The sequence below is a fragment of the Mustela erminea genome, chromosome 8 (genome assembly GCF_009829155.1).
Source record: "Mustela erminea isolate mMusErm1 chromosome 8, mMusErm1.Pri, whole genome shotgun sequence".
Classification (NCBI taxonomy): domain Eukaryota; kingdom Metazoa; phylum Chordata; class Mammalia; order Carnivora; family Mustelidae; genus Mustela; species Mustela erminea.
In genome coordinates, this window is record NC_045621.1 from 12,814,689 (window position 1) to 12,878,832 (window position 64,144).

General features: G+C 44.5%; 1 protein-coding gene across 2 annotated transcripts; it reads left to right on the plus strand.

The window, feature by feature from the left end:
* Positions 1-3,210: 3,210 nt before the first annotated feature.
* On the plus strand, positions 3,211-34,488 carry CASP10 (caspase 10). 2 transcript variants are annotated; one of them, XM_032354420.1, is made up of 9 exons: positions 3,211-3,407; positions 5,037-5,390; positions 7,134-7,227; positions 14,227-14,362; positions 17,881-17,993; positions 19,146-19,202; positions 26,033-26,141; positions 28,294-28,786; positions 32,527-34,488. In XM_032354420.1, the coding sequence occupies exons 2-9, from the start codon at positions 5,044-5,046 to the stop codon at positions 32,672-32,674; spliced, it is 1,497 nt and encodes a 498-aa protein (XP_032210311.1). In that variant the 5' UTR covers positions 3,211-3,407; positions 5,037-5,043; the 3' UTR covers positions 32,675-34,488. The 2 variants fall into 2 exon arrangements, with proteins under 2 accessions (XP_032210311.1, XP_032210312.1); XM_032354421.1 differs by lacking the exon at positions 19,146-19,202 and having other exon boundaries at positions 3,213-3,407.
* The last annotated feature ends 29,656 nt before the right edge of the window (positions 34,489-64,144 follow it).

The following is a 64,144-nucleotide window of genomic DNA, read 5'->3' on the forward strand; positions in this document are numbered from 1 at the left end:
ACTTAGGTGAAGCCCCATTGCCACATCAACACACCCTTGGCCGGTGGTTATAGAGACCACGGCATCTAGAGGTAAGGGCAGCCCGTAGCCTTGGGATCAAGAGCATGGGATTTGGAATCAGAGAGACCCAGAATCCCCATCTCTTCCCAGCTTTGGGATGATGGTAAGATCTTTGCATCCGTGAACTTTGATTTCCTCACCTACTGAGTAGAGCTAATAACATGGACTATAGACAGTTCATCAGAAAAGAAGGGGCCAAGCGGGGGAGTAGCCATAATTATTTGAAGGCAGATGTGTTTTATTCACCTTTCCTTTCTAATTGTGCCCAGTACGTGCTGTACACATAGAAGGGGCTTGCTAAATATTTAGTACTGTAGCATGAATACCCAACTTTTGTATCAACATGGACGGGACTGGAGATTATGCGAGTGAAATAAGTCAAGCAGAGAAAGTCAATTATCATTTGGTTTCACTTACTTGTGGAGGATAAGGAATAACACGGAGGACATTAGGAGAGGGAAAGGAAAAGTGAGTTGGGAGAAATCAGAGGGGGAGACGAAGCATGAGAGACTGTGGACTCTGAGAAAAAAGCGGGGTTTTGGAGGGGAGGGGCGTGGGGGTTGGGGTGAGCCTGGTGGTGGCTATTAAGGAGGGCACGTATTGCATGGAGCACTGGGTGTGGTGCATAAACAATGAATCTTGGAACACTGAGAAAGTAAAATTAAATTTACAAAAAGGTTGAAAAAGCTAATGTGGCTTTATGGACAGGGTGTGGAGTGATAGTTTCCCCAAACTACCTTCTGAAATGCCTCAAGGACTAAGTCTAAGACTAAGACTTAGGACTTGGGTGTCTTTGTCTTTCCAAAAAAAGAAAAATTGTGGGCGCCTGGATGGCTCAGTCGGTTAAGCAACTGCTTTAGGTTCAGGTCATGATCCTGGAGTCCCGGGATCGAGTCCCACATGAGGCTCCCAGCTCCAAGGGGAGTCTGCTTCTCCCTCTGACCTTCTCCCCTCTCATGTCCTCTCTCTCACTCTCTCTCTCTCAAATAAATAACTAAAAATCTTTAATAAAAAATTGTGGCAAAATATATGTAATATAAAATTACTGTTCAAACGATGTTTAAGTGTATGATTCGGTAGCATTAAGTACCTTTACCTGCTTGTGCAGCCATCACCACTAGGATTTGTCTGCCTTCCTTCCTTCCTTCTTTCTTTCTTTCTTCTATGAGCCATTTATTTATTAGTAGTAATAGCAAAGAATATTTCCAAATGGCATACGTTCCAATAATAAGTGAAACTCCCTATATCCACGCTCAAGCCTGTCAGTAGGGGTTTTAGAGAAGTCGTATACACACAATCATGTCTTCAACACTCACAGCCACATTTGGGTTTTTCACACTTTTTCCAGAACCAACGAGGTGTATCTTTTGACCATTTTATTAAATCCATTAAACTGTTCTGCCCATAGTACGCTTTAAGTTGTAGGCTTTTTGAAAAAAGATATTGACATACAATATCTGATTAGTTTCAGGTGTACCTGATAGTGACTGGATACCTTTGTACATTATGAAATGATCCCATGTTAAGTCTAGTTACCATGTCACCATACAGAATGATTACAAAATTACTGACTATATTTCCTCCACTACATGTTTCATTCCCATCACTTATCTATTTTATAACTGCAAGTTTGTATCTCTTAGTACCCTTCACCTATTTTAGGTGTCCCCCAACCCGCACTCTAGTCACCAACAGTTTCCTATATTTATGAGTCTGTTACTGTTTTGTTTGTTCATTTGTTTTGTTTTTTAGATTCCACATATAAGTGAAATCAAATGATATATATCTTTCTCTATCTGATTTATTTTGTTTAGCATGATACCCTTTAGGTCCATCCATGTTTTCACAAATGGCAAGATTTCACTCATTTCTTTTAAAGATTATTTATTTATTTATTTGACAAAGTGAGAGCACATTAGCAGGGGGAGCAGCCGAGGGAGAGGGAGAAGCAGGCTTCCTGCTGAGCAAGGAGCCCAGTGTGGGGCTCGATCCCAGAACCCTGAGATCATTACCTGAGCCAATGGCAGACGCTTAACTGTCTGAGCCACCCAGGCACCCCCGATTTCATTCATTTTTATGGCTGAGTGATAGAGCTTGTCTTTCTTAAACATAGAAGTTCTCTGGATGATGCCAAGGATGTGAAAATGGGACTCAATGTATTTGTTAATAAAACATCATAAATCACTTTTTTCAGAGATAAAATATCTAAGATTCTGTACTTCTTCTCAGATCCCTGTGCATTTGAATTAGCTGAATTATACTGTAGTGACTTAGAGCTAGATTTGCTGGTTTAAATTTTGGCTTTCCCATTAGTTCACCATGTGATCTTGGACAAATTACTTAAGCTTTCTGTGTCTTAGTTTTCACATTTTACAAGAGGGGTCATGCTGATAATATGTATCTTAGAGACTTGGAATGATTAAGTGAAAAAAATGGTGCTTCACACATGGTAGTTGCCATGTAAGTATGAGGTATTGTTTTTATTCTTAGAAATAATGTCCTCAAAGTCTCTTTCCTGCTGCACTGAATCTGCTGTGAGGCCAAAGACTTCATCAGTTTTGTCTGCTAATGAGTCCCTTGCAGATATCTCCAAATGGGCCTAAAGTCCAGCTCTACCTCCGTTTTCTCTGTCTTAAAATTGTATTTGCACATACAATTTTTTGAGAAAGAGTTAAGATAGCTGAGAAAGAGTTATTTCCTGAGCTTTTTGGGTTTTATTTTTAAAGGTTAAGTGAGTTTGGGGAAGGAGATGGTTAGGAAAATAAACTCTCTCTCCTTTTTTTTTCTTCCTTCTTCCCTTCCTTTTCTTTCTTTCTCTCTTTCTTGTTTTCTTTCTTCTTTCTTTCCTTCTCTCTTCCTTCTTTCCTTCTTTCTTTCTCTTTCTCTTTCTCTTTCTCTCTCTCTCTCTTTTTCTTTCTTTCTTTGTTTGATTCATCAACCTCAGTGATCCAAGGGAATGCCTAGAACTCTTAGGGCCTTTCAAAAGTTCGTTTGCAGGAGCCCTCGGTATAACCTGGGAAAGTCCCGAGCAGCCCAATCGTGGAAAGTCGGGGCTCTTGCCTCTAGGAGGCGCTGTCTGCCAGGGTTCGTCTACACCGGGAGGGGGTGGGGGGGAAGGCGGCCGGGCAGCGGTGACGTAGGCAGGAAGTATGTTACAAAGCTGCCGAACCCCACCATCCACTTTTCGCTTGCAGAGGCAGCAAGTCCTGAGTTCTCTTCCCGCGCAAGTGACAACTTCCCTGGAACTTGGATTACGCAGAAGATTCTAATTTTTTAAAAACTTTATTTTCAGGCAATTTCCCCCGGAACCATTTACTTCCAGAGGATCAAGGGAGTTGGACCTGAAGGTATGCGATCAGCACCTTTCCCCTGCGGAGGTCTTGCACTCTAGCCTCGGTCCTTGCCTTAGTCACAGACATTTGCAGAACCTCCCGTGGCCGATGGCACGATCGCTGCCTGCATTTACTAGCTGTGCCGGGGAAAATGACGGTTTAAAAAGCCCTAGGAAAGCTCTAACACAGACTTTTATGGGCGGGAATTTGCTAGTCCATAAATGCAGACAAAGTCTGGCCACTTCCAGTTAGACAAAGTCTAGCCGACGGGAGGTTGGAATTTGGGGGAAACTGCAGGGCGAGCGTGTGATACCTTAGAATACCTTAGGAAGCCGTCTCCGAGAGGCCATTGGTTGGGTTTCTGGTATCACAGGCTACTCCTAGAAGGGAAGACCCCATGGATGATCACATTGAAAATACCTTTTCCGGGGCGCCTGGGTGAGTCAGTCGTTAAGCGTTTGCCTTAGGCTCAGTCATGATCCCGGGGTCTTGAGATCGAGTCCCACTTCCCACTCCCCGCTTAGCGGGAAGCCTGCTTCTCCCTCACCCACTCCCCCTGCTTGTGTTCCCTCTCTCACCCTCTCTTTCAAAAAAAAAAAAAAAAAAAAGATTTCAAATAAATCTTAAAAAAAAAAAAACCCACACCATTTTCTGTTTTCTTCTCCATCTCCGCCTCCGTCTTTCTCTAAGTAAGCAGCACACCCAGTATGGCACTTAGGCTCACAACCCTGAGATCAAGTCATATGCTCTACCTACTGAGCCAGCCAGACGCTCCTCTGTTTAATTTTTCTAGCAATAAAAGTAACGTGTTCGTTGCATAAAATCTGGAAAACTCAGGAGACAAAAAGAGAATTTAGAGTGTTTGTGTTTATACCACCTAGAAATAGCTGCTCTTTGTTACTGATGTTGTTTTTTTGTTATGTTCTCTTTCCTTTGGAAAGTGGTCTCTTGTTTCTAAGTAGCCAAGTCTTGCAAAGAGAATATATGCCTTGAAGCCTTATAGAACGAATAATATTACAGTGAAAAATTTTATTAGTTCATTCCTCCTCTGAGTGTAGAAAATACCATATGAACTTTATGAACTGAACAGGTGGAAATACTCATTTAGTGATTTGTGACTTCCTTCGTTGTTTTGAGCAACTCTTAACTAAAACCACCCTTTCTTTTGGGGTCTAGGATTGTGGCTTCTCTTTTTGTGCTATATGGACCTGTCCCATTGTGGTTGTTCTTAGATTAATGGACACTTCTGAGTTATAACCCCCCAGACTGCTTGATTTCTAAAATGAAAGGCATGAGTCGAAGCGCTGTTTCTGCCTTTTGGTGGGAATGAGTGAAGAGTTCTAACCGGGAGACATTGTGCTTTGTCATCCTCCGTTTTGACTCACTCTCACCAGGGCCATTTTGATTTGGGAGAAGTGACGGTAAATTAGATTCCCAAGAAACCTCCCTCCAGACCTCCAGAAGGGTCACCACGCAAGTGTGGGGCTCATTTTTTTGGCTATTGGGTTTTGAAGGGAGTTCGTGGGAATATTTATTTTTCAGCACTTGGGGGAACGTCTCATGCCTGGAACAGAGGAGGCCTGGGAAGTTGGGGTTCCGTGTATACTTCCCCTCTCGTGTCTGCCCCACCTCTGTCTCCTTCAGGCTGGCCATGGCATCTCAATGTCGAAGTCTGAGTTTTTCTTCAGATGATAATGGTCAATCAAAATTCCGGGGGAAGCTTCTGACTATTGATTCAAAGCTGGGGAGCCAAGATGTGGAGGCCTTGAAGTTTCTCTGCCGAGACTGCATCTCCCACAAGGAGCTGGAGAAGGCCAGCTCGGCCTCAGACATCTTTGATCATCTGTTGGCAGAGGAGCAGCTGAGCGAGGAAGACTCCTTCTTCCTGGCGGAACTCCTCTACCTGATCAAGCAGAAATCGTTGCTGCGCTACCTCAACCAAACCAAGGAGCAAGTGGAAAGTTTGCTGCCCACCCGAGGGAGGGTCTCTCTGTTCAGGTGAGGAGGGCCTCTGTGATCAAGACAGTGAGGCGGGGGTGGAAAGGGTGGGGGGGTTTCCATCGAGGTAGTGTTCACTCAGGCCCCTGAGCTTTGAAAGGAGGCTGGAATTAGGGCCTTTTTCTTATCTCCGTCCTTGGGTGACGGTGCTTCTAAACCAGATCTCTCTGGGTCAGGTACTCTTGAGATGAGAGGTTTTCAAAGTGGGGCTTTTCACTTTTTAAAAAAAAAAGATTTTATTTATTTGACAGAGAGAGAGAGAGAGGGCACACAAGCATTGGAGCAGGAGGCAGAGGCAGAGGGCAGCTTCCCACTGAACAGGGAGCCTGATGGGGGGCTCCATCCGAGGACCCTGGGATCATGACCTGAGCTGAAAGCAGATGCTTAACTGACTGAGCCACCCAGGTGCCCCCGAAGTGGGGCTTTTCAAAGCCCCACTCTGGGCCTGGAAGTGGCTTTCTCTGGTTGGCTTCTTATTGCCAAAGGAAGCTGGCCTCCGCACGGCCGGCCTTCGCTTTTTTTCTTTTACCCTCCTCATTCCCAGACAGCCCTTCCTGTGAGTCACTGGGCACTCGAGAAGAGGGAATGCCTGAGTTCTTGTGGCCAGATAAACAAAATGAAAAAAGATATGTCTCTGGGGTAGGGAAGGACATCATTTATGCCATGTCCTGTTTAAATTTTCATACATATTTGGGTGAAACCCAGAGAAGTAAAATACAGATATTTTATATTTACATGTTTTTTGTATTTTATTTGTATTTTGTATCTGTATGGGGTGACATACAGGCATCAGGTCTATCATGGGTCAGACCTTAGATAACACACTTTTATTTAGTTAAGATTTTTTACTTGTAATTGAGATGTAATTGACCTATAACATTATGATAATTTTAGGTGTACAACATCATGATTTGATATATGTATGTATTGTGAAATGATCACCGTAGAAAATCTGACATTTGTCACCACATTTGGTTATAATTTTTTTTTCATGGAAATTTAAAAACCCACTCTTTAGCAACTTTCAGATATGTAACACAGTATAGTTGATTCTTGAGCCTGCCTCTACTGCTTATTGTGTTATCTTTTAAAATTTTGTTTTACTTTTAATCTTAGTTTATTTTTTGGGAGAGAGAGAGAGAATGCCTATGCGCGTGCATGGGCGTGGGGGGAAGGGCGGAGGGGGAGGGCAAAGGGAGAGGGAGACAGAGAATCTTATTTTTTTTTAGATTTTATTTGTTTATTCAGAGAGAGAGAGAGATCACAAGTAGGCAGGGAGGCAGGCAGAGAGAGAGGAAGGGAAGCAGGCTCTCCGCTGAGCAGAGAGCCTGATGAGGGGCTCGATCCCAGGACCCTGAGACCATGACCTGAGCTGAAGACAGAGGCTCAACCCACTGACCCACCCAAGCACCAGAGACAGAGAATCTTAAGCAGATTCCATGCTCAGTGCGGAGCCCCATGCAGGGCTGGATCTCACGACCCTGAGATCATGACCTGAGCCGAAATCAAGAGTCAGAGCCTAAACGGACTTCACCACCCCGATGCCCCCTTATTGTGTTAACCTAATGTAACAGGCCACTTAAAGGTCAGAGTTTTAGTTTTGAATCTATACAGTGGGATTCCAAATTGTCTACTCATGGGCTGTGATCACTCCCGTGAGAAAGAATATTTGTAAAAACGCACTTATTTACTGTACTGTTCTCTGCAAGTCTGAGGTTTTGTCTCTCTGGATGTATGTCTTAGAAAGCTGCTCTACGAACTGTCAGAAAGCATCAGCTCAGATAACTTAAAGAACATGATCTTCCTTCAGAGGGACTCGATTCCCAAAATCCAGATGGTAAGTGGCTCATAGAGAGTCGGGTATTTGGGAGCTCTGCAGTAATCTGTGTCGGGAATGTCCTGGGGTTTTCAGGAAGGGATTTTATTTGCTGAAGATGGTGTCATACAGTGCTTGGGAACATTGACTTTGGTGCTTGGTGGGTCTGGATTCTAGTTCCGGTTCTAATGCCGCGACGGGAAGTGAGTGATGGAAGCTTTCTGAGCCTCTGTTTTCTCACGTGCCATATTGTCAACAATCCCATCCTTTCCTTCTGAGACTGTTGGGAGAATTAGTCAACATGATGTGGGTAAAATTGGGCACCTGGTCATCAGGTAATAAGTGGTTAACTGCTGTTGGCACCCATTGTGTTTTTCCATAGAGAAAAGTGTGGAAGTGAGGAGGTGGGAAATCATGGCGGAGTGGGAATGGGGCATTGATGATCTACATAGGGGCCTTGTGTGTTCTTCTTTTTCTTCTTTTTTTTTAGATTTTTCTTAATATATTTATTTATTTGACAGAGAGATAGAGAACAGAAGTAGGCAGAGCAGCAAGCAGAGGAAGAGGGAGAAGCAGGCTCTCTACTGAGCAGGGAGCCCAGTGTGGGGCTTGATCCGGGACCCCGGGATCTGATCATGATCCGCCCAACCGACTGAGCCACCCAGGTGCCCTGACCCTGCGTGTTCTTTTGAGGAACTTTGCATTATCTCCCGTGTAGGGTTATTGTGAAAATCAAATGAGACATGTTTGAGGATGTGCTTTGTAGAGGGCTATACAGGTGTTTTGAACTAATAGTAGTAGTTTTAATAATAACATAATTGCTGTCTATTAACCATATTGCTATAGGGGTCACATTTAAGAGTAAGAAAGTAGCAACAGTTCTCTCTTCCAGGCCTCAGGACTTTATATGTTTTTCTTTTGATTCTAATGTCAACTTGTAACAAGCAAGTTAGTTAAGTTGGGAAAGGAGCCACTTTTCAAATTTCCCCCCATAACATCACTTAATAATTCTGCTGTTCAATGGCTATGTTTATTAGGTTTTAAGTTATGTGACATCTGATAACACCCTGAAAAACAAGTAACGTGTACGGAAGTTAGGAAACGTAGTACTAAGTGAACAGCCTCAAACCCCTCCCCCACGCAACTTAGGAATGTGAATATCACCCACCTCTCTAGAGCCTACCTTGCATTCATAGCCTCCCTCCCCCATATCACATTCTCCTGAGATCTCCTTATATTATTGATAAGTAAATTCGGTTTGTAGAAAAATCACTGAGGAGTGGGAAGCTGTTTTATGTAGGGTAGGTCAAATGAGGACCATGTAAGTAATTCATTAAATATGTTTCCTGATGTCTGACCTGTAGAGCTGAGGAGGTTCATTCTACTTACCTTGCTCACAGTCTTCCAGGTCTTTTTGCCTCTTCTGAGCCCTCAGGGTTTTTAGCCTCTGTGTCTTTTGATTAGTCATCGCTTGAGGCTCCTTTTTTTTTCCCCCAGTGGTTGGTTGTGGGTTCTGTGGGGTTGGGGACTGAGTCTTAACTCATTATGGGTCCAGAAGCTTGTAGAATCTGTTACAAAATCATGGAAAGCATAAACGAATGGGATGATACAGTCTTTCTTTTCTCTTTCTGAGAAAATGGCCTGAACCCTTTCTGTTTATATGTTTTTACGATGACTGACTGGAGAGATTAGCAGGATGAACTAAGCCACCTCGATGGGATGTGCAGAGATCCATGGTGAACATTTTTTTTTTTAAAGATGATGATTTAAATCCAATTTTTTGTAAAAGATTTTATTTATTTTATTTGACAGACAGAGATTACAAGTAGGCAGAGAGGCAGGCAGAGAGAGAGAGGAAGAGGCAGGCTCCCCGCCGAGCAGAGAGCCCGATGCGGGGCTGGATCCCAGGACCCTGGGATCACGACCTGAGCCGAACGCAGAGGCTTTAACCCACTGAGCCACCCAGGCGCCCCCATGGCGAACATTCTTATTCTTACTTACCATTTGTCAGAATCTACTGATTTTCTCCCTTAAATAGCCCCTGAGAGGTCTGGTATATTTCTGTTTTTGTTTTTACACTTTTTCCCTTTTCCTTTTATCATTTTGTTCTTTAAGAAAAACCCAACAAGACACTAGTATTAAAAAATAAAGCAAACATACAGATTAATGAATCCTTAGAAATCATTAGAAATGAATCCTTAGAAATCATCACCCAAGTCAAGAATTTGAATTTTTGCCAGTCAGTCTAGAAACCTGCCCCAGTGACCCCATTCCAGTCACAACCCCTCCCATCTCCTAGAAGAACCACTATCCTGGCTTTTATAGTAGCAACGTTCTGATGTTTCTTTATGGTTTTATCATTTACTTGTGTAGCCCTAGATGTCAAGTTTAGTCTTGGACAGTTTTTTTGAGCGTTTTTTAATCTACGGGTTTAAGTCTTCTCCCTCCAGCCCCTTTCTTTCTTTTCTTAACATCGATCTGTTGAAGAAGCCCAGGACAACTGGTGGGTAGGATTTCCCGCAGTCTGAGTTTTGCTGATGGCGTGCGCTGGGTACGGTTCAGCTCGCTCCTCGGTCTTGTGCATTTCCTGTAAACCGGCAGCTGGATTCAGAGGCCAGATGTCTCAGCATTAGATTTCCTATAGTTTGAAAAGCTGTCTGAGTTATTCTGATAATAGAGCAGTCTTTCACAATTTCCACAGTCTCTGGGTTTATAAAAATAAACGGAACCACTCCCTCTAGTTAAGTCTCTCCGTGTGTCATAAACAGAAGTTCTTACTCCCCACGTCGGGTGGGGGCGGGGGGAGGATGAAGAGATAGGCAGGAATTCCTGGTGTGCTCCACACCAAGCCACGATTTTGCACTAAACCGGGGAGTGTATTTCTTCCTGCACTTCCTCCAGGGGTCTTAGACCTTAGCTTGCTGGCATCTGTGGTTTGTGGCCAGAAGCATTCTGACGTTTTGCCCGCTGCTATATTAGCTTTTGTCAATGAAGGCCTGTGCTCATGTAGCCAAACAATTTTTGCTTTTCTCGTTCAGCTCAGCAGTAAAAGGAACAATCACTGTATTTCCCCGTGGCATAGAACTGTGAGAATAGCACGTCAGATTCAGGAAGTGTACCCTGCTTGAGCTCCAAATGATCTCAGCTTTATTCCAGAGGAGATCTATTTCTTCATGTGAGAACTGTGGCTGAGTTATATACCTTAGAAAATCCAGGCTGATCTCTATTGGGTGTTCCTGAAGTGCAGAAAGGACCATCTCTAAGCAGCGCCGAGGAGTTTTGGTACCAGGGCTTAACGAGGCTGTGTTATCTGCTGCTGCAATTGCAAAAGATTTTGTCCTGGAAATCAATTGCTTAGCAGCTGGGTGGGGAGGGCCTGAACTTGCCTCAGTCAAAAAGGAAGGGTTCTAAATGCACACCGTCTCTCTCGAGTTAGAAAAATGACCTTTGTAGGGTGTTCTAGGATTCCTTTTGATAACTTTCCTACAAATTCATAGGCATCTGGCTGCCTTCACCCGTTCCAGAACATGCTGGAAATTTGCTCTCTGGGTAGTAATCAAATGAACGTTGGATGTAAAGGAAACCACACCCAAATCTACGAGTTTAGCAAAGCAGCGGAACAAGTGCTTTCAGGCACTTCCTGCTAGTATTCACTGGAGTGGTGTTCTTAAAATACAGAGTCCTTTTCGATCGTGTGTGTGTGTGTGTGTGTGTGTGTGTGTGTGTAGAAGGTGTCATTGACCAAACATGTCATAATCAGTCTTCACAGTATTAAGAACTCCCATCATTGCTTCTAGAATCATGTCTTAGTCCCTTTTCTTCCTCCTGGTAGGATGCTGTCAAAAATAGGGTTTCTGTTGGGACGCCTGGGTGGCTCAGTGGGTTAAAGCCTCTGCCTTCGGCTCAGGTCATGATCCCAGCGTCCTGGGATCGAGCCCCGCATTGGGCTCTCTCTTGCAGGGAGCCTGCTTCCTCCTCTCTCTCTGCTTGCTTCTCTGCCTACTTGTGATCTCTGTCTGTCAAATAAATAAATAAATAAATAAATAAATAAATAAATAAATAAATCTTAAAAAAAAAAATAGGGTTTCTGTTGGGACGCCTGGGTGGCTGAGTTGGTTAAGAGGCTGCCTTCGGCTCAGGTCATGATCCCAGCGTCCTGGGATCGAGTCCCACATTAGGCTCCTTGCTTGGCGGGGAGCCTGCTTCTCCCTCTGCCTCTGCTGCCACTCTGCCTGCCTGTGTTCTCTCTGTCTCTCTCTCTCTGGCAAATAAATAAATAAAATCTTAAAAAAAAAATAGGGTTTCTGTTTTAAGGTTCAGTAAGAGCTCATTTGCATGTGACCTACCACAGAACTTTGTGTGGTGGTTCCCCTCTGAGCCTTTTGCCCAGCTGGTCAGTTCTGGAGGAATCCTTCTGTACCCCCTCTGTCTTCTGCTTGACTCCCGGCCAAGCAATGGGTAGTGCTAGGGCTGCATGGGAGGACACATACTCTCCTCCTTGTCTCTGGAATTTTTCTTTTTAAGATTTTATTTATTTATTTGACAGAGATCACAAGTAGGCAGAGAGGCAGGCAGAGAGAGAGAGAGGGGGGAAGCAGGCTCCCTGCTGAGCAGAGAGCCCCAAACAGGGCTTGATCCCAGGACCCTGAGATCACGACCTGAGCTGAGGGCAGAGACTTAACCCACTGAGCCACCCAGGCGCCCCTGGAATTTCTTAAATTATAATCTGCCCGGGGCGCCTGGCTGGCTCTTTTGGTAGGGCGTATGACTCTTGATCTTGGGGTTGTAAGTTCAAGCCCCACATTGGGTGTAGAGATTACTTAAAAATAAAAATCTTTGAAAAAAATTTATAATCTCTCTTGAACCCTTCCTCATCCTATGTTACTGCTCGGTCTCCCTTGTTCCCTCTACTGCCAAACTTCTTGAGAGGATAGTTTGTATATACTCTTTCTCCGCTAACTCAACTCTGGGTCACGATTCAGGACACTTCAATGTGACAGTAGCTTCCTTCCTAACAGAGAAACCTCTTGCTGAAGGCAACACAAAACTCCTCGTAACCAGGATTTTAGTTTCACATTCATTTCCGCATGTGATTTATTTTGCCTTTTCTTTTCCATTGCCAGCATGGCAAAGGAATGTCTTTTTCTGTGTTGGCAACGAAGACCTAGTCATCCTTCAAGAATCCCCTCCATGCAAACCTTTGCGAAGCCTGCTTTGTGCCTATTTGAACTGTGAATAAATGAGTGGTATTTTCGATTCTTTCTTCATTTCATCACCCACCTCAGACTGAGTTCCACGACTCACCAAGTTCTATTTCAGAAATGTTTCTCAAACCCAGTGCTGCCTCTGTGTTTCCCAGCACACTGGCTTCGGACCAGGTCTGGATTCCCTCTTTGCCAGAGTGTTTAATCTTACTGCCAATATTTTCTCTCTAATCCCCTTCCTCCCCCAACCTGTTTCAAGACTTCTACTCAAAAACAAATGCGTTCACATTACTATTCTTAAAAACTACTACGGCCACTCCTTGATGCATGGGACACATGCTAAACTCCTCACATACTGTGTGTCTGTCCGTGTTTGCCTGGGCCCACACCAGCCGCCTGTTCCAGTCATGACCTCGCTCTTACTCGGGGTTTGTACTCAAGCCTCCTTCTCAATGCTCCTTAACACAGTCCCTTTTCAGCTGTTCAACGGTCCCATATGTCTGGAGACCTCTTCCCAGTTCCCATCCTGTTGATGTTCATGGACACAGTGAGATGGTGTTCAGAGGTTTACTTTTGATGACTTACTCCTTTCTGTGGGCTCTAATGTGAGTTCATTTGTATATATGTTTTCATAACTGGCTTAATATGCTGAGAAGCCCTATTTTTTGAAAAGATTGTGGTGCTTTCCACCCTACATGTAATTCAATATTAAAATAATGCTAGCCAGGGGTGCCTGGGTGGCTCAGTAGGTTAAGCTGCTGCCTTCGGCTCGGGTCATGATCTCAGGGTCCTGGGATCGAGTCCCACATTGGGCTCTCTGCTCAGCAGGGAGCCTGCTTCCCTCTCTCTCTCTCTCTCTCTCTCTTCCTACCTGTCTACTTGTGATCTCTTTCTGTCAAATAAATAAATGAAATCTTTAAAAAAAAATAATACTAGCCAAAAAATAAATAAAAATAAAATAAAATAATACTAGCCAATTTGTTCTTTTTTCCAGCAGCATTTAAGGGTTTTTTTTTTTTTTTCTTTTAAAATACTGACTATTTGGGGCGCCTGGGTGACTCAGTGGGTTAAAACCTCTGCCTTCGGCTCAGGTCATGATCCCAGGTCCTGGGATCGAGGGCTCTCTTCTTGGCAGGGAGCCTGCTTCTCCCGCTCTCTGCCTGCCTCTCTGCCTACTTGTGATCTCTGTTTGTCAAATAAATAAAATCTTAAAAAAAAATACTGACTATTTGCCCCTAGTTTCTTTGGTGCCTCTGTTTTGTCGCCACCCTAATCTAAGTGTATCATTTACAGATGTGAGTCAGAGGCCGTGTAGCCCAAGGACCAGTAAGAGAGACTTTGACATCATACCGCCAGGGTTCAAATACCAGCTCTGCCACTTATTGCACAAGTTGTTGAACCCCAGTTATCTCATCTTTAAAATGGGGATTTATACCCTGAAACAAATAATACATTTTACGTTAATTAATTGAATTTAAATATTTTTAAATTCAAATATTTTAAAATATTTTAAATTATTTTCAATAAATTAAATTAACTAGGGGTTATATAGTATCTAGCCTTACTGGCTTGTTTTTGAGGTCAAGCAAGCACTGCCTGGTATGTAGTGAGTTATGTATATTTGGTATTTGTTATTAATATAGATAATTTACTTGGTCATACCTCTTCCCCCCATACTATTGAACTCCTCAGGGACAAGCACCATTCCTTATTCATCATTGCAAAATCTGGTGACTAGAGGCCATGCAGGTAATCTTTAAGGAATGAATGCATCATCAAAAGGCAAGTAAATGTGACTCCATTGATTCTCTTGCAGACCTCGCTAAGTTTCCTGGCATATCTGGAGAGACAAGGTCAAATAGATGAAGATAATCTGAAGTTACTGGAGGATCTCTGCAGAAGAGTTGTGCCTAACCTTGTGAGAAAGATAGAAAAATATAAAAGAGAGAAAGGTAACTAGCTTACGCTTGCTTGCTTTATTACACAAAACCATGGAAATTCTTTTTTTTTTTTTTAAAGATTTTATTTACTTGTTTGAGAGAGTGAAAGCAAGAGAGATCATAGAGGGAGAGGGAGAGGCCAACTTGCTGTTGAGCAATCCCAGGACCCTGGGATCATGACCTGAGCGGAAGGCAGATGCTTAACCGACTGAGCCACCCCGGTGACCAAGACCGTGGGAATTCTTAAACTAATTGGTCCTCTATCAAGTTTGCTCGTCACTCTGAACATATTCTCTTAGGAAAGCCGGAACTTTCCCCTCATCTGTTCATTCAAAACATATTTATTAAAGGCATGCTCTGAACTAGGCACAGTTGTTGAAGTTGGAGACTTAGCAATATATATAAAGAGAAGCCCTGGCTCTCCTGGAGCTTATATTCTAGCGAAGAGTAGTTTTAGATAAATGTCTTTTCCTCATTCTTACATGGGGGTGAGAGTATAGAAAATCGTTTTGAATGAAGTAACAGAAAAGAACAATGCAGGATAGCACAGGGTTTAAGAATGAGGTCTGTGGAGTTAGATTGCCAGGACTCTGCTTATTAATGGCTTAGTGGATCGCTTCTTAACCTTTCACATTGCCCATCTGTAAAGTGGGGATAATAACAGTACCTACCTCTTGGGTGTTTCAAGGATCAAATGAAGTAATTCCTATAAAATGCATGCTTGGCCTAGAATAAAACATGTTGCTATGAATATGTTTGTCAGAAAGTCATTAAAAACTTTCATAGTCTCAGAATTACTATCAGAGAAGAAGAATTTTTTTCCCTTGGTTTTTGTTTTTGTTTTTTTTTCCTAAACTTGCCCTGTAAAGGCAGTATCGCTAAAGGTGATAGCAGAAGGTGGAAATCAAACCTGGTTGCCTTACTGTGTATCAATATGCTAAGTGTTTGTGCTTTCCCAAGTCCTATTTCTCCACTGTTAAACAAGAGCTACAAATAAAACTGCATGAGTGTAGGGGGCGCCTCGGTGGTTCAGTCAGTTAAGCATCTACCTTCGGTTCAGGTCATGATCTCTGGGTCCTGGGATCGAACCCCGCATTGGGCTCCCTGCCCAGCCAGGGGCCTGCTTCTCTCTCTCCCTCTGCTGCTCCCCCTGCTTGTTCTCTCTCTCTCTCTCTCTCTGTTAAATAAATAAAATCTTTAAAAATTGCATGAGTATATTCATGAAGCTTTTATACCACACCCATATTTTAATTCAGTGAGTCAGTCTGCTGTGCAAATGTCCTTGCTTAAAAACGAAACTACCTGAAAGGAACTCCTCTCTAAGAATTCTATAAATAGGGTTTCCTGCTGAGAAGCCCGCTTCTCCCACTCCCCCTACTTGTGCGCGCGCGCTCTCTCTCTCACTCCATCAAATCAATAAAAAATAAAATCTTAAAAAAAATTAATTCTATAAATGCAAAATGAGTTGAGGAACAAAATACCCTGTTGTTAAATTGATAAAAATCTCAAAAAATAACCCAAGCAATGAATAAATGCATAATTTAAGTGAGAGTTGGAAGAATAAAAATGATTCTTCTAACCAGAGTTATCAAGTGCGAAGTAAAAAAACGGGGAGTTGATGGTAAAAGTACATTTAGAATCCTCACTGAATACTGAATGCAGAGGGGTTTTGTTTTTTTTTTTCTGATCACATTGCCATTTTCGTGCAGTTAGTATCCCCCACAAAATACACAACACAAGTGGGCAGGTGATTTTGGATCCTTGAACTCAGGAGGAGGCACTCTAGTGTTCGTGTAGTAAATGCCTCAGTGGGTCTTGAGACCTGAGCTTTATATCAGAAGAATTCGGATTTTGATTTTTCTTTTCTACAACCTACCTGTTGTGTGATCTCTTTTGGGTGTCGAAAGAAAACAAACAAAAAAACTTGTTATTCTTTTTTCCACTTTTCATCTCTTTCTTTCTTTCTTTCTACAAACAAATTTGTTTTCCTCTGCTACTATTTACACCAACACTTCCGGAACACTTCTGACATAGATGGCTAGGATTTTTCCATACCAAGCCAATTCTCTAAGTCTCGGCGGACACCAGCTGGGCGTCCTGTGATTTAATCCAATTCTGACACTAACCAGAGTTAGCACAGACCTTAACTAAATTAGGTTAAGGGCTCAGTGCCCTAAGGCTGCACCCCCCCGACTTCAGACAGTCGCAAGTTAGTGTCCCCAGAACATCCATGGCTTCTGTCTGATTTGTCTACAAACTGAGGGTTCCCATGACCCCCTTCTCAGGTTTAGTCATTTGCTAGAACAGCTCACAGAACTCAGGAAAACTGTATACTTACGGAATTAATTTTTAAAAAATAATTTTTAATATTAATTAATTAATTGATTTTAACATTAATTTTTAATATTAATTAATTAATTAATATTTTAAAATAATTTTTATTTATTTATTTGACAGAGACCACAAGTAGGCAGAGAGGCAGGCAGAGAGAGAGGGGGAAGCAGGCTGTCCTCTGAGCAGAGAGCCCGATGCGGGACTCGATCCCAGGACCCTGAGATCATGACCTGAACCGAAGGCAGAGGCTTAACCCACTGAGCCACCCAGGTGCCCCATAAATTATTTATTATTAAAAAGATTGGATTCAGCAGCAGCCAGATGTAAGAAATGCATAGGGCAAGGTGTGAGAGAAGGAGCATAAAGCTTCCAGGCCGGCTCTCCTGGCGTCTCCACATACTCCCCAATCTGGAAGCTCTCCAAGCCCCTTCAGGTAGGGGTTCTTACACGGAGGCCTCATGCAGAGGCATGACTGATTAAATCATTGGCCATTATGATTAATTCAGCCTCAGCCCTGCTTGCCTTCCCTGAGGTCTGAGTGTGGGGTCGAAAGTTCCAACTCCCTGACCCCTGTTCATTCCTCTGGCACCCCGCCTGTCCCCCTCCAGAGGCTACCCAGGAGCCCCAGTCATCTCCTTAGCCTCTTATTAGCAAGAGACACTTAGCACTTCAGAGATTCCAAGAGTTTTAAGAGCTCTGTGCCAAGAAAAATAGGCCAGAGATCAAACATATGTTTATTACTATATCCTGGATATCAAGTAATATTTCAGTATTGACTTTAGTATAGTCCTAAGAGCTTGGCCTTAATTCTTCCACTGAGGATGAAGGACTAAAGAACTGAAAAGATTGGGGTGCCTGGGTGGCTCAGTGGGTTAAAGCCTCTGCCTTAGCTCGGGCCATGATCCCTGGGTCCTGGGATCGAGCCCCATATTGGGATCTCTGCTCAGCAGGGAGCCTGCTTCCTCCTCTCTCTCTGCCTGCCTCTCTGTCTACTTGTGATCTTTCTGTCAAATAAATAAATAAAATAAAACAATACATAAATAAAATAAGATAAAATAAAAATAATGTATCATAATTACAGTAAGATTAAATTAAATCTTCAGGTCCCTATAAAATAATTTCTGTTGCTGCTTGGTTATTGGATTGCTCCTAGTCAGGTTTGAATTTTGTCTTACTATCTGTGGTTCTGTTTGCAGCCTCCCAGGCTCCTCCCACACGTGTGGTAGACAAGGAACTTGTGTCATTGCCCCAAGGAGAGGAAGAAACGTTCCCCTGTTATAACGTGGAACCGTTGTTAGAAGCCTTACCGGTAGGTTCATTGGTGTCTGGTCAACGTAAATGACCAACTCTTCTCTCCACCCTCCACACCCCTCCCCCCCCCCAAAAAAGAGAGAGAGACAGACCCTGATGTGTACTATTTGGTGTAAATGTTCCCACCACGGCTGATTCCATGTTACTCACATGACATCAATTCGATTCCAGAATTTCTGAAAATCGGACAATGGCTTTGGCTAGCTGGTTTGAATGGACTCCGGGACACCACCAGATTGTTGTGAAATGGTTCTGTTCTTATCTGTGCCACTCGATCAAGGCCATTGTCCTGAACTTATAGCCTGTGTGATCCCCGCTCGGCCCATGCTTTTTTAATAATCAGCGGTCACGGTTTTAAAATTCTTAATAATGTTTGAATAAGGGGCCTCACATTTTATCTTGCACAGAGCTCCACAAATTAACGTAGTCTGTCCTTTCCAGAGGACAAGATTCGGGTTCCTGTAGTGCCCGGCAGTAGAAGGGTGAGTACAGCGGAAACAAGGCGAGATTTGCAGTCTGTTTCCTAACAACGTGATCATGATCCTTGAGAGACACATACGACGGTCTTCCCTGGGATTTACATTTCTTCTCAGCAGTTTTGGGCAGTTTTCTTTTGCTAACATCAGTTAGCCTCAAGGAAATTATCTTGGCCTTCGAATTTTTTGTTGTTTTTAATTGTGGTAAAAGACAACATAAAATTTACCATCGTCATTGTTTTTAAATGTGCAATTCAATAATGTTAAGTACATTTATGTTGTTGTATGACCAATATCCAGAACTCTGTCTCGCAAAATTGAACCGCTCTCTCTATTAAACAATAACTCCCCATCCCCGCCCCCCACCAGCCCCTGGGGAACAGCCTTCAACTTTTTATCTCTCTAAATTTGGCTACTCTGTTTACCTCGTAGGAGTGAATTCATACAGTATTTGTCTTTTTGTGATTGGCGTATTTCACTTCCTATAATGTCCTCATTATAGTTCATCCATGTCAGAATTTTCTTCCTTTTTAAGGCGGACTCATATTTCATTGTGCGTCTGTGCTGTGTTTTGTTCATCCCTTCATCCTTCGCTGAACATGTGGGTTGCTTCCATCTTTTGGCTCTTGTGAATAATGCTGCTGTGGACATGCGCGTGCACATATCTCTTCGAGATCGTGCTCTCTGTTCTCGTGTGTACATACCTAGAAGTGGAATTGCTGGATCATATGGTAATTCTCTATATCATTTTTTAAAAAAAGATTTTATATGTTTATTTGCCAGAGAGAGAGAGAGAGACAGTGAGTGAGGGAACACAAGCAGGGGAAGCTGGAGGGGCAGAAGCAGGCTTCCTGCCGAGCAGGGAGCCCGAAGTGGGGCTGGATCCCAGGACCCCCCGGGATCATGACCTGAGCCGGAGGCAGACGCCTAATGAGGAAGCCACCCAGGGGCCCCTCTATTTGAGTTTTTGAGGAACCGCCATACCGTTTCTCACAGCAGCAGCATTTTTTCCCATTTCTGCCAGTAGTGCATAAGCGTTCCAGTTGCTCCACATCCTCGCCAACACGTGCTCTTCTTCTTTTAATGGTCGCCATCCTCGTGGGTGTGAGATGGTCTCTCACGGTAGTTTTCATTTGCATTTCCTTAATGATTAGTGATGTTGAGCGGCTTTACGTGTGCTTGGTGACCATTTGTATTATCTTTCTTGGAGAAATGTGTGTTCAAGCCCTTCGCCAATTTTTTAATTGGGTGGTTTGTGGAAGTTTTCTTTTTTATTCTTTTTTTTTTATGATTTTATTTATTTATTTGACAGACAAGAGATCACAAGTAGGCAGAGAGGCAGGCAGAGAGAGAGGAGGAAGCAGGCTCCCTGCTAAGCAGAGAGCCTGATGTGGGGCTCGATCTCAGAACCCTGGGATCATGACCTGAGCTGAAGGCAGAGGCTTAACCCACTGAGCCACCCAGGTGCCCGTTTTTTATTCTTTAAAAAATTCTTTGATAGCCTCTTTATGTCTTCCATGATTTCATATTTTTACATTGACCATTTTTAACCTTTAAATTTGGAAATAATTTCAATCATATGGAAACGTTGAAAGAATGTGACTAAGGACACTATGTATACAGTTTTACCAGATTTGCCTACCTGTTGTTGACTTTTACCCCATGTGCCTTAACCTTTGTGTGCTTTCTCTTTCTCTGTCATCTATTTATGTAAACACATAATTTTTTTCCAAACTTTTTGAGTAACTTGCCCACATCATGGCTTTTTACTGCTGAATACTTTCTGGCGTTATATCCTAAGAATAAGGATATTTTTGTACAAAACTGTAGTATAGTTCTTGATGCCAGGAAGGTTTACTTAATACAATATTTTCATCACATTCAGGTGCCATGTTCCAATTTTGTCTGTTATCCAGTAATATCCTTTGTAACTTTTTTCCCCTCTAGTATGTAATTCATCTGGGATCATTATGGTATTATCATGTCTCTGTAGTCTCCCTTAATCTTAAACATTTCTACAATTTTTCTTTATGACATTAACATTTTTGAAGAATACAGTCATTCCCACTACCATCTTTTATTTAAAAAAAAAGGAATTTTCCTCATTTTTGGTGTGTGGTTTGCCCATGATTTGTTTCAAGCTATATATTCTCCCCAGGATATTACCTAAATGATGCACCCGTCTCATCTGGAGGCAGTGGTGTCCATCTGCCCCCACCCCATTTTGATTATTTGGTCAAGAAGTTGTCTGATTTCTTCTGTGTACAGTTAGTTTTTTATAGCTACTAATTTTCCCTTGCAACTAATAAGCAAGTGGTGGGGAGACATTTTGAGACCATAGAAATATCCCACTCAGCATTTGGAATTTCTGCTAGATTGGGGTACCTGTGTGGCTCAGTGGGTTAAGCCTCTGCCTTCAGCTGGGGTCATGATCTCAGGGTCCTGGGATCGAGCCCCGCATCAGACTCTCTGCTCAGTGGGGAGCCTGCTTCTTCCACCCCTGCTTGCCTTTCTGCCTTCTTGTGATCTCTGTCAAATAAATAAAATCTTTAAAAAAAAAAAAAAAGGATTTCTGCTAGATTGAGTATCCATTGGTGGTTCTGGTGTGAGTCAGTATTTACCTTGGTGGTTGCAAAGCAATGATTTTCAAATTCTAGTATTTTCTCCACTTTATAAGAGCTCTCCTTTCTCCCCCAGAAGTTTTTATTCTGCTCACGAAATTTAATCCTTCTTCCCACCTACTTTTTCAACTAGTTTTGTGTATGCTCAGATACTTATGTGAGTGTAGAAAACACACACACGCATGCACGCACAGGACTTTGCTGTTTGCCTTAGAGATTCAGTCGTTTGTAAGGGTGTGGCTCAACCTTGGTATCTAAAATGCAGCTGTTTTGCTGACTTTGGACTCTGGCGTCAGCATGATGAAGGGAGCTAGCCCACGTTGGAGCTGGGAGTGTTGGAGGTGCTGGGAGAGGCAGCACCTCACATTACAGACCTTTTCCTAGACTCTCGGGGTTGAAAGGTGTCTTAAAAATTATCTAGGCATTCCTGCCCCTGGATAAAATGGAACTTGGTGACTCATACCAAGTTTCAATTGCACCTGGCCGGTTTTCTTATGTAAAAGAGCACTGCCAACCATTGCATTTAATGAAGGCATCACATCCCCTAATCGATGAATTTAACGTTAAAAACCAAATCAGTGTATTTCAATAACATCCCCCAATTAATGACTTGAACATTAAAAAACCAAATCACTATTTTTTTTTAAAGATTTTATTTATTTATTTGACACAGAGAGATCACAAGTAGGCAGAGAGAGAGGAGGAAGCAGGCCCCCTGCTGAGCAGAGAGCCCCATGCGGGACTTGATCCCAGGACCCTGAGATCATGACCTGAGTCGAAGGCAGTGGCTTAACCCACTGAGCCACCCAGGTGCCCCCAAATCACTATTTTTGCATGTGGCATAGGATCTTCTTGGGGAGGCACATCTCTCTGTTGAGACCTAACAACAGCTTCCTTTTAAGGCTTTATTGGACCCTTATTATTTGTAAACAGTGGAAAGAAGCGTGAATGTGGCCAGGCCACAGGTCACTCCTTCCTCTCTGACACAGAGATTTGGGGGTGTCAGCAGAAGGGGTGACATTGTCAGAGAAATTAGCCAGGCAGACATTAAAGCTTGTCTCTCGTCCCTGTTCTGGCTGATTTTATGAGCACAAGGCAGGAGACAAATTCAGAAAACCTGGGACAGAACCTGGGGCAGCATCTGTGTTGCCCCGAATCCCAGAAAGTCCATTCAGGGCTTTCACAACCAAGTGGGCAAGGCCAGTAAGCAGCCTGTTTGGCCCCGGATGTGGCCGAGAGAAACTCTCGTATTTTTCAGGAAGGAAAACGCGGATTGGAGAAAGAATGGCCGGACGTGTTTTGGAAAGTGAAACTGAGTTTTTTTGCAGTTTTGTCCCTCAGAGTCGGGGGATTCTGGTATTGTGCAGTCTGGGAGGGAGGCTTGCAGCTCTCCGGTCTGGCTTGAAGCTAAATTCCCCTCTTGCAGCCAAAAGCCCGGAGGGCTCCAGGAGGGAGGCAGCCCGAGAGACTTGGGGGTGACTTGCCGGTCACCTCAGACAGTCTCCTAGCTGCCCACCACACGGCCAGTGACAGCGTTGGCCCCTCCCCAGAGCACCTCTGGGGTTTCTGTTGCAGGCTGAGGGCAAGGGGCTTGGGGTGGAGTGGGTGGGGAAGATCACACACCAACGGTGAGGGCCCTCAGTGTGTTTCCATTTTGTATCTAATGATTGATTTTTTTTTTTTAAAGATCTTATTTATTTATTTGACAGAGAGATTACAAGTAGGTAGAGAGGCAGGCGGTGAGGGGCGGGAAGCAGGCTCCCCGCTGAGCAGAGAGACTGATGCAGGGCTCGATCCTCAGGGGACCCTGAGATCATGACCCAGCCGAAGGCAGAGGCTTAACTCACTGAGCCAGATCGAGAATATGACATAGGACTTAGGGCAAAACTGTCAGGAGCCTAAACTCCTAAGAGGCTACATTTTATTCCTGCCCCCCCTCCCCTCCCCAAGATTGCCTTTTGTTTTTTTAAGTTATCTTACTGTTACTTCTGAAAAAAAACAAAAACAAAAACAAAACAAAACAAAACCAACCATGTCTCCCCTTCCTTAGCCCATGAAAATACTACTCCTTGCTTCACTTTCTTCACATGATAGTCTCTCGTGGATAAGTGTGCACTGTGCGGATGGACCACAGCTCTCTCCTGCACTTTCTACTGCTGGACATTCGGCTTCTCTCTAGTCTTTAGTTGTTCCAAATACTGCAGTGAATACATATCCTTGTCCATGTGCCGTACATCGTATTTTGGGCACCGTGTCTTTGTGAACCCCCTCCTTTGAAAGCAAGAGCATCGACTCACTTTTTTTCACCCGCTGCTGACCTTTTCTGGGGCTGGGGATAAGGTATCCTTCCTTCTCTGCATCGAGTCCGGCTTTTAGGCCTTCGTCCTAGCTGTAGATTTCCTGCGTCTCATTCATTTCCTGTTTTCCTGAACAGAAGGGTTCCCGGCAAGATCAGCCTTCAAAGAGTAATGGTAGGTGTTTCTAATACACTTCATGTAAGTTGGATCAGAATGGCAGGAATAGAAACATCCGATATATACCAAGCAATGTGAGGTGACTTGGGAGAGAGTTAACAAATGAGTCGAGGAATCCTTTCTTAAGTCAATTCAGGCTTTTCTGCGGAGGATGGGGTGGGGGCAGGGTGGGTTTGGGTCTGAGACCTTGCGCAGTAACATGTGGGGCATGCAGGCGATTGCTCTCTGTCCACCCCTCACAATGAACTCACCCTCTGGAATGAGGGATGGAAAACCCTACTAGGGCTGAGACCCACAGGCCTGCATGACAGAGCAGGATGCTGACTCCGTGGAAACATCTGGCATGTGGCTCCAGATGCTGCTTTGTGTTTTTCAGAGGGAGAGAGGTCCTTGGTGTCTTTAGTGCCTTGAATCCTTGCCCCAAAACCATGATCTCAGGGAAGATATTCCAGAATCGGCTACAGGGCTGAATGGCTTATGAACAGGTTTTTGGGGTAGTCTCTCTGTGATATGTACTGATGATCAGAGGCTATTTTTTATTTTGTTTTATTTTATTTTTTCTGGAAATGTAAACTTCAGAGTCCAAACCCTTGGCTTTCCTAGGAATTTCTGCTTTCTGCCTAAGCAGGAGATTGCATGGTACAGTCTCGATGGGAGTTACCATTACTGAGAACTTGTCATGTGCCAGCCCTGATAAGAACTTTCTAGGGCTTACCTCATTGAATCCTTTAGTCCCCTGGAGACAGGTCCCATGGTGATTATCGCTTAATGATGAGGAAGTGGAGACTCAAGAGGTCTAGTACTTTCCTCAAAGGTCCTACAACTGGAAAGGACTGAAGCTGGGGTCTGAACCCAGCAATCTGACTCCAAGGCTCCCCCCTCCGAAGACCCAGCTCTCCCTCTGTCTAGCTCCAGGAGGTCAGACAATGGCGTCCCTTCTCTGAAAAGTGAAAGTTTCTTTCAGTTTTGCAATTCTGTGGTTTGGAAGTTGGGATATCCCTGGAGCATTACCTTCTCCTAATGTGAGGAGGAGTTCGTAGGTGCTCTGTACAAGCACAGGTTGGCTCCCTTCTGGTGTGTTCTATGGTTCAGGGAAACTGAATTCATGCAGCCTGAGCTGTGCACCGAGGACTGACCCTCAACTGTAGTTAATAACTAACCCTGGCCCCAGAGGACGGGGCAGAGCTTGCCGGATTCTACTCAAAACTTGCAGGGTGTGGGAGAAGAAAAGCTTCAAGTTTCATTTTCCTGTCCTGTCATGTGACAACCCGTCACTGGCCTCATCTCTTGGGCGGATTCTTATTTAGAGGAACCAAGGAGGTTCCAGGAACACTTCAAAACAGTGCAATGCTTAGCCAGTGCCCAAGATGTGACTCTACTAATCCCTGGGCTGTGGACTGATTTTCGACCTGCCCAGCCTGGGTCTCTGCACTTCCCTCGCCTCCCCTCTTTCTGAACTTCTTGGTGTTCGAGCAGCTTCTCGGTATCCATGCTGGCTTCCACCCAAACTTTCGACTGGAAACACTTGAGTGGATTCATGGGATCTCGACTCCCAGCCCATCCTCTGTCAGGAAATCTAAATGTTTGGGGACAGATATTTGAAGAGTCTGAGAACTTCCCTTTCCAGGCGACAGAGCAACCTGGTCTCCACGGAGATGTTGGGAGCATCTGCCAGCGCTCTCCCTTCTGAAACAGGTTTTAGAGGGTTTCTTCGGGTCTTCTCTACCCGAGGGTCCATCCCTTAATAACTCTGAGGGCTCAGGGCTGTGCCCGTCACTGTTCTTCCTGTCTTTGTGAGTTCACCTTTGGCCGTGGAGGCAGTGCTGTCACCATCACAGCCCCATAGAGCCTTTGAATTACTTCCGGGTGGAATTTTCTTTTCTGTCGACTGAAGCTGATTCTTTTCTGCTTGGATCAGAGACATGCCATGTTTTTAGGAGATCATGTTAGCGGCACAGAGCCCACCCCACCCACGAAGCCCGCTCAGCTTATCTGTCGTCACAGGCTGTTAAGTGGACAGCCTTCGAACATCATGGCGTGTATTCCAACTTCTCACTGTGATCTCTCCCTTTTCAGAGGAGTCAGACTACTCCAGGATCTTAGCAGCGGACAAGTGATAAGCATCTGATAGATTTGTTATCTCGTTAGATCCTTACTTACTCTTTCTTCACTTGGCTGATCCGGGAAGGAAGATGTTTTGCATAAGCTCTTGATTTGCCAAAGTTAAAACACATATTCTGTTATTTGACGTGCTAGTTGACAGTCTGGGGTCAAACCAAATGAAGTCTGAATTTTAATCAGTATCTGGCATTCTCCCGTAGACTTACGTGATTAATTCCAGGCCAGGATCAGAACCCTGGAGAGTGCTCAGCCTTTGGTACTGATAGTTGGCTTGGCTGGTTAGAAACATGGAACCCTTAAAATGCGGATTTCCTAATAAGCGGTTCTGTCTCTTCTTCTTTCAAGGAGACAGGTGTGTACAGGATGAATCGGAAACATAGAGGCCACTGTGTGGTTGTCAATAACCACACATTTACCTCAATGAACGACAGACCAGGGACTGATAAAGACGCTGGTAAGAACCTCTGGAATAGTTTATCAAATGCAAGTTGGGGATCTTACAATCACTTTTTTATTTTCACATTTTCATTCTGTACTTTTAATCTTCCATTTAAATGTAAGGGTGATATTATAAATATTGTAAATGTCTCTGGCCTCTTGTATGTCCCTGGTGCCATAGTTCACCTGGGCTGCACTAACGAAATACCATAAATGAGATGGCTTATAAACAATGAACATTTATTTCTAACAGTTCTGGAGGCTGGGAAGTCCAAGATCAAGGCTCTGACATTTTGATGCCCGGTGAGAGCCTGCTTCGTAGATGGCAGTCTTTGTGCTGCAACCTCACTTGGCAAGAAGGGGTGAGAGAGCTTTCTGGAGTCTTCCTGTGGGCTCTACCTTCACAACTTCATCACCTCCCAAAGGCCCCGCTTCCTCATCCCCTAACCTTGGGGGTTAGGATTTGAACCTATGAATTTTGGGGGACACAGACTTTTTGTAATTTAAATCTTAGGTAATTAACATACAGTGCAGTATTGGTTTCTGGAGTAGAATTTAGTGGTTCATCACTTACATACAACACCTGGTGCTCAGGGGCACCTGAGTGGCTCAGTTGGTTAAGCGACTGCCTTTGGCTCAGGTTGTGATCCCGGGGTCCCAGGACCGAGTCTCGAATCAGGCTCCCAGCTCAGCAGGGAGTCCGCTTCTCCCTCTGACCTTCTCTCCTCTCATGCTCTCTCACTCAAATAAATAAATGAATAAAATCTTTAAAAACAAAACCAAAAAACCCCCACCCAGTGCTCACCATAACAAATGCCCTCCCATCTCCCATCTCCCCATCCCCCGCCCACCTCCTTCCGCCAACCCTCAGTTTATTCTCTAGTGTTAAGAGTTTCCTATGGCTTGTTTCCCTCTCTCCTTTTTTTCTTTTCTCCCTTCCCTTATGTTCATCTGTTTTCTTTCTTAAATTCCACCTATAAGTGAGATCAAATGGTATTTATCTTTCTCTGACTGTCTTCACTTAGTATCATACCTTCTAGCTCCATCCGTGTTGTTGCAAATGGCAAGATTTCATTCTTTTTGATGGCTGAGTAATATTCCATTGCGTGTATATATGGGCGTGTGCGCGCACACCCCCCCCATCTTTGTTATCCATTCTTCAGCTGATGGACATTTGGATTCTCTCTATTGTTTGGCTATAGTTGATAACGCTGCTATGAACATTGGGGTACATGTATCTCTTTGAATCTGTATTTTTGTCTTCTTTGGGTAAATACCCAGTAGTGCAATTGCTGGATCATAGGGTGGTCCTTATTTATTTATTTATTTATTTGAGAGAGCGAGAGCGCGAGAGAGAGTAGGAGCAGGGGGAGGGGTAGAGAGAGAAGCAGACTCCCTGCTGAGCAGAGAATCCAATGTGGGACTCTGATTCCAGGACCCTGGGATCAAGACCTGAGCCGAAGGCAGATGCTTAACCGACTGAGCCCCTCCAGGCGACCCAGGGTAGTTCTATTTCTAACATTTTGAGGAAGCTCCATGCTGTTCTGCAGAGTGGCGCCCCGGTTTGCATCCCCACCAACAGGGTAGGAGGGCTCCCCGTTCTCCGCATCCTCGCCAGTTTGTCTTTTTCTTGTGTTTTAGCCATTTTGACAGGTGCGAGATCGTATCTCAGTGTGGTTTCAATTTCTATTTCCCTGATGCTGAGCGATGTTGAGCATCTTTAAATGGGCTACAAACATCTGGACCATAGCAGGGGTGTCACCAACCTGCTGAAAGACACAAGAGCCCCTGACCACGTAGGACTCCATGGCTGGGGGGAAAGCATGGTGTGTCTGCTGGAGAAAACCTTTTTGAGCCCTGGCTCCTCCACGAACCCCTTGGTGACTGTGGGAGAGTCCCGGGCCTTGGCTTCCTTATCTGGGACATAGGGTGAAACCCGTGCTTCTGCTTACTCTCAGGACCATTGCAGTAGCCCCATGGGTACTATAAAGGGGCAGGTGGTAAGTTGTAAAATTTTATTCTTATGGAAACAAAGAACTCCAAGCTTCAGGCTCTTTGCTGTGCAGTTTTATAAAACTACCCACATTGTTTCGTCCCTTCGTTTTATTTCATTCCACTCGATTTCATTTCATCATTTCCCCTTTCTCTCCTCTTTTTTTTTTTTACAGAGCACTTGAAGCATGTGTTTGAGTGGCTTGGGTTCAGCGTATGTGTGTATGACAACGTGACCAAAGGACGTCTGGACGAGGTTCTGCAGGAATACAAGTGCCATCCAGGCCATGCTGACGGAGACTGCTTCGTGTTCTGTGTTCTGAGCCATGGGAAATACGGAGCTGTCTACTCTTCGGATGAGATCCTTGTTCCCATTCAGGAAATCACGTCTCACTTCACAGCCCAGAAATGTCCCAGTCTGGCTCATAAGCCCAAACTCTTTTTCATCCAGGCCTGCCAGGGGGAAGAGATACAACCTCCTGTATACATTGAAGCAGATGCTGTAAATCCTGAGCATGTGGCCCCTTCCCTTCAGAAGAGTATTCCCAATGAGGCGGACTTTCTTCTCGGCCTGGCCACCGTCCCTGGCTACCTGGCCCTTCGGCATGTGGTGGACGGCAGTTGGTATATCCAGTCTCTGTGTCATCATCTGAGGAGCTTGGTCCCAAGGTGAGAGTTCGGAGTTGTTCCGTCCACCTGCCTCTTTATCTGTCCATTCGTCTGTCTGTTCACACACCCACCCATGCAGCCATCCGTCTGTCCATCCATTGATCCACTCATCATCCATCATCCGTTCATCCATCTGTCCATCCATTCATCCATGCGTCCATCCAGACATCTATCCATCCAACAAACCTGGCTTGAGCACCAGCATATAACTGGAAAGGAAGATACAGAATTTTAAAAAACCAAAAAATAAAAAATACAGTCCCTGCCCTCAAGTTGCTCACGGTCTAGAGGGATAGAAAGAATAAATGGGGGGAAGAGCCTTCCCTGTGGCCAACGCACATTCTAAAGCATAGGTGTTACGGGGACACACAGAACTAGGACCTCACCCAGATTTGAAGGATCAGGGAAAGCTTCTAGAGATGACAGGTACCTAACTGGGATGAGAGGCATGCTGGGCAGAGGGAACAGTGTGAGTAAAAGTAGGAGGGTCTTTCATTTGTTCGTTTGTGAGTGACTCATATCTACTGAGTGCCTCCGTGTTGCCTTCTGCATTATAATACCTTTGATCTGCCGCCACTCTGACAGCTTTCCTTCTGGGTCTGCCCCATGTTTCCTACCTGCTACTCTGGAAATGGACCTTCACTGTGGTTTAGCACCTGGACCCTATTCTCTCCCTCTATAGTACTTGGCAGCTTAAGCTGTCCCTGGAAGCTGCTTTGTCGCAGCATGCCACACATCCCGGCCTCATGTGGCCCTTGGAGCTCATACTCAGTATGCCTAGTCCTGTGTTGATCTGCTCGACCCTCCCCAGCAGCCTCCTGCTCCTGAATCTCCATTTCTAGGAACGGTCACTGTGCTCTTTTGGGAATTCGGAACTAGAAACTCAGAATTGGAATCTTTTTTTTCTTTAATATTTTATTTATTTATTTGACAGAGATCACAAGTAGGCAGAGAGGCAGGCATAGAGAGAGGGGGAAGCAGGCTCCCCGCTGAGCAGAGAGCCCGATGTGGGGCTCGATCCCAGGACCCTGAGATCATGACCCGAGCCGAAGGCAGAGGCTTAACCCACTGAGCCACCCAGGCGCCCCTCAGAATTGGAATCTTGACTCACCTTTAGTTTTTCTTTCTTCTTTGCTCTTCCCTCCATCCCCACCATAGTCACTGAAGACCAATGTCCTGTGACTTCAGGGACAGGGCAGTATTTATCAAGGTCTTACTATATGCCTACTCTACTGAGTACTGAGCTAGGAACTTGGGGTACGGTTATGAACGAGGGAGACAGACTCTCTTCATGGAGCTTACTGTCTGCTGAGAGGAACAGAGATAATGAAAACCTAAGTGAGGGAGGGGCCCCTGGGTGGCTCAGTGGGTAAAGTAACCGACTGTTGGTCTCGGCTCAGGTCGTGATCTCAGGGTCACGGGATGGAGCCCCGTGCTGGGCTCCGTGCTGAGTGGGGAGTCTGCTTCAGACTCTCTCTCCTTCTGCCCCTTCCTCTCTTTTCTCTCTCAAATAAATAAAAAAAAAATTCTTAAAAAAAAAAAGGAAGGCAATGACTATTTAAATTAATAAGATAACTTCAGGAAGAGATATCTACTGTGGAGAAAGCAGAGAAGATAAGATGGAGAATGGAGTAGCGAGCTTCTTGAGCTTTTTTAAATTTTTAATTTTTTTTTATAAACATATAATATATTTTAATCCCCAGGGGTACAGGTCTGTGAATCACCAGGTTTATACACTTCACAACACTCACCACAGCACATACCCTCCCCCATGTCCACAACCCCACCCCCTTCTCCCAAACCCCCTACCCCCAGCAACCCTCAGTTTGTTTTGTGAGATTAAGAGTCACTTAATGGTTTGTCTCCCTCCCAATCCCATCTTGTTTCATTTATTCTTCTCCTACCCACTTAAGCCCCCATGTTGCATCACCACTTCCTCGTATCAGGGAGATCATATGATAGTTGTCTTTCTCCGTTGAGCAAGGCTTCTTGGTAGAGGTGATTTTTTTTTTTAAAATATTTTATTTATTTATTTGACAGACAGAGATCACAATAATCACAGGCAGAGAGGCAGGAAGGGAAGCAGGCTCCCCGCTGAGCAGAGAGCCAGATGCGGGACTCTATCCCAGGACCCTGGGATCATGACCTGAGCTGAAGGCAGAGGCTTTAACCCTCTGAGCCACCCAGGCGCCCCGGTAGAGGTGATCTTGTAAGTGAGACCGAGTGACAGGAAGGAGTCAGCCGCAGAACGAGTCAGGGAGGGGGGCCCAGCTGGTGGGAGACAGGATGTGAGGACTGAGAACAGGGCAGGGCCAGCATTCCCACCTGAAAGTAGCAACTGTGCGAGAAGTAGTAGTAATACTAATGACAGTAAAAAGGATGGTCAGTGGCGTATAGTGGCCAGGGTTCTGTGTGCTGGAAGTCACCTGGTTTCTTCTCATGCAGCCCCTAAAATGGGTCCTGTCAGAGTCCGCAGTTTAGAGCTGGGAACACTGAGGCACGGGGAATGTAGCGTGAGGTAAGCCGCCTTGCCTGCGGCCGCGCAGTCACCAAGGGATGGAGCCATGATTCACCCCTGAGCTCTATCTCCAGAGCCTGTGCTTTGCTTCCAGGGATACGAATGGCCCAGCCCTGGAACATTTTGGGAAACGCTAAATATCCTACAAGCCCAGGCTCAAAAGCCACCTCCTCTGGGGTGTCTCCTCCTCCCAGCAGGAAGTGGGCCTTTTCCTCTGAACTTGCAGTGGAACTTTTAAAAAAGATTTTATTTATTTATGTGTGTGTGTGTGGGGGGGGCATGAACAGAGGGAGGGGCAGAGGGAGAAGGAGAGAGAAATCTAAGCAGACTCCCCACTGAGCAGGTAGCCCAACGGGGGACTCGATCCTGGGGCCCTGGGATCATGACCTGAGCCAAAGGCAGACATTTAACCGACTGAGCCACCCAGGCCCCCCCAGAGAGGGCATTCTTAATAGTGGGGTCTCTCTCTATCACCCCCTATCCATCCTTATGTCTGTCTGTCTGTCTGTCTATCTATCTATCTAACATCTATCTACGTATCATCTGTCTCTCTATATATATCCACCAGCTTGGAGGAGAAATGTGGAAGAATACATATAACTATATACAGACTTCCTCTGTGGACCAAGTGCCTTAAAATGTAGTGTGTGAGGCTCCTGGCTGGCTCAATGAGAAGTACATGAGACTCTTGATCTCAAGGCCATGAGTTCAACCCCCTCATTGGGTGTAGATTGCTATTAAGAAAAAAAGAGACAAGAAAAAAAGGGCGCCTGAGTGACTCGGTCGGTTAAACATCTGCCTTTGACTCAAGTCATGATCCCAGGGTCCTGGGATCGAGCCCCACATTGGGCTCCATACTCAGCAGGGAGCCTGCTTCTCCCTCTGCCTCTGCCTGTCGCTCCCCTGCGTGTGCTCGCTCTCTCTCTTTCTCCCTCTCCTTGCTTTCTCTCATAAATAAATAAAATCTTAAAGTATGAAAATGCAAGATGTGACTGTGATAGTGTTCTTAAATACTAAATGTAGAGCCGAAAACTTCATATAATTTAGCATTTCTTTTTTCAACTTTGAAATAGGCATTGCTTTATATGTGGCAGGATGCCGGTTAGAATCTTGCCCTGTTAAGCTAGGAAGAAGCCCCATGCTTTAGGGTTCTTTCTAGGACCTTCCTAGGATGTGATTTCTGTCTCCTGATTGCAAATATTTTTTCCTTATCTGCCTGCAGAAATGAAGATATCTTGTCCATCCTCACCGCTGTCAACCATGATGTGAGTCAAAAAGCAGACAGTAAAGGAAAATGGAAGCAGATGCCCCAACCTGCCTTCACCCTACGGAAGAAGCTAGTATTCCCTGTGCCCCCGGAAAGACTTTAGTAAGAGAGAGTTCCCGTTGGCTCTTCGACTTGAAAGGAAGCTTGGGTCAGCCATTCCAGCCTCCTGCCCCTCACAGGAATCTGTGACAGACGGTGAGCTGACCTCTGTCTGTCATTCTAATAACTGGAAATACCCTATTTTCTGACACGGCAAATTCTTTCTTTTCTTTTTTCTTTTTGACAAGCCTGAATGTTAGAGCACTTTCTTTCTTGAAGCTTTGTATGGTAGTCTTGGGTTTAGTTGTGTACCTTGAGAGAAGGCAGCTCGGCCTTGGTTTGTGCATCCGTGAGGGAAAAGGTGGAACCAGGTACATTTTAAGATTCCTTTGAGCTCCAAGAACCACTGTCCTTAGCCTTAGCGGAGCTCGGTTACTATCTACATGACACCTCTCTGCATGGCCTTGTTTTGGACCCTGGGATTATGGCAGAGAGCACGCACGGCTCTCCCCTTCCTAAGGCTCCTCTCCCGCACACCTGCCCAGGTGGAAATTTGGCCTGTACGATGCCTGTTTCCTGCTTTAGTGTAAGGAAGGTGTTCCTGCACGAGCTGTTGCCCTCAGCCTGGGTACAGGTTCGGCTCCAGAGTGCTGACCGCCTGAATGAAGAGACACACACTCGACCACTCTGGGAGCAGAGACTCTACAGCGTGAGGTTAATCCCATGTTGGGCAGAACGTCTCGGATGCCAATGACAGAACCTTCACGTCAAGCCGACTAAAGCAAAGAAGGGGATGGGTTCGTCTCATTCGTCAAAAAACGCACAGATGCATGGTGCCAGCTTCCTGTGAGGCTTGAATCTGGACTCAGTCTGCACTATCGTGCGTCCCTCTCGGCCGGGGTGTCTTGGTGGCTGCGCTGGGCTGACTGCGGTCAATGGCCCCTCCTCGTCACCCTCGTGCTCTGTTCCTCTGGCCCAAAGGATGGAGGCGAGCGGCAGCCTGACGGTCCGACGCTGTCCACGGGGGCTGTCATTCTCTCCTCAGTCAGGGACTTGTCTGGCTCTGCCTTGGGGCGTGTGGTTCTACTTAGAAGCTCTGATATTTTTTACATTAAGGTTTTGAATATCTTTATTTATGTGAACTTTTTTTTTCTTTTTCAATTTCAAGAGGAATTTCTTTTGCAGCTCCTGAAGGAGGGAGGGTGAATGTCCTCTCCTTAAGATCTTTATTTCCAGACGAAGAAGTTGGGGCCTCAGGAGGCCAAAGAGATTCACTACTGTCCCTGTTACTGTTTACAGGATCTGATTTCCCGCTGGAGGGAACTGGGATGTCATGGGACCCAGCAGGGCTTTAGGAATGTTTCCTTGGATATGCAGAGGCTCGTGAAAGCTGTCCGGGAATGAGGACACATCACTCTCAGTGATGCCCGATTTTGTAGTGAATCCTGTGCAAGTCGCATTAATTTGTGGGGTATTTTCTGGGAGAAATAGTCACATAAGTTTTTTATACTTGTAATGACATGGACGGAGCAAATCATTACATGGATTTGAATGTAGCTTTGCCATGGAAAGGAGCCCAAATCAGATCAGAATGATCTTCCAGAACCAGTGTTCATACAAGTCAGAACTAACCGCTGGTGATTAACCTTTGCCCAGTTGAATAGATGCAGTTTTTAGCCATTTCATAAAACTCCACGAGTGAAGGATGGTGTGGTTCAAAACAAAAAGCCAAGAATCCGGACAGGGAAGCCTGGGGTTTCCCTTTGGTCTTGTGACCCCCTTGCTCTGAGACACTAAATCCAGCTGGTTTTTCGAGCCTTATCTATGAAGTAGACACAAATGACCTATTTAAGATAGGGATTTAGGGGAATATGTAATATATGTATATTATAATAAATATATTATGTATCTCTCCACTTATGTGCAGTTGGTGTGAGGTACATAGAAGACCTTCAGGTGGCAGTAACATGAATGGAAACAGCAGAATTTGAGTTCCTTTGCGTCTAATTCCGGCTGAATCGTTGCAACAAGTCACTCTAGCAGTCCCCACTGAGGTCCTCTGAGGGAAACATTGGTTCTGCCCTCACTGATTCACAGTGTCCCCAGCAGCAACAGGCCAGCTCTTGGCTCTGAACTCAGCTGGGAAAAACACCACTAAGGAACTCTCCTTCAGCAGCGACATTTGGGGTTTGATGCTGAGGTCCCCCCGGTCCCGTGGATCTATTCCATATTTCTGTTGTGCTGGATCTTAGAGCCTAATGCAAGGTTAAATTCAGCCCACAAGTTGCTTTTCAGAGCTCTCCGGCAAGCCCTGAGGAGTCACTAGACGTTGATGACCGCAAATCAGATGGGCAGATGCGGACACCAGGAGCACCTCCATCCTTCAGGCGTTTCTCCTAAATGGAGTGTGTACACACTTGACCCTTGTCTGTGTGTGTGTGTGTCTGTGTGTCGTGTGTCTGGGGATTTAGAGCGAAACACAGGAGGGGATCTGGTCCCAGGTATATGGCAGTGGCTATAGACATAGTCTGCCCAGACATGGACGAATCAAATGCGCAGACTGAGTGAGGTCTTCGTACATTTTGCCTTGTTGTGATCACCCTACGAGTGCTATAATTAATTTTTTCTCTTTTCTGGTTTTTTTTTTTCCCTTTCTCTCAAAAGTTTGGCTTCAACCAAACCAGATGAAGAACTTTCCAGATGTGGAAACTTTTTATAGAATCTTATGCAAGTGTTAGTTATTTAATAGTACTACTACTGGTGTTTATTATCAGAGATACTAGTCACCACAGCATCCTCTTGGCCTTTGCTGTGGGGCCTCACCATGCTCGTGGGCCTGTTTGATATCACCAGGGCTCCCCTTAGCCAGGGCTCAGGTAGTGCAAACAGGCAGCAGGTACAATGTGGTTACTGATCGTCAGAGCAGACACTGACCAGTATAACACTACGGGGGGTACCACTGAACAGCAGCTCTTCCAACGACCTGGTCTCCATGGTGGGAGACCAAATGAGAAGTTGACCTCATTTTGTAGGTCACTTTTGTGTCATACTTGAGTCCTAAAATCTTCCTGGACCGATACCTTCTGAGTGAGTTAGTCATGTTCTTAGCCTGGAATTCTCAGGTCCTTGGAGGTTTGTGGATTTATTCTCAGGGTCTATGAGCCTTCCACCTGCCATTTGAAATGCTCTAATTTCTTTTTGGTGATAATCTTCAGTTACTAGGTGGATCCTATCTCTTCTGTATGATCACTTTGTATTTTAGCACGGACAAATAACTTTTGTGCCCGCATCCCAGTGCCCCCAGGAACTGATGAACTTTACCTTCAACTCTCTAATGTATCATAGACTAGGGTTCAGGGCCAAAGGTCCTCAGACCTGTTGGCAGGTACCAGTAGTTAATCTGTCTGGAACAAGCTCCAGTCTATCCTCTCAAGCCATGACAGACACCTAGTCCACCATCCCTCTGACCCTGCTTAACTCAGTGGAGGGAACTCACACTACACGCAAAGCCATGGCTTTGGGAGTTTGGAAGGACCCTTGCTAGAGAACCCACGGTCCAGGCTTCGGTGTCAAATGGAAGGACTTGGAATCGTGTCTATCTCCTGTTTTGCATCCTTGCTATCTGGTTTCACTGTGAGACCAGCCCTCATTGTCCTTTTCCCTATTGTGATTTGAACCTGCTTACAACCTACTTAACAATCTTCCAATAAAGCACATGCTGCTTGTGACGAGCTACTTTGTTTCTGGTAGGGTCTGGCTCTCCTCATAAGTCTGTAGTTTGCCTTTAAGGATGTGGTAAGAGTATCACATTTGTGGGCAAGACACATTTGTATCTTTCAACAGCAGCTACATTTCTGAAAATGAAATCCTTTTTTAAAAGTAGGAGGAGAAATTCCTTGTTTAGAGAAAGACTGATTTGCCAGTATAAACAACTACTTTGTAACATAACTTTTGCATATGTGAATTTTTAAAAGGATTTTTCCTCTGTTGAAATTTTGAAATCATATGAATTTTTACTCTTTAAATCTATTTTTGTACAAGTGATATCTTTACATTGCCCAAAGAGAATACAAAAGAGGTTTTCAGGATAACTTTTGCCTGCATTTCTGTCCACCAAATGCCCACTGCTCCCACCTCTGAATCCCAGAGATAATTGAAAGGATTTCTTAATGCAGATGCAAATACAGCAAATACAAATACATGTGTATTTTAAAGTAAGCATTTCTTGAAACAAAGGACATACACTGTGAAACTCAGATCTCTCATTTGGTCTCATTTTAAATGATTCTGTGAGATGCCTGGAAATATTTGTACAACCCTACAATGGGAATAACTGTGAGGTTTGTGAATGGTTCCTTGTAAATAGTAGTAATTGTGTGGCCAATAAATAAAGGGATTTGTTTTCCTTTTTACCTTTGAGTAGTATCTTTGATTCGTACATTGGTAGTAATATATGCACATTGTGGAGTATTTGGAAAGCAGAAGAACACACAAAGAAGAGTTAATTCATTTATGATCCCATTTTGGCATACACTTTCCCATGATCTCACTCTGCATTTGTCCCCGAGCTTCCCCACCACCTTTCAATCAGCCACCACCATGTCCTTCCAGTGCTGCATCCAGTAAACCCTGTCATTACCAGTGTCTGTACCTCCACCCACAACCTCAGCTGCAGACATTTTTCACAGCTACCTGCTGCCATTCCATCTCACTTTTTTTTTTAAAGATTTTATTTATTATTTATTTGACAGACAGAGATCACAAGTAGGCAGAGAAGCAGGCAGAGAGAGAGGAGGAATCAGGCTCCCTGCTGAGCAGAGAGCCCCATGTGGGGCTCGATCCCAGGACCCTGAGATCATGACCTGAGCTGAAGGCAGAGGCTTTAACCACTGAGCCACCCAGGCGCCCCCCCCCCCATCTCACTTTCTCTAGGACCCTGCCCCCAACAGTCTTCAGGGCCCCTGGGACCTCTGTTAGTCCATCGATCCTATCTGCCATTTCTCCAATGTCAACACCACCGCTCACTACTTCCCTTCCTCTTTATGCAACCGGAGTCCCAGGTGTCCTCATTCAACTCTGTCACTCCCACCTTGACACCCTTGCCTTTCCTGCAATCCTCCTCGTGGGCCAGGATCCAAGCTCTGGGTGATCTCATATGCCTGCTTACCCCCAGTTTGTGCTAGAATTCCTGGTTGAGGTTGGTGTAAAAAGTGTAAGTGTTGCAGACCAGTTTCATCAAAAACCAATGACCATAGACTTCAAACAGGCTTTCGGTGGTTCTCAGCAATCCTGTAACATTTCCTGGTTATGTCCCCCTCTGCTTCCTCCGTCTGTTTGACACTTTCTTTAGAATTTTCAGACCTCTGTCACCCTCCATTCACCTCACTTTACGCTGACGGTCTCAGTGGCTTCACTAAGAGAGATGATTTTTTTTTTTTTTTTTAATTTGACAGAGAGAGAGATCACAAGTAGGTGGGGGCGGGGGGGAAGCAGACTTCCTGCTGAGCAGAGAGCCTGATGCGGGGCTCGATCCCAGGACCTGAGATCATGACCGAGCTGACAGCAGAGACTTAACCCACTGAGCCACTCGGGCGCCCCATAAGGGAGGGAATCTGATAGGAGTCCACCTCCCACCACCGAGCTTTTGATCGCACCCTGACCCTGTTTACTGCCTTCTCCCCTGTCAACAGCGGCTGCACAGTCCAGTCTGTGCCTCCCCCAAGAGTCCGTGTTTCTCTCACGTGCAGGACTGTCGCACCCCGCTCACTCGAGGACGCCACTCTCGGAGGCCTTCCTCCCTTTCCTGCTCTATCAACTCTCCCTTCTTGCCCAAATCATTCCCCTCAGCGCCCAAAATATCCTGGAGCTTCTCTTCCTTCAGAGCCAAAACGAAAACAGAACCAAAACCCCTGAATCGTGCAGATCTTGTGTCACGTGCTCAGAGTCAGACCCAGAGCGAGGATTCGTGTGCGAGCGATGCGTGCAGGAATGGCTCTCGGGTCAAAGGGAGCGAGAAAACCCGGCTCCCAACCTCCCTCAGCCCTCCAGCCCTCAGCCCAGCTCCCAGGTGGGAGACCTCAAACTTTCAGGCCCTTCCCGTGGTCTTGATATAGTTTTGGGATATAAGTGAGGTTCGGTGGGGTGAGGTCCAGAGCCAACAGCCAAGAAAGAATTCTTGAGACGTCTTTGGTGCAAAATGGTGGTTTTATGAAAGCCCCGGGACAGGACCTGCAGGCAGAGAGAGCTGTCCAGGGGTTGTGAGGGGAATTGGGGGACATAAGGAAGAGGGAGGTTTTCAAAATAAGTTTTGTAGGCTAAAGAGCACCTACAAGATATTTGAGGCCTTGCCATTGTCGGGTTAGGGCTGTTTCCCCTCTAGTGAAGTATTAACCCTAAGACAGCTGGAGTTTCCCGGAGGAATGTTGTACCTTATCACGGGTCCTTGTCAGTGGGCTGCTGTTTATGAGGAAATTTTATTCTATTTACATTTCCATCTACCTTTGTTCCCACATCACTGTGGATGTGATGAGGGAGCAGGAGGCAAGCTGAGGACAGAGCAGAAGCAGATGCCCCACAACCCCCTCCTCCAGATGGGATACCTGTGACATTCCTCAGACTCCTGGCTGCCCTAAAGACAAGGAAAGGAAAAACAAATAACGTATACAGATCAGAATCCTGCACTCACGAGTCTCCCGAGTCTCCCGAGTCTCCCGCAGGTTACAGATGTCTTAGCAATCTGCAGGAACAAAGCACTTCTACCAATAGCAGAGCTTCCAGAAGGAAATGTAGGTGCAATTGATGAGGGAGCAGGAGGCTGGCTGAGGACAAAGCAAAAGCTGGCGCCTTGCACACCCCCTTCATCCGCTCCCCTCCATATGTGTAGCATTCCTCAGGCACCCCTGACTGCCATAAAATGATAAATAGTTAACTTGCTGAGATCGCAATCCTGCAAGACAGGAGTCTCCCTTGGTTTGCAAATTTCCTTGAGATTACAACAAAGAAGTTACCTTATCAATAGCCCAATTTCCAAAGACACAGAACTCAGTTCCTCAAGCCCTAATGTTACCCTCCCCTCCATAAAAACCGAAGGAGGTGGAAGTAGAAGGAAAAGTAAATAAAGTTAAATTTCTTCTAAACTTAAATCTCATTAACAAGGATGCTTGATAGCAGGAATGTAACATTCCACCAGACTTCCAATTGTCTTTACTTGGTAGCAACTAAGCCTTCAATATCCTGATAGTATTCTTTGCCCCAATAGCCCTTCTGAACACCCCTTTGTCCTCACCTACCCAACTCCTGTGTATATAACCAACCACTCCTCACAACCCGGAGCAGCAGCTCTTCCTGCCCACGGGTCCTGTCCCCGTGCTTTAATAAACCACCATTTTGCACCAATGACGTCTTAAGAATTCTTTCTTTAGTCGTCGGCTCCGAACCTCCTCACCCCACCGAACCTGACTTAGGTTCTGGGACTTCATCACAATGAAATGTCCGCGTAACCTGCACCGCATTGGCAGATACTTGAAGTGGGCGGGGCAGAGTGTAACGTTCTGCCAGGAATCTCCCCAACCTTCTTCCTGTTACTGCCTTGCTAGAGGGAAAAACAACCTTAACTTGACAATGGCAAGGCCTCCGGGTATCCTGGGAGTCTTCTTTAGCATAGAAAAATCCTTTTAAAACCCCCCTTTTCCTTAGTAGAGTGTGAGCTCACCAACCCCATAGTATATAATCCACCCCTCCCCCCAAGTCCCCCGGATAGCTCTCTCTGCCCATGGGTCCTGTCCCCGGGCTTTGATAAACCACCATTTTGCTCCAAAGACGTCTCAAGAATTCTTTCTTGGCCCTGGGCTCTGGGCCACATGCTACCGATCCTCACCTATGCTCCAAAACCCCATCAGGTGGGTGGGTGATATTAGGGCTCCAGGAAATTGAGTCTGTGGGTTTCTGGAAATTAGATTCCAGATAAGAATGCTGTTCTCTTCTAAATCACTAAGACCTTTTGTAAACTGAGGGAGACCCCTGTCTCATGGGACTGGGATCCCTCTCAGTTAATCATTGGGTTTTCCCGCCCCTTAGCTTTAGGGCAGCCAGGAGCGCCTGAGGAATGTAACACATGTTCCACTGGGAGTGGGGGGAGGCGGTTTGCGGGGTGTCAGCTGGTGCTCTGTGCTCAGCTTTCCTCCTGCTCCCCGATCACCTTCTAAAGGTGGGACCCTTCAGAAGCAAAACCCTCTACAGTCCAGCAAGTTGGCCTGAGTGGCTGGCAGGTGGGATGGGATCAGGGTAGGCAGAGGGGGCTTAAGATGGATCAGAAGAGATCTGCGTGAAGCAGGACCGCACCCCTACCCCCTGGGGACCCCATATCCTCACCCCCCCAGCCTCAGCCTCATCCAGCTTTGGCAGGGGGTGGGCGACGTTTACATTGGAGGCACACACCGTCTATGTCGAAACAGAAATACCAACACCGTTGTCCTCTCCTACCCTGGCTTTGGAATGGCCTGAAAGGCCAGGTTAGGAGGCATCACAACGGGCTTCCCTACCTGCAGGCTTGCTTCCTTTTCCAGAACAGACAGGCAGCAACGATGGCTCTAAAAGGCGGACGCCCGTTCCTGCCTTGGCAACACGAATTCTATTGCTGCCACAGAAATAACCACCACCAAAAACACAGACGGGCACAGGGTGGCAGAAACTCCGTGTGCAGCTCCAGACTACATCGGGTCGTCCCACATTTCTGCTTATCCGACCACCTGAAATCATCTCCGTCCCTCTGGCCGCGCCTGCCTGGACCTCCAGCTCCGGCCACCTGTTGAGAAGACCCCCGAGCCAGGTTTGGCAGGCTGCCAAATTAGCAGCCCGCCAAATTAGCAGCCCAATTAGCTGCCGCCCAATTAGCAGCTTCAGCCCTTGGCTTTAGTCGCCTGCCAATGCTGAAAATAAATGACTGTGGGAGAGTGACAGAGAGGTGTTCCTGGGCCCATTGTATGGATCAGAAAATCAAGGCTCAGAGAAGCGAAGCAAGAAACAAGATCACACGACTCGAAATGTGGAAGAACCAAACTTGAACTCTCTGTGGCTGATCTCCACGTCCTAGGGCCTGTCCTTCCTGTCTGTGCCACACCGCTCTTGTGAATACTTCCTGAGAGACAGGGGGCAGGCCTGTGAGAGTCGTCAGCACATATCTCGGGTCTTGGAGACGGGAGCCTGTCCTCTCTGCTTGAGAAATGTGCAGGAGAAGACAATTTTATCAACAGTTTCGGGCCTGTAAAAAAAATGGGCTTGGCCCAAGTTAAAGATTACGATCAAATATTAAAAGAGCTCTATAACTTACAAGAAAGCTGATTCATTCTTCCAGTAATCGAAAGCACAGCTGCGTGTAGATGTTAGGCGGGTCCAACCTCCTCGGGCTCCGGCACTGTCCCTCCGTGGGATGAGTGCACTCAGCAAGCTTCCCCACCTCTTTCGGTGCGTGTTCGGTCCGAAGTTATAATGTCTGGGAAGGACAAGGAAGTGAATTCAGTGGCAGTCACAGAACACATGTCGGGGCCTGAACAGACACATCTCAACCACTTCCTTGCCTCGGTTGGCCTTTGCGCAGATGTCTCGACACCCCCTCCCCTACAGGCGGGGAAGTGGTTGATGTCGAGTTTTTTCCAGAGGCCTGCTCCTCTGGCCACCCACTAGCCGCAGGACCTGCGATCTGCTGTGTCCCAGAGCAAGACACGTGCCCGGCCCTTTGCCAGGATCGCCTGTCTGTTGTGGACCGCAGAGTAGAGAATCTCAAACCTGTCACCCTTCTTCGCTCTTACTGCTCACACTTTTGTTTCATGGGTCTATGTGTTTATTGCATTTCATCTTTTAAAAACTCCATTTTTAAATAAAAATTTGGGAATATAATACAAGCCTGAGGTAAAACATTTATACAGTGCCGAAGGATACACAGGGAAAAGTAGATTTCACACGGATCCCCGTCCCCCAAATCCTCAGTTCCTTCCGCAGAGGTCATTGTTGTTGTTTTACAATTTTGTGTAAGTAATCTCAGCACCGCATAGGGGGCTCCACCTCACGACCCTGAGATCCAGAGTCGCATGGTCTTCCGGCTGACCCAGCCAGGTGCCCCCGACACTGTTTCCAGTGTGTGGAGTATCCTACAGAGATATTTTTTTCTTACACGAACACATATGTGTCTGTGTCCTTCTCTCATTTCACCCTTCCCAAATGCTAGCAGACTGTTCTGCGCTTGGGTTTTTAAATTTAAGATAGCTCAGAGAGCCTATTCTATACCCGAACACATAGGTCTCCTTGTTCCTTTTTACGGCTGCCTGTGTGCCATGACACGCACGTCAGGGCCATCTAAAGAGCCCCCTGCTGACGGGCTTTTAGGGATCGAAGATTTCGTGAGGGTGGGACCTGGATCTTACCCTTCCTTTGTTTCCTATGCTCCACCCTAAAATAGTGCTCTGCCAGAATTCTTCAGTAATTAAAACACAGACCACAAACACATTCATTCATGAAACTTATTCATTCTTAGCTCTGAGCTCTGCATTTGCAGCTTTGCTGCACTAGAAATATGCTAGTTCCTGTTCAGCTTTCTCACTGGCCACACGGTCAGCTAACAGGTACCTGGCTCTGCCTGGTCTCAGGTGGTTCGAGAACGTGCAGAGGCAAGGAATGTCCCTGCCCTCTGGGAAATTGGAATCTGGTTCAGGAGAGAAGAAAGGCAACTTTTTGGCAAAAATGACATAACAAAATGACCAAGAAAGGATACATACATTTAAAAAACTGTATTAGGACAACGGATTCTCCATCATCCAGAAAATGAAATTAGATGCGTACCTCAGACCATACGCGAAACTCGAAATACACAAAACTCCAAAAATATAAATGTTAAAATAAAACTATAAAGGCATTAAGAAACATATAGGCAAAAAAAGACCAGAGGTTTCTCTAAGCAATACACAGAAGCTGGAAGTCACAAAGGAAAAGACATACATTTGACTACATCAAAGTGTAAAACTCCCACAAAAACTGCTTTAAAAGAGAGACAATAACCTTCGGGAAGACGAGAAAGCTGCCCATTGTATCCTAATAACTAAAAAGGATACTATAAGCTATATAGTTTACGGCTTATAAACTATAAGCCATATATATACTGACATAAATATTCAGAGTTCAGAGACAGAAACCACACTTGTAATTTAAAATAAAAAATTTAATAGGAAGCATTATTAACCAGTAAAAGAAAGTCAACTACCGAAAATAAAATCCTTTTAGGGCTGCGGAAGAGTACCGCTGGAAGGAACACATTTAGGAGACTCCTCCCCACCCCATTAAGGCTGGGAGTCAGAACTGGTTGAGGATGTGGCCATTCCCACGTGGGCCAGGGGTCCTCAGCCGCGTGCAAACGGAGGCTGGTGAGCAGGCTTCCTGCTGGCGCGCTGACAAAATTCACGGGAGCGAGCCCCTCTAGGTCTTCTGCAAGCTGCTGCAACTGTGCCTTAGAAGCAGGAAGAAAATCATGCTGAACTTGGACAAGAAGCCCTTCCTCTGCTCTCTAGTGTTCTCTAGGAGCAACACCGAAGCTTGTACCAGCTGGCGAAGGCGCCATTTTCACTGGGTGTGGCTGCAGGGTCACCAAGCAGGTGGCAGGAGAATGGCTTTGGAGCTGAGAGGCAGTGCATGGACTGATTCTGGCATGGTATTCTGACCCTGCTTTTGCCAAAAAAAAAAAAAGCATATATGATTTATGCGCCTGTTCACACTTTTTATGTATTTACTCTGTACACCAGGGGTTGTTCTAAGTCCTTTGCATGTATTGATTTTTGCAATAACCCTCAAATTCCTCAAAGGAATTAATAGTAACATTAATGTTAATGTCAGGACACGAAAGTGCCAAGCTGTGAATGTGACCTGCCCAAGGTCACGCGAATGGTATGTGGCTGATCAAGAATCGTGATGGCTTTTGCGACAACGTGGTTGGAACCAGAGGGTAGGTATTACGCTGAGTGAAATAAGTCAGTCGGAGAAAGACAACTAACATATGATCTCCCTGATATGAGGAAGTGGAGAGGCAACATGGGGGGGTTGGGGTGGTAGGAAAAGAATAAATGAAACAAGATGGGATCGGGAGGGAGACAAAAACCCTAAGACTCTTAATCTCACAAAACAAACTGAGGGCTGCTGGGGGGAGGCGGGTAGGGAGAGGGTGGTGGGGTTATGGACATTGGGGAGGGTATGTGCTATGATGAGTGCTGTGAAGTGTGTAAACCCGGTGATTCACAGACCTGTACCCTTGGGGCTAATAATACATTATATGCTAATAAAAAAATAAAAATAAAAGAATCGTGATGGGTTTAGAGGGAGAGATACAGATGCAGAGAATCAGAGTAATAGTGTGAGCTCTCAAGTCCGTATTGAAGAGGTCAAGGGAAGATGCTTTTATTTATTCATTCATTCATTCATTCATTCGTTCATTTATTCATTTATTTATTTACTCATTTATTTTTATCAGTGCTTCAGTACATAACTACAGTGATAAATGACTGCTTTTTCTTTTTGTATATGTGAGTGGGCTTCTTCGAGGACTGGGTTATTTTCCAAAGAAACAAAAATAACTGATAAACGACAATTGTGCCCGCAAGCAGAGAGAACTCTCGGTGGGAGGAGGGCATTCCTGGCACGGCCTGAGCCAAGTCACACAGTTCCAGCCACGTGACGTCAGGTCTGATCCGGGCTGGTTACCCACCCCGAGCCCTCTGCCCTCCTCCTCTCCACAGCTTCTGGGGGAAAAGGTGGCTAGTAGCTGCCTGCGGGATGCCGGAGGGCAAAGGAATGAGCATTTCTGGGGCATCTGCTCTCTGAGAGGCAATATATGCAAACACCACAGACGCTGCTTTTCTCACCACACCCTCCCCAACACGCAGCAACCTCACGGAGAAGTCATTGTTATTCCTATTTTTAAAAAAGATTTTATTTATTCATTTGCGAGAGAGAGAGAGAGTGAGCGAGCACAAGCTGGGGGAGAGGCGGGGGAGAGAAGCAGCAGATTCCTTCCTGAGCTGGGAGCCCAAGGTGGGGCTCCATCCCGGCATCCTGGTCTCATGACCCCCTGGCTGAGTCCACCAGCCGGACGCAGATGCTTAACCAGTGGGACAACCCAGGTGCCCCATTAATCCCCATTTTCCACAGGAAAAGAATGAGGCGGAGTGAAGCAAAAGAACACATCCGGGAGCGCCTGGGTGACTCAGTGGTTTAAGCCTCTGCCTTCAGCTCAGGTCATGATCTCAGAGTCCTGGGATCGAGTCCCACATCGGGCTCTCTGCTCAGCGGGGAACCTGCTTCCTCCTCTCTCTCTGCCTGCCTCTCTGCCTACTTGTGATCTCTCTCTGTCTATCAAATAAATAAAAATCTTTAAAAAAAAAACATATCAGGATCCTCAGCAAGACAAGGTCAAGGTTGGATTCCAGATCCAGGTCTGATTCCAAAGTCCTGGCTGAGTCCACCACACCCAGCTGCTTCCCAGATGGTGAAAGACGAGGCCCCTTTCTTTAACCACCTGCTTCGAGAACCCTGATCCTGGTGGGCAACTAGCAACCTTAGATCCTTCCCCAGAGAGGGCGGGTACAGGGGACAGTGTTAGGAGAGAGCCCAGCTGAAGTGCAGGTACATACTGGCTTTCAACTCACTTTCAACTCCTCTCTCTCTCTAGGAGTGGTCCCTTTCAGACTGTGGGACTGGGCCTGGGAAGCCAAGCACAGCTGGCACTTGAACCTTGGGACCCCTGGGACGAGCATGGAATTTCCAAGTGGGCTTAAGAGAAGCGGCAGGCACTGCTGCCCGATGGGCTGATGGAGAAAGGTGTCCGTCGGGACCCACCCACTCTCTGACTCACTGCGGTCCGCCACGGTTACCCACGGGCTGGGAATGCATGGAGGGGGCGCGAGTTAGCCACATTCTTGATACCTTGTCAAGGAGCTCACGCAGCGTTCCCTTCTAGCTTGGGGCCCGCTGGTGATACTGGGTGGTGCACAGTCATTACGCATTAAACAGCAGTAGATAACGGAGTGAAAAGTCATTCCCTTTATAATTCCCTTACTGCAGGGGAAAAAAAAAATCCACTGTCAGTTCTAATCTATCTTTAATGTATTTGAAAACATGCTAACTTACCTTTTTGACAAAGGAGGAGAGGTCAGCAGTATCTATCCAGAAACTTAGTTATAGTAACATTTCCATTTTATTTATGCTTATAGTTCCTCTTCTGTAGCAAATGCAATGCTTTTCCATTTATGGTAGTGATATAAAACTTTATTTTTAATAGCACTTATTTATGTAAATTTTTATATAAGGAAAGAAAGCGAGTCAGTTAAAAATGACGTAAACAAAAGAATAAATAAATAGGGAATATGACAAAAATTGACAAAGTCATTCCGAAGTGACTGAAGGGAGCAACTTGGTGCCATTCACGATGAAGGCCAGCCTGCGGTGACAGAGAGCATCTCAACTGCCCAGGTGGTGATTCGGCTACAGAAGCCCAGACTCTTGACGGAAAGTTCTAGAATAAGCCTTGTGTAGAGATCAGTGATTTTAGGATAATATTAAGGAGTTCTTTCATATCTGAGTCTTGCTGGCCATGTGCTTCCTCATTTTGGGAAAATTGGGAAGTGTGGAATGGACCAGACTATGAAATACTGGCAGGAAGTTGGTGGTTTTTCTAGTTGAACACAAGGAGTGGGAATTAGCAGATATCCTCGTTGGGAAAGACAAGGACACAGCAGCATCTTTTCACCGGTGAGAAAGGCCACAGCCCCCACCCTCCAGCCCTTCTCTCTGTGGCATCTACTTTGGACACTTCATTCTCCTGTTATTTAATTCCACATTTATATGCCACATGCTTATCCTTCTAGATTCCAATCAACCAATTTTGTCATTTAGGTCAAGACTGTTAACTGTGTTATTTAAGTTGCCAATGGCTCTACTGCTTTTTCCTCTGACTTGTCAATTACTGAGAGACACACAGGTACCTCCTACTATAACTGTGGATTGTCTAGTTCTCATTTTAGTTCTGATCACTGTGTTCTAGGTCTGCTTGGTTTGATATTAGTGTAATGATACCAGTTTTTCCATCCTTACATTTTCAGGATTTCAGTGTCTTTACACTTGAAATGTGTCTGTTGTAAGCTGTTGTAGGGGAGGAAAAATTTTCCCTTTTGTCCTTCTGGGTTCTTTGACTGGCCTAATAATTAAATCGACACAGGACAGGCTAATAGGAAAAAAAAAAAGTTAATTTTGTATGAACGGGAGCTCATGAAAATGTCAGACTCAAAAAGGAGTGACCAAAGCAAACATGTTTTACACCTGTTAGACAAAGAAACAATAAGTTTGTGAAAAATTGACAAAACAAAGAAGTTTGGGAATGAGGTAGCAGATTAGTGAGAAAGTAGCAAGGTTTGTTTATATACTCTTTTTGGCCCTGAGTTCTCTATTTCTAGTGAGAAGGATGTCTCTCTACTTGCTGGTACAGGGAAGAGTAACTTTCACATCAGAGATTTGGTTTTTGCTGTCACAGGGACAAAGGAGGTTCAGAGTGTCTTTCTTGTACAGGCTGTTTCTTAAGTAACTTTAATTCAAAATAACTAATATGCTAGATGGTATATTTTGGGATGGTATATTTTGCCCTTCCTCATGATGTATTGTCAGGTTTTAAAATTTTTGCTTTGTTTTTGCTTTCAAAATACAATCTGGGATCTTCTTAAAGTTAAAAGATTTCGTTCATTTTCATTTACTGTAATTATTGATATAATTGGGTTTAAATCTCCTATTTTTCTAGTTGTTTTCTATTTGTGTCACCAGTTCACTTTTCTCTACTTTCTTGACTTCCTTTAGGTAACTTAAGTAATTTTTTAAAAAGTCTATACTACCCTTTTACTAGCTTGTTAATTATCTATTCTTTTGGTTTTCTTTTAGTGGTTGCTTTTGCTCTGCACTGTCCGATAGTGCAGGCACTACCCACATGATTTTTTTTTTAAGATTTTATTTATTTATGTGTGTGAGAGAGAGAGAGAGCATGTGCAGGGAGATGAGCAGAGGGAGAAGGAGGAGAGAATCTCAAGCAGACACCACACCAAGTGGATAGTCTCAAGCAGGGCTCAAACTCACGACCTTGAGACATGACGGAGCCGAAATCAAGAGCAGCATGCTTAAGCGACTAAGCCACGCAGTCACCCTCCCCACCTCTGTTTAAAACAGTTTTACTGAGGTGTATTGATAAATAACAAATAGCACATACTTGAAGTATATTATTTGATAAATTTTAACATATCTATGCATATATGTGAGATCATTGCCACGGTAAGAGAGTGAACATATTCATCACCTCCAAACTATTCTATGTGCTCCTTTTCATCCTGCCCTGCTCCTCCCCACCCCTGCTTCCTATATGCATTTGGTACTATATGCATTTGGTGCTATAAATTTCCCCCTAAGTACTGCTTTAGCAGCATCCCACAAATTTTGATACATTTTGTTTTTATTTTAATTCAATTCAGAAATACGACCTAATTTCCTTTTGATTTCTTTTTTGACCCACGGATTATTTAGAAACATGTTACTTAGTTTCCAAATATTTGGGAATTTCCCCAGTATTTTCCCGTTGTCCAGGCCAATAATAAATTCCTGGCACTTGAAATCAGAGATCCTATTCCTCAGAAGAATTATACCCAAGAAACATGGGCGTCTCATGTCAGTGTTCATTGCCAGAGTGAACATCCCAGCGTTTGTGATAAATGCTTTAATAAACTCACCAGAGGGCAGCAAGTCAACATGAGAATTCCATTCAGACATGGCCTGTGATCCAGTCAAGCAGATGGGGACCAAGCATGTGAGGAGAGAAGGAAGAAACTTGGGGAACAGACTCTGGTCAGGGCTAGTCTTTTCAAGGAGAGCCAAGGGAAAGGAGGCTGGGGTGAAATTCAGGGAGAAAGTTGACCAAAAAGCTATACTCAATATGATCCATTAGACTTTACACCTACACAGCTATGCAAAGTTGATACCTCTGGGTAAAGGGATGGCTGCTGAACTCCTTTGTTATTTATTTATTGGGCATTTTCAAAATCATCAGTGGTGAGTACATAATACTTTGATAGTCAGGAAAAAAAAAAAACCTTCACTGATCAGAATTTTGAATGAGGTCCTTAAAATTTAATTGTCTATAGCGGGTGGGAAAAGGGCAGGAATCTGGACACAGTTCTCAGGCGGGGACAGTGACTGCCTTTGGTTTGACTGGAGCATCAGACATGGGGTAGGCAGACCGACGGGGAGCTGAGATCCAGCAGAAGTGAGGAGCACCCACCCCCCCTTATTTGGTAAAGGGGCCAGGGAAGAATTATGCACCCTAGTCAAAGGGACTCAGACCCAAATGGCAGATTTTTTTTTTTTCTGAGTTAACTAGCCATTTTGAATTATATTTTGAACTGGCATATTTGGTTCATAAATGCAAGTGATGCAGAGCAGGATAAGGACACTCATGACCAAAACAACCCTCTGAGTTTTAATTACTTGACAACATAAAGGAATTTAGCAAGCCCCTATATGGGAAGGGAGGAATACCTATTTATTTACTTTCTTTATTTTTATTTTTTATTACATTCAGCTAGCCAGTGTATAGTATAGCATTAGTTTTCGATGTAGTGCTCAATGATTCATTAGTTATGGAACAGCCAGTGCGCATCACTGCCCTCCCATCACCCTGAGGAATAACTATTTAAATTAACCTAAATTACGCTGGTGGGCCTTCGCTTTTCAACAACTCCCAAGCTTTCCTTCACATGGCAAAAATATCAAAAATAACTACTGAGCTTCTACTTTGTAAGGCATGTCTAGCAAAAGTGAATGATGTAAACTAGACTTATTGTGATCATTTCACAATCGGTGCAGACATTGAATCATTATGTCATACACTCAGAACTAACATTAGTTATTACAATAGCCTTAGTTGTTACAACTAACATTAGTTATTACAAGTTATTACAAGAACGAACATTAGTTATTACAAGTCTGTTGTATCTCAGTTGAAAAGAAGTGAATGGTGGAATGGGGTGGGATAGAGATGAGGGAATGAAGAAAACAAAAATTCAAACACTCACCTGGACCTCCTGCAAGGCACATTCTACTCTCTGAATCGAAGCATGAAAACAACATAAAATGAGTAAAAATAGTGTGACATGATTTTTCAATGAAAGAATGAATTTCATTCCTGAAAAAGTTGAAAAAGCGTCAGTTATTTCCAGTCTCTACTTAAATCTTGATAGTCTTCAACTTCCCATCATCAGGTTCCTTTTTTTTTTTTTTTTTTAAGATTTTATTTATTTATTTGACAGACAGAGATCACAAGTAGGCAGAGAAGCAGGCAGAGAAAGAGGGGGAAGCAGGCTCCCCGCCGGGCAAAGAGCCCGATGTGGGGCTCGACCCCAGGACCCTGGGATCATGACCTGAGCTGAAGGCAGAGGCTTTAACCCACTGAGCCACCCAGGCACTCCTTACCGTCAGGTTCTTAACTATTTGGAGTCTTTTCAGTGTGTCTGATTTCTTTTCTCCGGTAGAATCCCTTTCTCTAGCTTTATGAAAACATCTAGTAGGGCCTAGGAGCCAAAACAGAGAATCAGGGGACTAGACATGAGTCATGCCGGTTTTTTTTTTTTTTTTTTAATGTAAACCTCCAATGGAAATATTCTGTCCATAGTGAAGAGGCCCAAGAGTCATAAACTACAGCTTAAATCATTTTGATCTTTATGTGGGTTTTCTTTTTTGCCCACTTACTTTTTTCTTCTCCAAACCTAGAGTCTCCTTTTTTCCACCAAGTACGTCATTCCCCTGTTTTGTCTGGGGGACAAACTAATGCTCAGAGACTGACACTGTCTTTGTCAATAGTTCATTTAACATAGGTTTCCTGTGGAAATTTTACAAGCCGATATATCATACAGGATGATATCTCTTAATAAGTCAAAAGGAAACAACATATTCTAAATTAATAGCTTGGTCACATTATTGCTTCAGTCAAGAGGAGTTGAAAGAGAGAAAGCAATGTGCCTTGTGCTGCTGGGCTGCTGCAAGGTTCTCACCTCTGCAGATAAAAGTTGCCTTTTCTGTGGCAGGATCTAATGCCCTAAGGTTTTTGGAGCACTGTCTAGATTAGCAGAATCGCCTCACATAAACTAAACACTCTCAGACCTCAAAAACTCTCAGTATTTAAAGTCTCAATGTCCCCTGGCCATAGTTAATTCCTCTAATTTTTTTTTTTTTAGAAGCGAGAATGAGTGTGTGCAGGGTGGGGCATGGGAGAGGCAGAGGGAGATTGAGAATTTTTATTTATTTTATTTTTTAAGATTTTATTTATTTATCTGACAGAGAGCACGAACACAAGCAGGCAGAGTGGCAGGCAGAGGGAAGGAGAGAAGAGGGCTCCCCACCGAGCAAGGAGCCTGACGTGGGACTTGATCCCAGGACCCTGGGATCATGACGTGAGCCAAAGGCAGACACTTAACAACTGAGCCACCCAGGCTCCCTGAGGAGAATCTTAATGAAGCAGGCTCCACGCTCGACACGTGGAGCCCGACAGGGGCTTGATGTCACCATGATTGTGAAATCACGACCTGAGCCAAAATCAAGTCAGTTGCTAAATAAACTGCGCCATCCAAGTGCCTCTCCTGCCCTGTTTTGATCGATAAGTCCCCAGCAGCACCCTGTGGGAGCTGAGCTATTGAGTCCTTATCAACAACAACAGATAAGATAGGATATCCTGATACAGCTTACTTCCTCTCTCTCTCTCTCTCTCTCTTTTTTTTTTTTTGCCATAAACAAGTGGATCTGAAATCATACTCTTCTCCTTCAGACCCATCGCCTTCAAGAACAGAGAAGAATTTTAAAGCCTGTTTACCATCTCACATGCTCTGTTATTTTCCTGCTTCTTCCTTTTCTCCTCTACTCCCAGAGAAACATCAGAGTCATTCTCCCTGAGAAGGACAGACATGAGATGATGCCTCCTGTCCTCCACTTATTTAACGCTGTGAAACAGCTCATGCTGGCCATGTAAGAGGAGAAAAAAGAAAAACAACATAGGGAAAAAAGTAAACTTACACTCTCCGTTGACCAGAAAAAATACAGACTTATAGTAATGAAAAGGCTAAGAGAAGAACTACATGAAGAGAAAAATAGAACAGAGTAGATAGTCCAGAAATAATCCCTAAAATATGCAAAGGTATCATAAAGGCAAAGGGGTAGCACAAATCCGCGGTGAATATGGGAATACTAAGTAAGTGGTATTAGGCGACTAGTTAACCACTTGGACAAAAAGTCAAGCTAGACTCTCACTTTCCATTGTATATCAAAATCAAATCACTGAACTGGATATTTAAATTTAAAATACAAGGACACCTGGGTGGCTCAGTCAGTTAAGTGTCTGCCTTTGGCTCAGGTCATGATCTCGGGGTGCTCCGATCGATTCCCCAATCGGGCTCCCTACTCAGTGGAGAGCCTGTTTCTTCCTCTGCCTGCTGCTCCCCTGCTGTGCCCTCTCTCTCTCTCTGACAAATAAATAAAGTTAAAAAAAAATTTAAAATAAAAAAATCAATTAAAATTTTGATTGAATTTCTTATCTCTGTATAGTAAGATCTACCTAGGCTTGAACGCAGCTAGAGAAATTGACAACGGAATGTACTGAGGGGAGTGGAATAAGCCATTCCAAAATGTGCCACTCTGGCTCGCGGATTATTTCCAGCAGAAGACAGCCGGGGCCCAGCGGACTCAAGAGGAGGCTTTCTTTTGTTTCATTTTGTTTTGTTCTTTTTCACCTCCTCCTTAACTGCCTAAAAGACGTTAGAGAGGGAGCCTATACCAGGAAGAGAGCTAATACCAGAAATAGGTTTTTCTATCAGAAAGACTTACCTGCATGGTAAGCAAATATTTCTTTACCAAACATTTGCTTTGCTCATTTTCCTGCGAACGGTCTTCCTCCACTTTGAAGCTCCAGACCTCTTTCCTGGTTCTCCTTAGCTCAGGATGATATATAAACCTCAATTACCTGATTGCCGAGGAGTCTCATGTTTCTATGGGCGCCCATATGTAAGAAATGGGCTCTTCTCAGGGTGTCTGGGTGGCTCAGTAGGTTGAGCGTCTGCCTTCAGCTCAGCTCATGGTCTCCAGAGTCCTGAGATCTAGCTCCGCAATGGACTCCTTCCTCAACGGGGAGTCTGCTGCTCCCGCTCCTTCTTCCCCTACTTGTGCTCTCTCGATAGCTCTCCCTCTCTCTCCAATAAATAAATAAAATCTTGGAAAAAGAAAAAAGAAATGTGCTCTTTTACTGTTAATCTATCTTATGTCAGTTTAATTATTAGGCCAAAGAACCTAGAAGGGAGAAAGGGAAAGGTTTTCTGAACTTATAATAGCTATAATTTCATAAACACAAAGCATTTTGGTATCCCTAAAAATCTTCATGAGCCACCAATTAGAGATCAGTACCAGAGATAAAGTAAACAGGTTTCAATAGCTAAAAATTTAAACTCTCTCCCTCTCGGGGCGCCTGGGTGGCTCAGTGGGTTAAAGCCTCGGCCTTTGGCTCGGATCATGATCTCAGGATCCTGGGATCGAGCCTGCATTGGGCTCTCTGCTCAGCAGGGAGTCGGCTTCCCTTCCTCTCTCTCTGCCTGCCTCTCTGCCTGCTTGTGATCTCTGTCTGTCAAATAAATAAATAAAATCTTAAAAAAAAAAAAACTCTCTCCCTCTCACAAATAAAGCAAAAGAAAACAACAAAATTGGAAAAATATGATAATGAAAAGAAAAGCTTAATAAATCCATATTAAGAATTCATTTGCGGGGCACCTGGGTGGCCCTGTTGTTAAGCATCTGCCTTCGGCTCAGGTCATGATCTCAGGGTCCTGGGATCAAGCTCCGCATCAGGCTCTCTGCTCAGCGGAGAGCCTGCTTCTCCCTCACTCTCTGCCTGCCTCTCTGCTTACTTGTGCTCTCTGTCTCTGTCAAATAAATATATAAAATCTTTAAAAGAAAAAAAAAAAAGATTTCATATGCCTAACAAAGCCAATACCTCACATCCATTTAATAAGTGACAAAAATAGATGAACAGTGAATTTATATACAAGAAAATTCCTGTTGTTGAGGTAATCACAGGATATGGAAAAAGAGATTTTTTTTCAACTCCTTTTGTAAGGTACACACAGCCCTGAATCTATAAACACAATACAAGCAATTTATTAATAGGAAACCGAGGTAGGAAAATCCTATATTTCAACATCAAACATCCTGAAAAATTTTTTCTTGATAATTTAACACCCCTTCCTGATTTAAAAAAAAAAAAATGCCAGGAAGCTTCCGTTGGAAGGAAGAGTCCCTAACTTGAAAAATAACTGTCAAATCCAGCAGACACATGAAAAAGATGCTCAACATCACTCATCATCAGGTTAACAAATCAAAACCACAATGAGGTATCACTTCACACCTGTCAGAATGGCTAAAATCAACACAAGAAGCCACAGGTGTCGGCGAGGATGTGGAGAAAGGGGAGCCCTCGTGCACCGTTGCGGGGAATGCAAGCGGGTACGGCCACTGAGGAAAGTAGTATGGAGTTTCCTCAGAAACTTAAAAATAGAACTACCCTTTGACTCAGTAATTGCACTACTGGGTATTTACCCAAAAGATACAAAAATATAAATTCAAAGGGATACATGCACTCCGATGTTTACAGCAGCGTTATTTACAACAGCTAAATTAGAAACAGCTCCAGGGTCCGTTGATTGATGAATGGACAAAGAAGATGTGGTATATATACACAATGGAATATTAGTCATTCATAAAAAAAAGAAATCTTGCCATTTGCAACAACATGAATCTGTAACACTCTAGAGGGTATTATGCTAAGTGAAATAATTCAGTCAGAAATAGACAAATATCATGTGATTTCACTCACATGTGGAATTTAAGAAATAAAACAAATGAACAAAGGAAAAAGAGACAGAGAGGGAAACCAAGAAAAAGACTTAATTGTGGAGAACTGAGGGTTACCAGAAGGGAGGTGGGGCGGGGATGAATCCTAGAAGAAAATTAAGACACTAAATGAGAAAAAAGCATATTGTTATGTATTCATTAAATGTTTGGATTGAAAGTATCCTTAAAGATCGTCTAGTCTAACTCCCTCACTCCCTTATTTGGGAAGCTAGACATTGGACTGAGAGCTCAATTGTGCAGTTCGGGTACCTCACTTGCTGGCCTGTGCTCTCTCCCCTCTGCAGTGAGGCCTGTCCTGCCACCATGACATGGAAAAAGGAGTATCTCATTTCCTGTTCAGATTCTCACCCTCTCATGTTGATTTGCTGGGTCTGTTCTGCCTGCAGAAATTCCAGAAGTTGTGTTCACAGGGAACACTGGTCAAATGTTCTTTATTAGACTTTCATTACATTTTTGGAGGCGTTTCTTGGAACACATCTCAGAAAGAAGCACTGGTCTTTGCCCTCTGGCAAGGTTTTTTTTTTTTTTAAGATTTTATTTATTTATTTATTTGACAGAGATAGAGAGAGCTTGGACACGAGCAGAGGGAGGGGTAGGTAGAGGCAGAGGGAGAAGCAGCCTTCTCACTGAGTAGGGAGCCCGAGGTGGGACTCGATCACAGTATCCTGGGATCAGACACTTAACCCACTGAGCCACTCAGGTGACCCTTATTTAGGATGTTAGGAAAGAGCTAATTTATTCTAGAATTTTCTAGGCCAGTAGCCACTGGGATGTCCAGATGATACTTTCTTCTAAACTGAGTATATGTTAAGTGCAAGTTGCTTTTGTAAACAACTGAGAACCCAGTTGAGTCCTTGCCAGTCTCAGGTTGGACGTCCTTCTTCCTGGCTTTGTCCTTTACCCTCAGCTCTACGTTCCCCAGTGGTTGCTGGATTTCTCAGAATTCCCTTGCACAATCAATTAATGAGTAACAGCTTCAATTTTTGAGGTCCAAATGCCCTACTTCCTGAGTCATAGTAATTATTTCTCTCTTTCCCCGCTATTTAAATAATTAACAAGATAAAGACATATATCCAGAACAATTGGGTTCACTTAATTTGCTAGACTGGCTTGCAGACCTCAGGGAAGCACTTTCAACTGGTTTACCAGTTAGTTCAAGGCTATGCCAGAGGATGAAGACATCAGAGAGTGAGATCTGGGAGGGTCCCAGGCCCTGGAGCTTGTCCTCACGGCACTAGGGTGCGTCACACTCCTCGGCTGGATGTGTTTGCCAGCCTGGAAGTTTTCAGAACCCCCACTATCGGGATTTTATGGAGGCTTCCTCAGAGCATGCTCAATTGTTGCTCCATTTCCAGCCCCTCCCCCCACCCTTTTCTGGAGGATGGGGAAGGGGCGAAGCTGAAAACTCCAAGCTTCTATCACAGCTTAGTCTTTCTGGTGACCAGCCTTCACCCAGCAGCCCACCTAAGGTCACCTCCTTAGAACGAAAGACGCTCCTAATGCTCATAGGCCTTGGGATCGATAAGGGCTTAGGGGCTCTGTGCCCAAAACTGGGGTACACTTCCAGTGGTTTTGTCTATTTCTGTCATTTCATAGACGGGGACACGGCTGACTGAGGTGGCTGCTAAATGATCACAAGTGGCAACATGATCGGCTCAGGTTTTCAGCTTGAGCAAATCTGTCAGTGAATCCTCACCTCGAGGCAGGATGCAAATTTCCCCTCAGAAAAATCAGTTGAAGAGTTTTACACTTCCGAGCTATGACATCAAAGAGGCTGGAAGGCAGGGGAGACGTCATTATGTGTTTTCTGGTGATCAGCTTGGTCTAGCTACACCGCTCTGCAACACTGCTTTCACTTATCGAAGAGTCTGGAAGATCGCTCCCTTTCCCAACATTTCTTCCCCTAGCATCTGGCCGGCCTTCATGCTTCCAAACAGAAGCTTGTAATTCTAAACACTCTTGCTGACCGGGTTGTCCTTTATGGTGCAGTACTTTCTGGATCCTATTTAAGAGCCTTCCTTTACTTCAGTATCATGAAGACCTTCTCTTAGTGTTTCTTATTTAGGTTTATGATCCATGTGGATGTGAGTTTTCTGTAGGTGGGAGATAAAGGCTCCTTTTATTTTTATATGGCTCGATCCAGTTGATCTGTCCTTATTTATTATAAAGACAATCTTTTTTTTCACTTCACTGCAGCGTCATGTTTATCTATGAATCCAGGAATCATGAATCTGTGAGACTTTTTTTAAAATTAAGGAATAAATTTAATTTTTTCATTTTTATTTTTTTTAAGTAGTCTCCATACTCAGCATGGAGCCCAATGTGGGGCTCGAACTCACGACGTTGTGATCATCAAGACCTGTGCTGAGATCAAGAGTCAGATACTTAGCCAACTGAGCTACGCAGGTGCCCTGAGGCTTTAAAAAAATTTTTTTTAGGGGTGCTTGGGTGGCTCAGTGGGCTAAGCCTCTGTCTTCAGCTCAGGGGTCTCTGCTTCAGGGATCTCTGCTCAGTGGGGAGCCTTCTTCCCCCTCTGTGCCTGCTGCTCTGCCTACTTGTGATCTCTCTCTCTGTCAAATAAATAAATAAAATCTTTAAAAATAAAAAAAATTAAAAATTTTAGATTTACGGAAAAACTGAGCAGAATGTATGGGATTCCTATATATCTTTCCCCAGCCTTTCTCTCTCCACATACTTTCTTCTATTAGTAACATCTGCCATGTGGTACATTGTTACAGTGATGAACCAGTATCGACACATTATTACTATCACTCTTATTATTAACTAAAGTCCATATTTTACATTAGGGTTTAGTCTATGCATTTTCATTGCACACTTCCAGTGGTTTTGTCAAATGCAAAATGTCAATTACATCACAGTATCTTTCAGTTTCACTGCCCTGAAAATCCCCTGTACCCCACCTACTTGCCCTCCTTCCCTTAAGCTCTAGTAGATGCTGATCTTTTTACACCAACCCCTATTCTCCAAAACTAATGTTTATTTTATTGATTGGCCTGAACTCACGGGCGTACCCAGAGGAACTGCCTTTATTTTTCTCCCATCACTGTATCTATCTATTTATCTATTTATTTATTCACTTTTAATCAAAGGATAGTTGACACACAATGTTATATCTCCTGTCATTACTTTCAGTGTTGGTATGAGATACCTTCTGTGACAGCCCTGACACTGGGCTGATCCCACAGCTTTCCGTTTTCTTCTGGTTCTAGGAAGGATATTATTTAATAATACTTCGTAATTATGACTCATTTTCACACATTAGAAATTCGGTTTCGCTATTTCAAGATTTTTATCTCAGTAGAAGTCAAAGGATCTCCATTACCCTCAGGGGCGAATCCTAGCTAGGGGACCTTCAGTTGGGGAGGGGACTATTTTCCTTGTCATTTCACTCTCCACCCACGCTGTGGTCTCTGGCACCCTCAGAGCAGTGCATGGGAAGAAGGTAAGCAGGCAGGAGTCCTTCCACTTAGCTGTAGATCTCTCTCATCAGTTCAAGTCTATTGTCATGACAGGTGTCTGACTTGTGACAATGTCACGCACAGATATATGAGGAATTCTAGCTTTCCCCAGTTATGATGGAGCTTTTGAGAGGGAACACAGAATCGTGCTCATCCTACCCAAGCTCTCAGCCCTGGGGATGAACTCCACAACATCAAGGCCCTGGGAAGAAGTTATTCTGTTACGATCCAACCAGAGATTTTGAGCCACACAACTTTTGTCCCATAAGAAAATCCTCAACTGTACCTCATTTCCTCCCTGGCTTCCCTCTGCTGAGTAGTGATAACGTCAATAATTGTCTTACCTTCTTTGTGTTCCAAATGGGATTCAGGCACCAGTCTTCACGCTCACATTCCCCCCAAAACCAGGAATTGCAAGAGGGGGTCTTCCAGCAACTTCCTCAGAGCAGTCCACTTCAGTGGACTTACTATAATGGTCCTCTGAGATTCTGTGATTCATCAAGCATCCTGCTGGGGAGTGAGGCACAATCTTATCTTCTTTCAAGCACCCTGATCAACTTAAGTATGTAATAAAGAGTTAAACTTTGCCCAAAGAGAGGGCTGGCCTTTGTCTTTGGCCTCTGGAGTGTTGCCTAGTGGACTTGAACTAAGCCAGAAAGTTCAAAAGTTTGATTTATGGTAGGGGCTATGGGTACCGGTTCAACTTCTCAGAAGGACTGGAGACTGATGGCCACAGATTCCCAGTCAAGACTCTGGACATCAAGGCTCAGATAAGCTTCATTGTTGTACCTCGTTGCTGAGAGGATTTAATGAGCTCTGTGACTCCATAGGGAGGGGGCAGCTGAAGCTCCGTTTTTGGAATCTTTCTAGACTCTGCCCCATCTATCTGTTCCCTTGGTCAGTTTTAATCTATATCTTCTATAAGATACACACGGCCACAACCACGTAATAACACAATCACGAGTATAACAGCTTTCAATGATCAAAACTGAGGGTGTTTTGGGGAACCCTCTCAACTAGCAATTAGTGTCAGAAGTAAGGGTAGTTTGTGGACAGTTCCCTAACTCTGGTGTGTGTGTGTGTGTGTGTGTGTGTGTGTGTTTCTCCATACCACCAAGCCATTAACTCAATTTTCTATGGATACTGATTGGATGTCCCACAAATTTAACTCAATTCTGACACTACCTGGAGATACAGTCAGATCCCACAGGTTAAGAGGGCTCAGTTCCACAAGACTGCTCCTTCCACCCCCCACTTCAGATGCCGATAGCAAGTTCTGGTTGTTACCTGTGCTTCTGACTGGTTATAAACTGGAATTTCCTATAATCCCTTCTTTAGGTTCAACTGACACATTAGAGCAGCTTATGAAACTCAGAGAAACATTTTTGCTCACTAGATTGCCAGTTTATTACATAGGATATTAAAGGAAATAAATGAACAGCCAGATATAGAGATACACAGGGTGAGGTCCAGAAGGGTCCTAAACACCAGCGCTTCTGTCTCTGCAGAGTTTGGGGCCTGGCATATGGATAGAATTCTGGTCACCAACCTGACAGCTATCTTAACCCTGTCCTTTTGGTTTTTAAGGAGGATCCATTACATAGGTATACATGATTAGATCATTGACCATTGGTGATTGATCCAAACCCTAGCCTCTCTCCCCTCCTCAGAGGTCAAGAGATGGCACTCAAAATTCCAACCTTGTATTCATGGTTGGATCCACTGGCAACCAGCAACCCCATCCTCGTATAAGGGAAATTTCCTTAGGGGAAATCCCTTAGGGGATTTCCAAAAGTCACCTGATTAACATAAACTCAATTGTGGTAGAAAGGGGCTTGTTATGAGTAACAAGACAACCCTTTCACCTTCATGGCTCTGAAGTAATTTCAGAACAAAGGCCCAGATATTATGACAAAATAAGCTCTTATTGCTCTTATATTTTGGGAGTTTTGGGAGTTGTGAGCCAGGAACACCGAATGAAGACCAAACCATATATTTATTATAAACCACAACATCACATTCACTTTACACTAAGCATTTTCCCCCATCTCCCTCCTCACTAGGACACTGTGGACAAGTGCAAGTCCTTTCTCTTCCACTGGACCCCTTTTTACCCACACCTCAGTTGTCCTTTGTTAACCTTAAAAGCAAAACTGCCAGTTATTTTACCAGCAAAAGATGGGTTTATTTGGGAATAGCAGAGAGTTGCAATCTAGAACAAGCAAAGCTGTGACAAAACCACGGGCAAGTCCACAGAACAAAGGAGAGGCCCAGTCATAGAAGAAAGAAGGGAGAGGAGTGAGGAAGGACAGTTTCAACAGAAAATCCATTGCAGTAACTCGGGAGTTCGGAGTATGACTTCTCATTGGCTGAGGGTGACAGTCTCCCATTGGCTGGGCTGTTGCTGGGGGAGGAGGAAAGCCTTCCTTCCTCCCGCTGGCATAATAACGTAGTACCCATGTATAAGATCTTTCTCTTGCTGTAGGATTTGCCGCCGACAACGAGTGGCAGGGCTGGGAGCACTCCCTTCCAGCCTCCTGACTCCATTCTGCATGAGGTTTCCTTTTATTAATTCTCACAACTTCTGCCATGATTCTCTCTCAAGGAACTTCATCTTCTGCTCCTCTAGACTGTACAGAGTGGGGTTGAAAATGTTAAACCAGTGTGGCTGTCTGTGGTAAGGGCACCTGGGATTTGTTTTAGTCAGGTATGGGAAGACAAGCAGACGTGGAAAGGACTGTCTTGAGAAAGGAGTTTATATTCACAGATCCCAGGAGGAGGGGCATACCATGCAGGTCCACGTGGGAAAGCACCAGTCTGCTGGGGAGGCAGAGGGAGTGAGGGGAAAATGTGGGCAAGAGCTTTTATAGGAAGGAGTGGGTAAGACAGGCCAATCAGGCTTCTGGTGGGTTAGTTTGCATAATCTCAGTGAACTGAAAGGGGATGTAGGGCTGGATGTCCCTTCAGGATGTAGGGGCTGTCCCCAGTCATCTGGTACCTGGCCTACAGTGACTCAGGGCAGAGGAGTAAGAGGTCTCATAAAAGAAGTGACTGGAGAATATGGACATTGGATTAGTTGATTTGCATATGAAAGATATGCTCACAGGCAAGCTTTCTCTAGAAATTAACTAACTCTGGGAAGGGTAGTCTCTCCAGGATCAGCCAAGCCTCAAACTGTTAAAGCATCAAAAATGCAAAATAGAAGACATGACTAATACACTGTCTTTTATTATTACTATGAGGCTATGTCTAGCATATCCTTGAGTATTTGGGGATACAGCTGTCCTTACCTATGGATATTTAGATGAAAGTCTGAACCACCAGGGAAATTTCATTTACTGACCTTGCATAAAAGAAAGAAACAAGATGGAGAGACAACAGGCCTGGCCGTGATACTTTGCCTCTCCTCTGCTCTGTAGGTGGGATGATTGTTGACACTGTAGAGAAGGGGAAACTTTTTCCCTCTACTTTACTAGGTTCTCTGTCTGGGGCCCAGAAAACTAGACCAACAAAAGACAGATGAACAAGAGAAAAACAGTTTATAAATGCAGGAGAGCACATCACGTAGGAGAAAGCTGAGTGATTGGTAACTCAAAAGGGTGGTTGAAACCAGGGCTTTTGTAAAATCTTTGCAAAGAACAATATGTACAGAAGTGAAAGCAAAGGGTTTTAGGCTTCCAAGAGCAGCAGACTGTAGGAAGGTAAGTATCTGGGGCAAACTAAGCTGGTGCCAACTTTCCTTCTTTTTCATGGCCCTAAAAATTCCCTGAGAGAGGGATTTATGGAAGTTCTAATTTCTCGGAAGTTTCTACTTTTAGTCAGATAAAGGATGCTCCAGAAGGCTTCTCATTTGCCTCTAGCTCAAAAAAAATCTTTGTGCCCAACTGGCATATTTTGGGATGGCATATTCTGGTCCCCTCTATGTTGTGTCAGGTGAGAGATGACTCATTCTCTCAGATATTGGAAGTCTGCAAAACAATATGGCAAGTCAAAAAGAGTTAACTTTATAACCTAACTTCTATGCCTACTCATGACCTTTTCTTTTTATTTTGTGAAACAATGAACAATTACTGAGCATTTAAGAAATTTTAAAAAAAAGATTTTATTTATTTATTTGAGAGAGAATGAGTGAGAGAGAGCATGAGAGAGGAGAAGTTCCGAGGGAGAAGCAGACTCCCTCTGACCTTCTCCCAGACTTCCAGACTCGAGCTGGGAGCCTGATGTGGGACTTGATCCTGGAAGTCTGGGATCATGACCTGAGCCGAAGGCAGTCACTCAACCAACTGAGCCACCCAGGTGCCCAGACAATTACTGGGCATTTAATCAATGCTTGCTTAATAAAGAGTGAATATGAATTCTATCGACACTCCTAACATGTTATTTGGAATGACTATCATCAGGACTCTCTCATTTAATCTCCTTCTGAACAGCTTTAGAGAAAATAAAAATTCTAATTTGGAGAGTTCATAACATGCCCAACCCTGGTGGTAGAAGACTCATTTCCAAGATTTGGCCCTTTTGCTCACTAACCAACTGTCACTGACTATGAGGGAATCAAACAGCCACTGACGCCCAAGGTCAGGCTCAGGGTCTACACAGCATTTTTACTGTTGTGCTAAGGAGCCCAAATGGGCTCTCAGAGACTCAAACTTAACTGTGTGTTATCCCACGCAGTGCTAAACTCTAGCCCAGAAGCACAGATAAAGGATTGAAATGGTTCATAGGTACTGATGTGGAAAGAGCTCCAGGATGGAGTTATATGAAAAAATTGCAGAACGCACATCTTTATATAAATATGCAAATCATTTGCACTGAAATTAAGTTAAGGCAAATATATGTTCACTTGTGGCTTTGTATAGACTATCTCAAGAAAGGTGAATAAGAAACTGCATTAACCCTTCTAATATGCAGGTGGGTTGTCATTTTAGTTGAATGTCTATCGAGAGAAGGATTTGGTAGGGATGGGATATGGACTGTGAGCCCGAGAAGACACTCTGGGGGAAGAAACAGTGTCCTGTGTAGGAAAGACACCAAGTACACACTTTGCC

Excerpts from the sequence above, each read along its gene's own strand:
- CASP10 (XM_032354420.1), top strand. The coding sequence starts at position 5,044 with ATGGCATCTCAATGTCGAAGTCTGAGTTTTTCTTCAGATGATAATGGT. Across the intron at positions 14,363-17,880 it reads AAAATATAAAAGAGAGAAAG|CCTCCCAGGCTCCTCCCACA; the intron begins GTAACTAGCTTA and ends TTCTGTTTGCAG. Across the intron at positions 17,994-19,145 it reads CGTTGTTAGAAGCCTTACCG|ATCGTGCTCTCTGTTCTCGT; the intron begins GTAGGTTCATTG and ends TATCTCTTCGAG.